This window comes from Netta rufina, assembly GCF_964035555.1.
Source record: "Netta rufina genome assembly, chromosome: 3".
Taxonomy (NCBI): Eukaryota; Metazoa; Chordata; class Aves; order Anseriformes; family Anatidae; genus Netta; species Netta rufina.
The window spans coordinates 72,479,520-72,551,198 of NC_140125.1; the positions used below are offsets into that span (position 1 = coordinate 72,479,520).

General features: G+C 47.4%; 1 protein-coding gene across 1 annotated transcript; it reads right to left on the reverse strand.

Annotated features, from left to right (window-relative positions):
- Positions 1-10,445: 10,445 nt before the first annotated feature.
- On the reverse strand, positions 10,446-46,003 carry SCML4 (Scm polycomb group protein like 4; the record flags this gene model as incomplete). The annotated part of the gene is made up of 7 exons (XM_084284437.1): positions 10,446-10,571; positions 14,455-14,597; positions 22,372-22,638; positions 36,425-36,619; positions 39,097-39,297; positions 41,027-41,156; positions 45,803-46,003. 7 exons carry the CDS (start codon positions 46,001-46,003, stop codon positions 10,446-10,448), a joined length of 1,263 nt encoding a protein of 420 aa, XP_084140563.1.
- Between the last annotated feature and the right edge of the window lie 25,676 nt (positions 46,004-71,679).

A 71,679-nucleotide genomic window follows, 5' to 3' on the forward strand; every position in this document is an offset into this window, starting at 1 on the left:
GATGCAAACAGTAGCATACAGCACACAGAACAGTCAATTTACAGCTATACATTAAAACATGCCTCTATATAGTGATGGAGAATCCACTGGAAGGAGTAAGTTACAAATAATTAAAAAAAAAAATGCCTGTAGAAATAATAGAAGAATCACAGTTTGACACTATGCTTGCAAAATGGTTGTGTATGTACTTAGACACTGAGTGTGTTAAGAATGGATAAATTGGACCCACCGATACAGAACATGCTAACTCAACAGTTACCATTTTGTTTGGATGTGTGAATGTGTATGACATGTACACACGGTGGGCAGGTGCATTATCTGTGCACGTACATCAGACCTGCATGTACATACACATAGAAAGGCACACACCTCCACAGCTGAAGACAAATCACTTCAATAAAACCCTTTAAAGTGGGCTGAGAGTAATACTAATATGCTGCTTGTCAAAAGCGTGCTGCTCTAGGGCTCCACACATTTTATTCTTGTGTTTTTCTTATCCATAAGCTCCACATTCATTTCACCTCAGCTCTCCATTGTTTGCATATTTGCAAAGTGAATACAGAGCTATTCAGTATAATATAATGTTCACTGTTGGAGATTATTTATTAGGGGAGGTTTTAATAGCTGATAAATAGCAAAGTATTAAAGGGCTTGCTTTGTTTTTTAAGTAAGTAGAACTAAGGGGCAGATGTCTTTTCCCTGATTATTGTTAGCATCATATGGTAACCCTGGCATAATCAACCATATATCTTGTGTATCATCTTTAGTAACTGTTCTTGATTGAAAATGGAGAAGACTCACATTAGGAAAAGTCATAGGCATATAAGCTGTTTCTGTAATCCCCAATTATTTAGCTCCTCCTGACAATAACGGCAAAATAAATGAATGCTAGAATATTGTGCTAAGTAAAATGAATGGGTAGCAGAACGAGCATTAAGTGAAAGAATTATAAAGGCTTCACATAATCAGAAATTACTTAGGCTCAGAAAAGCACGTCAAGTGGCCAACTTGGAGCAAAGCTCAAGACACACTGAGGTCAGTGATGTGCAGGTGTGTGCTTGGCATTAAATGTCACTGAACTGCACGGCTGGACTGGGACCCCAAAGCATTCATCCGATAAGACGCTTTTTTTGTTTCTCTCTGATTGAAGGAAAGCAAACCAAATCAGTACTAAGGCAAAAGTGTGTAAAATAGAGAAATCCTGACTGACTCTGGTAGGGATTGGCTGGATTTATATTCGCGTGAGAGAAGCAGCAGCCTGGGCAGGTTTACACAGCAGGACAGGAGCAAAACGCCCTGAGAAGGTGGACGGTGCTGTGCTTTGCAGATGGGGCAGGAGGCACCACCAGCGGGCTGTGGACACAGACTTTTCTTTCCACTGGAGTCCCAGACAGCATCACTCATGTCATACATTAGCACAGTGCCGCTGCTGGTGGGATAAACCCAGCTGCCTTTTGCCATCGGGAAGAGCTGGAGCCTGGTGGCACTGGTGTGGAGCAAAACCAGGCAGCATGATGAAACCACGCGGAAGAATCCCAGCCACGGACTTCCAAAATAAATCTGCCTTATACAGACCTGACACTGAGCCACGGGACTAAGACCGCAGTCAACAGCATTCAAGCCCGTAATCTTACCACTACAGCACATTTTTATTAAAGAGGAAATCTCGCTATTTACATTCTCTTCTCACATACACACTGGCAGAGGAAGGAAGCCTGGTGAGCGAGTGCATGCCAGCTGATTTCTCTGCTTGGAGAGCAGTCACGGAGGAGAAGCCTGTGCCGCATGCTGGACGGGCTCCTGCTAGCTCCTGTGGGGTTTGGACGAGAGCAGTCACAAACGCATTTTTCGAATGAGGTGAGGTGTGGAGACGTTGTCTGTGTCAGTATTAAGCGGTATGGACTGTAATAAGTTTGGGGGTGGCTGAGTGCAAGGCAGTGTGTGTTTGAACCCTTGATTATAAATAAATTGTTTGTATATTCAGATTATTTTTTTTTCTCCCTGGCATGAAGAAAATAAAACAGCTTTATGTATTTGCTTGATGTGCGATGCCCTTTTCTGAAGGTTGTACAGTCCCATGAAAGAGATGTCATTCACCATTCGAGGAGGACAAGATTAGTATAGAGCAGATAGGTTAAAAAGTCCAAGACTGTAAAAATACCTGCAAGATGCCATGAAAGCAGCCCTGCTTATCCAGCTGCTGCAGAAACCGAGGCTTATCTAGCAAATTACAGATCATATTAAAAATCAAAGCTAACACACTTTGAGCCCAATTAGCAATAGAAAAACTGATAGCTGTGCATACATTAAAAAAAAACCTGTGCATGCTTCACTAGCCTTGGAAGCTAAAGCTGAGGAACTGGAAGGGAGCTCGGAGCACCATTAAAAAAGAAGTGTGAGCGGGACTTGCGCTGCTCTGTGGCCTGACTTAAGGCTGCCCCTTTCCAGCTGGAAGAGAGCTGTTATGCTCTCATCCTTCACACTGTTTGGAAACAGAGCCCTAGAGCCAAAACCTGATCTCATTCCCACTGGTAGAAGTATGCGGTAGCCCCACAGAAGCTACAGTCATTACTCTAGACTCGCACTTGTGCATCCACGTGTGAATCGGCCCTGCGTTACTGCACGTATTTCGGGATGAAGGATGATGCTGCACACATTGCAGTGCCCACTTGATGTCGGCTTACGAGCACGGCCTTCCCTCACTGCTGATTTCATCTGTCCCACCTCCGCCTCCCAGCTGGCCAACACCGCTCCCCTTCTTCTTCCAGCTGGGTGGCTCTTTCCCACCTCCTGCTGTCCTTATGGTTGGCAGTGGGCACCTCTTCTTCCCAAGCAACTCTCCGATCCAGGCGGATGGCAAGCTGGCCCCTCTCCAGACCACGGGAATGATGCTGGTGGCTCTGAGCTTGGCACGCTGGTTGCCTGCACCTGCCTAATGGTGTGCCATGCGTGGGGCCAGGCTTGGCTTCCACATGCATCAGCAACGGGGCAGGAGCTGAGGATTCATCCCACCGAACAGTGCAGCCAGGTCCCTTCCAGCCTGTGAGCATTTAAGCTGCTTGGACATCAAGGGAAAGATGGAAGGAAGAGGGGAGAACTGCACCCACCCTGTGTAAAAGTGCTGAGCCTTTAATGAGGTATTTATTGCAAATAGGAATCAGCCAACTGGTTAAAAACCATCCCCGAAAAGTGCCTTTCGTGCTGGTGAAGGAAAGCAGTGGAAAGCTTTTTGTGCAAAATAAAGACGGGGTTAAAAAAAAATACAGACAACCTAATTCAAAGATTAAAAAACTGGTACTAGTAAAGGGCACTTGGTTGAAAGGAAAGAAAGGGTTGCAGAAAACTACGGAGAAAGAGAGGGGAAACAAATCTGAGAATGGAAGAGCAGAGAAAAGCCATAAGGTGTTGCAAAAGGGGTGAAGGAGACACATTTGTGGTCACTGAAAGATGGAAAGAAAGGAAGAGAAGAAGAGATCTTGCCAGAGAGGAACTGAGGAGAAAAAAACCTGAATGTAACGGCAGTGGTGGAATGGGAAGGGAAAGGGCTGAGAAGTTTCAGGGGAAAGGACTAGAGGGCAGAGGATGATTAAGAGGGGGAAGAATGAGGGCAGGATAAGGGACTATCTGACCTTTAAAAGCCCATGTAGGTACATAAAGAAGCTGTAGGCAAGGGCTATGTGAGGAGCAAGTCAGATGTGGACAGCACAGAGAGGAAGGCTGGGATGTGGTGAGAGTGGATGGTCTTGTGTTTAAGGCACTAGATTCAGACCAGAAGGTCTGAGATCAGACTTCTGGCTTCACCAAAGGTGATTAACAGTGTTGGGAAGGAGGCAATAAGGTTCCCCTTCATGGGAAGTTTTGCTTCATTTTCCTCTATTTTTACCATTTTTCCTCTATTTTTACCATGTGTGTCTGAGAGGTAATTCATGCCATTGACTTCTATCTGCTTTTATCTGCAAAAGGGAAGGAAAACTGCCTCTAGGAGACCCTTCCCCTTAGGTTGTCCCTTTTGTCCCTCAGTGGCAGGCTGAGTCCCTCCTAATCCATCTGCACGGCACTAGGCACGATCTCTGCACACCTTTGTAACACAAATACCCGTAGTAACTTCTGAGAACAGCAGCCTAACGTGCCTATAGTTGAGCTGTTTTAGTGTCAGACACAGACCTCATCGACACTGGTAAAGATGTGGAACAAGTCTGCTGAATTTACAACAGTGTCAGTGGAAGACTGGAATTTAGATTGCCTTCCTGTAGGCACACAGACTGTATAAACAAGAGGCTTTCTTTTACTACAAGATTTCTAAGAGGCATAAAAGGAAAAGCTGGTAAATATTAACCTGCTAAACAGCCATGACTATAGCTGCTTTCTGAAGCCTTTGTGCCACAAAGGAAATCAAAAAAAGATCTTTTTCTTTTAATACTGTCTCATGCCAAGCTGGTCAGAAGCCTTCTGGATGCTAGAACATATTAGCAGTGCCATGAGGAAGATGGATAGGTTTTAGAAACAGTCATTTGGTTTCAGTGGAACCTGGACACATGGATCAATTCACAATACTGCCACTACAGCAAATGCTCAGGGCCATAAAACACATTACAGATCAGGAAACCATCAAAGTGAGGAATAAAATTAATCACTAGCCTTTCACTGGCTTGGATTCACTGCAGCTCAGAAGCCCTTTCCCCACCCCTTCTCCCATGTTTCACCTGAAAGACACTGAAAGCTGTGAAACAGCTCCATTTGGAAATGTCCTCATCTCTGTATTTATTGGGGTGCATTTTTTTTTCCTATTCCCCATTCTTTTAGAGATCTCTGATAACAGGACGTTGGTTGCCTGCATTGCGTGCTCAGAAAGAAGAGGACAGCACGGTCCCAGTCCTTTATATCACTGAGGGAGAACCATGGCTAATAAAGACATACTTCTCTACTCAGGAAAAGGTTTCCTCTTTCTATACGTGCCCTGGAAAAGGGCACAAACCACAGGGGAACACTGCTGAAGCCTGGGACTTGCCCATTTCCAAAGCCCGTCCTTCCTGGCTGCTCCACTCTGCTTTTCCTTCACTCTCTTCACGGCCTGCCCATGCAGCTGGGCAGGCAACGTGCACAGCCACACAGCCACACGCGCAGACACACAGATACCCCCCCGGCCAGCCTCAAACGCTGCTTTTTGGCAGGAGGAGCAAGGCTGTGCAGCCAGAGATGGAGACCTTCCCGCAGTCCCGTCAGCCGGCCCCGCTGGGCTGTGGCACCACCAGGAGACTCAGCTGTTTGAAGCATGATGAAGTGCCGCAGATGCTAAAGGAGCCAAATAATCGTAGGTCAGCGGGGTTGATTTCGAAAAGTTTCGTTTTTAAATCCCACCGAGGGCTTCGCCTCGAGAACTTGTGGAAATCGCTCAGTGAAGTCATGCTCCGGCCAGGCCGAGTTTCTGCCGAGCAGCACGGCTGCGATCCTCGGCGCTTTGCTCTGCTGCTGGGGGGAAAACCCAAACCACGCGCGGCGAAACCTGCAGCTCCAACCCAAAACGAACAGGAGAAAGTGTCGGGATCAGGTCGGCGTGCAGCTGGAAGAGCTCTCCACCAGGAAGCTCGCAGAGCTCCCGGGAGCAGGACAAGGATTGCTTGACTTGCTTTGTGAGCCAAGCCCTTAGGAATCCAAGAGGAAAACTTACGTGGACCTCGGTGGGACCTGGATTTGGCCTAACGTGCTTTATTTAGCATTGTGAATGAGGGAAACATTTTTTCTCGAGCTTAAGTTGAAAGATTCTTACGTTTCAGCTGGAGCCTTGTGGCGGCAGGGCATCGCACACCATCACTTCTTTCTCTTCCTTAAGCAAATCTTTATTTCTTCCACACTTAGCCTCCAACCAGCACCTCTATGCCTAAACCCTGGTAAATCTGGCTGCTGGGGGGGACATCAATCCCTCAGACCGCCCCATGCTCACCCTGTCCCTTCGGATTCAGGCACCTGGCGGGGAGCTGGGGCTCGGGGAACAACGGGAGACGAGGCCGTAAATTCCCGTCCCCCGAGCTGTAATCCCGAGGCGAGGGGATTCACTGGAGCCGGTGCCAGAAGGCGCGAGCTGCGCTAGAGCCCGTCGTACTTGCGAAGTACATATGTGATAATACCACTGCAGCCACAAAAGAATTTACAGCAGGAAGCGTCGCAGCTGTTGCTTATTAGCATTAGTACAAATTACACAAAGCAAATTGTTAGCAGACATGTTTCCACAATATTTAACTCGTGGCAGCGAATGAAAGCGGCTCTTTCTCGAGCAGAATTTGCCATTTCCAAGGGAATGGGTTTCCAATTGTCCATGAAGGGACCACGGATTAGAAGGCAGCGTGTGACTATCGCAAGAGGCAACGTGCGCGCAGCCTCACCTGCTTTCTCAGGTGGAAGGGTGCAAATTTAGGGCTGCGTTTCTTGGTGTGAGAAGCAAAATCCGCACGGCTCCAGCCAGCTCAGTTACCAGTGGCAGGGGAGCAGCAGTGCGTGGGACCTGCTCCGGAGCTGTCGTGTTAAGGCTTTACACGCAGAAACGCTTGGAAGGGGGGAGAGGCTCTTGCTGACCTGACATTTCCCTGGATTTTTACCCCAAAGTGCCTGTAATGAACTATTTCCCTAGCAACCCCAAGCCTGTTGATGGGGAAGCAGCATGAGCCAGCAGAGCTATCCTCTGACACCAGCTCAGAGGGGTGGGTAGGTGGAAAGCAGAGACAAAATCTGTGTAGGGATGGATCTTCCTTGAGGGAAGGGAAGGGAAGGGAAGGGAAGGGAAGGGAAGGGAAGGGAAGGGAAGGGAAGGGAAGGGAAGGGAAGGGAAGGGAAGGGAAGGGAAGGGAAGGGAAGGGAAGGGAAGGGAAGGGAAGGGAAGGGAAGGGAAGGGAAGGGAAGGGAAGGGAAGGGAAGGGAAGGGAAGGGAAGGGAAGGGAAGATGTGTTGCTGGAGTTCTGGCCCTGCTTTCCAGCCTCTGCCTCTCCAAAGCCACGCTCCCATGCTGTCACATCCATCTTGCCTTGCAGAAGCAGTGCTAAAGGCACCAGGGGATTTGTTTATACCCCTGCTGCTAACCCCACAAGGGAATTGTTCGTGCCTAAAGTTCATCGTCCATTTTCTTATTCTTTTGCTGATTATTGCTATTTTTGCTAATAATGTCCCACTTAGCAGCCATCCTTCCCCTAAGAAAGAAAGATGTGTGACTCTTGAGGACTGCTGACAACCTATAGAAATCCGGCAATCAATTTAAGGGCAATAACAGCCCAGAGTGATGCTTTACATGCCAGTCTCAAGGGTGCCTGGCTGCATTAATCATGCTGAGCCGAGCTGCTAGCGCTGCAAAGGCCGCCGTGCTCCTCGAGCAAGAAAGTGGGCTCAGAGCAGTGGAAGCGTTCCCATGGGCATCTCTGGAAGCTCAGCGAAGGCTGGCAGGGGAGGGAGGCATTTGTCAGCGTGGGAGAAGAGGCTGTGACAGCGGGTCCGTGCGAGGGCGGGTGGGAGAAGCTGCTCTGCCTGGCACCAGCAGCCCTGCTGCTCCTCGTGCTTTGCAACAGGAACCTCAGCAAGGGAAGAGCTCTCCTCAAACCCCTTGAATTTGCTCGTATTTTGTGTGTTTTGTGTTTTTTTTTTTTTTAAAGCAGATGCCCACAAAGTACTGAGATTGCTTAAAGCAAGCGAAGTGCCTCCTGCTCCAGCTGTGAGTGCCCAAAAGCAGAAACCAGGGGCATGCAGCGCACACCTGGGGGCAGGCACATCCACCCACCTGTTTGCAGGAGTTCAGAAATACAGCTTGGTTGGAGGCAGGCTGAAGTGAGAGCTCTGAAGAGGAAAGCAAGCAAAGCAATTTTGTACCAGCAATGTCTAAAATAGCAGCTAATCGAGAGGCGGGTGACATGCCTCTTCTGACTCTCGAGAGCTCGTTCCTAGGAAATGGCCTGACACACTGCACAGCTCAACCACCCTCCCTGGCAAGGCTCGAAAGAGAAACAATGATTATTAGTAGCAATATTACTGCAGTAATGTTTGCCCCCTAACTGCCTTTTGGTGAAAAAAAAAAAAAAACACACAGTGAGGGATTTCTTCTATAAACTTTACTCACATGTAAAACGAAGTCCCTAAACACCTCCCCTGTAAAAGGCAGCACATTAAATATCATGGCCTGGACAGTCCTGTCATGCCGAGAAGCTTCATATCAAACGAGATAGCACCACTGACCATATGCGTTAGGTACATACATGAAAACTACATCAGCACATTACATGTATGAGCATCGTTGCCACTGAGGAATCTAGGAATACTGCCTAGGTGTTACCGGGCCTCGCAGTGGGAAGGTGGAGGATAGAAGATGGGTGAGACACAGAGCTGAATGGGAATGGCTCTTTTTCAGGAAATTATGTAGCTTTGATTTTTTTTCCCACTCTCAGAACAAAAGGTGAGGTTACAGACTCTCCAGGAAAATACAATAAAATGTGCATTAATAAAATGCATAAATAAAAGAGTGGAAAAGAAACTGCATGGTTTTCATGTTGATGTGAAGTGGCTTCTGTCTCAGCCAGATATCTGACTGAACAGATGTCCACTCCGTGCCACATGGACACAAAGAGATGCAGGTGGGGGTCCCAAGAATCAGCACGTTTAGGGTTCAGTGTATGGCGTCACTGGGTAATACATGACTTTTCATTTAGCACACTTGTTGAGCTGCTCATCTGGGAGTTGTTTTGACATGGAGACAAGATTTGCTGAAAATTGGTCCGATTTCCAATTCCCATCCTGCAAACATGTGCAGGCTGCAAGGATTTTCATAATTAGGTCCTGAACTGGTACCTTTTTACGAGCTGTATTCTAGCAACATGCATCAAATTGAATTGTAATCCATGAGTATTTTTGGTAATATTCATAAACAGCCTCAGATGGTTTAACACCTTGCATATTATCAGGCCTCCTTTCCCCAGTTCGGCTGAGGTGTGCTCTAAAATAACCTGCATGACCAACAAACATTTGCCACCACTGCTTGTCATGCACCAAGGATTTAAACCATATGGATGTGTCCCTTCATAATCTCTACTTGTGGAGGATAAAGATGAGGGCTTACCCACCCCACAAATTGCCTCCTTGGCCTTCGACCTGTCCTTCTCCTGGCCTGGCTGCACAGAATATCAACGAGCACCTTTTAGATTTCACTAAGAGGCAGGAGGGCATTACTTTGAATCCACTTGAGACTTAAAGCCAGGAAAATCTGCATATGTGCTGAAAGCAAGCATGCATTGCCCTCTGCAGCAATGCAATCAGGCACTGACCCTACAGCATCTGCCCCGGACCTGCCCACAAGCGCAGAGATGTGCCGTGCCTTGCCAGCTCCTCGTGGGGAACGCTCCCACCCAGCTCCCTCGCTTTGCAAAAGCACAAACGAGACCAAAAACAGAAATTCTGCTTTTTCTCAAAAGAGTGCCAAAAACCATACGTCAGCCAGCAAGGAAGGGAGACGACAGCTGAGCACGCCAGACACCATGGGAGCCATCCACCCCCTCTTCGGCTTAACGGGAAACATCCTGTCAGAAATGCTTTCTGCATTTGGGCTTTTCTTGAAATAATTATCTGTAAACGGCGACGGCTCATCCTGCTGGGAGCCTGCGATTCCTTGTCAGTATTTGGAGATGTGCTGGCTGGGAGAGTTGTGATGGTCAAAGCTCATCAGACAGAAAGCACCGTGTCATCTGAGCTCCAGCCCCAAGTCTGTTAGGGCTGCTCCCTCTAGTGGGAAAAAGTACTTCGGCTGCAAAAAAATCCCTCAATCCCACTTTTTTTTTTTTCATTTTTTCCTTTTTTTTTTTTTTTTTTTATTTTAAAATTTTCTTTTTATTATTGTTTTTTTTGTTTGTTTGTTTTTTTTACTTTTTCTTTCTTTTTCTTTTTCTTTTTTTTTTCTCCTTTTCTTTATTTTTTTTCCCTTTTCATTTTCAAACTGCAGAATTCAAGTTTTCCGGATGATAGTGCAAGACACGGGGTCGTTCCCATCAGAAGACAGAGGACCAAAGGCTGCCCTTTCCCCAACGCCTTGAGCACCGGTGGTGGAGCTGGCACCCAGCGGTGGCCCCGCAGCAGGTGCAGGACCCTTGGTTTGTCTGCCAGCAGTCCTCAGCATACACCATCGCTGTGTTTGCTTTCGATTCCCCACTTCTGATTACAAAAATAGGACTTACTATAATCATAATAATATCAATGGTACAAAATAAGTATATAATTTTTTGGCAAATTATTAACGCAAGCAGCCCGAAAGCTCCCATTGGATTAAAAAAATTGTGAAGATGCGCAAATGTTAAAAAAGGCAAAGTCTTTGTTAAAAAAGAAGGGAAAACAATCTGCAAAAGAACGCATTTCTGTAAGGCAGCACGTTACCTTTAGTTTTCTGTCTAGATTTAGGTCAGGTTCTGCTGTTGTTCAGGAAATTGTTAGAACTTGGTTTGCTTGAGTTTATCAATGTGGTAGCACAGCTTCAGCGCGGGTCCCAGTTTCAGCCCCAGGTACTTCATGATCATGTCACTTTTCAGCAGCAACAAAGCATTGCCATCAATCTCCTGGTTTCAAAAGAGAGAAAGAGAATCAAAATGTGTTAACCTCGCTTCCAGCACCGTGAAAGCAAGACAGCAGAGCTGCGTCCGGACACATTAAACAAGGTGAATCAGAAACAGCATGTCTTAGACCAGAGCTGGCTGAAATGTCAGGAATTCTGAAACTTCATTAAAAAAATTGAAAGCTAAGGTAAGATAAAAGGAAGCTCTAAAGGAGGCTTTAATCACATATTACGTTTGTTCTTCAAGGAGCTCTAAGGTTTGTCTAGGTTTTCAATTACTTGGCATAAAATCATGAGGATTTTTATTTTTTTATTTTTAAATCAGGGTTGCTCTAAACCCACAGAATCACAGTAGTAACATATTTAATTGGATGTATTAACAAAACTTGTTCAAATTTAATTTTACCTCCAAGTCAGAGGTGGAAACAGCCACCAAGTTCAGCTGTTTATCCCAGACCTGTTGGCTTGAAAACCTTTTGTACTTACAAAATGCCTGTACTGAGCAGAGGATAGCACTGATGCACAGACACAGGATGCTGTCTTAATGTGGGCTCTCTTGTGACTGTACAACACAGAAACTTTCAAATATGCTGTCCTTTCTTGGATCCTGAGCTTGTCTGTTTTCTTTTCCCCAGCTTTATTAGCAGATCTGCTTAAAAATACTAGTTTTCCTCTCAGTCTCCACTCCTTACTTGGATCATCACAGCTAAAACATAACTAATGCTGTGTGTGTGCATATATATACACAAACACGCTAGTGCTATATATATTGTATTCTATGTTTTTGATGGTAACGTCTTTCCTCTGTGATCCATTACCTACTAATTAAGCAATACTATGGATCCTAATTTGCCCTGATCATTATTATTCCATTCAGCAGGTGATTTAGCTGATGAACAGTTAAGGTCACTTTCTGATTAACTCAATCAATTGATGCTCTTCATTCTGCACCCCCCACTCCATCCATTACAGGAACTCTTTTTCCTCCCCCTCTCTTTTCCATTATTTTAAGGAAGTTAAGGAAAGGAAGATTAAGTATTACGTATAATTAATATTTGCTTAAGAAAGAAAAACAAACTCCTGGAACTGTGATGCCATAAGGTAAAATCTCTGTCAAGGGTTTGGTGCGACTGCAGCTGTTTCTAAATGTTGAGTTCAGCATTTTATTATTTCCTTTATTATTACTGTGTAGGGGTCAAAATTAAACTCCTTGACTAGAGTATGCCAGAGGGAGCGTTCATATCCAATTAAATATCCCATATTAGCCATGTCCCTGTGCAGATTGTTGGCTCAACTTCTCTTTAATATTACTGTGTCAGCCCTTTAAAAAATAATTTTAAAATTGAAAGACTCTATAGCATGGTCCCCAAGTCTGCAGTAGCCCCAATGAGCTGGTCTTGAATAGGCTCTGGAGCTGGTAAAATTCAGTGTGCTTAGTTTGTACCGCATTAGTTGAGATCTGGCCCACTGCAGATTAGGATATTGCAGGAAAATATCACTCTGTTCCTGCAAGGGATGGGAGCAGCAAATGTATGAGCTGTGTGATCATGATACAGGGGGAGTAAACATACAGCTTCCACAAGCAAGAATGAGTATTACAGTGTTTGTGCTAGCTTCTTGCAGAACTTGGTCTGAGGACACTGCTCAAAAAGCAGAGTAGCCCCTAACCAAGCCCTGTGCCATGTGAACAAGAATTGCACCTGGGTTTGGATGTCTGTGGGTGTCCCCCAGGATGAGACTTTGAATGAGAAAGATGCAAATTCAGATCTTCATGAGTGTTTAAGCAATTAATTATGAGTAAAATTAGAAACATGAGGATCTATATCTCAAATAGGAACAAAAAGCTTTTTATTTTTTAGTGCTCTGCAGTCTGGTAAACAGACACCAGCCCTGGTAAGGCCACCACCTGTGACAGGAGTGCAGCAAGTGGCAGCTCATCAGTCAGGGCCCCAACAACTGATATGAAGAAAGTCTAGGGAAAGATGCAAGCTCACAAGTGTGATGTCTAGCACTGGCAGAGACAGGTTGCTCTTTAAATAAATGGTATTCATTACGTTAAACTCAAAGGTTTTTGTCTCCTTCATACATGCGTTTGCAAATCACCAGCCATAATTAAACTGTCAGACCATAGCATTTCTTCCAGCCCTTCCAGCCTGAATTTTCTACCTGCTAACTCCCTTTATAGCTCTTTCTGCTCCTCTGTTTCCCTTCTCCCAGCCTGCCTACCACAGCCTGCCTGTTGCTGAGAGGGCACAGCATGGGGCTCTCACGCAGAGCTGCCACCAGGTCCCTGCCAGGCCCACGGCTCCTTTGTGTGATGGAGGGGAGGTTGTAGGCAGTTTCGTGGTCTTGGTGGACCCTTCAGGAGCTGTTTTAGGTGTCTTTGGCAAGAGGACAGGCTCCTGTTCGTGGTGAGAAGAGCAGAGCCACAGCCACGATCATCCCGCAACGCACACTGTAGCTGTGACTGATGTGGGCTACACCTCCCTGCCTCAGGGAGAGCCAGCTCTTGGGACAGTGGTCAACACCCAAATGGCTTCATACAGCAAGAGCAAAGAGATCTGCTGGCATGCAGGACACCTCTCCCACCCTCCCCTTCCTCGTGGCCCCACCACCCTTTTCTTCCCACTGTCATAGCTGAGCTGAGCTGACTGCCAAAGCAATGCTTCCAGGTGATAGCTGGGCCTTGTCAATGGCAGTAAGTGCTGCTAAGTAAATTATGCACCTGCTTCATGGAAAGATTGAACATACAGGAAAATATGGCTAAGGTTAATGGACTAATCACTTGTCTCTCACCTCTGAGGTCTCCGTGCTAATCCAGATGAGATCTGAAGGCTGAAAAATTGCAGGGACATACATAACTCAAAGGTGTAATTGAATTGAGTTGTGTGGTAATCTTACCCAGCTCCTCAAACCTGCTGCATATTTTACAAGGAAACCAGTGATAAGTAGGGCCTGTAGGTGCTGGGTGCCTCACAAAGGCTGACAGGGACAGTCTTTAGGGGCAATTTAGCTCGGTGTCCCCGGTCACAGAGCAGCAGCAGTATTGTGGCACGGCATGCTTCGGTGCAGCTGGCCCAGTGACCACCCAGAGTGTGTCACTGCCCTGCTGCTGTGTGAAAACACAGTGCCATAGGAGTGGAAACTGGACAAAAACGGTGCTGTGCAAGCTCTGCTGTTCTCATCCCAACACCCTGTCTCAATGCCCAGGGCTGGTGTTCTGATCTGGTCAGGTAGTGATGGAGGAGGCTGGAAATGGTAGATGCAGTGGTACCAACACCTTACGCAGCAGGAGAACAAGAAAGTCCTGATCAGATGTATGTTTACAGTCCTCTTTACTATATCATATTCTCCAGTGAGTCAGCAGGTCTGTTAAATCTGGTTATGTAGTTACATAATTTTATTTTATTTTTTTTAAAAAGTATCTTGGCTCTTTGGCTCTTTTAGGCTTCTACTGCTAAATATCTAGAGACGCATAAAAAATGCTCTTCAGAGAAGAATCATAGGTATCCTGAGAATAAATTGTCATTGAGGCAAGGCTTTTTTGTGCCAATCTGACAATGAAAAATGAACACCAGATCCTCTGTGCTTTCTCTTCGGTTTAGCATAATGACAATATATGCTGGCATACTGGAAACAAATAGCGAGCATTTTCTAAAGACATTTGTAGGATCTTTTTGTTGAGCGATAAGTGAGCTCTTCTTCAGCACTTCCCCTCTTCCCCCCAAAGCTCTGAACCCCTTGCAGGGCCCTGTGGTCAACCTGGCTGAGCACAGGCACTGTCTATAGCAGCCAAAAGCAGGCTGTCTGTATGTCTGTATCTCTTGGGACTGCCTGTGCACTTGGCTCAAATTCCCCAGAAACACCAAGGGCAGCCTTTTACATACGTGTTTTCTGAAGAGCTCCACGTGGGGTCCTAAAGCATGAGGGTCTGCGTCCTTCACGAACCAAACCACGTCATCCACAGTCCAGGTCAAAGGATTCTTGCTTGATGGCCGAGCCGAGTCTTGTTCTGGTGAAGGACTTGAGGCTGTAGGTACAAAAAAAAAGAAAAAAAAAAGCCAACAGCAGTGCATTGCAGTGGCATGCAGTGGCTTCCCTGGTTTGTGAGCATGCAGCAGTGCGGCAGCCCCATGTGTTGGATGTCAGATCTGAGTGTATCAGCCTGAGATGGTGGGGTGGGGAGAGAAAGGGGCTTGGCAGTTTCCTGCTTACCGGGAGACATGATCCCAGCTGGTGAATTGTGTTAAAAAACATGAAAGCCTCAGGTTCCTGCTGGGGAAGGAAAAATGTGCCAGCTGCCAGGCTCTTAAACCGAGCTGCCCCTGCTGTCTGATGCGCAAGCAGTGGGGATTTTGGCTCAGGAAGACACCACCCTCCCACCTGGAGAGAAAGCACTTCGGCACGAAACAAAGGAGCTTGCCATTGAATGTGAAGGCCAGAGGATAAAATCAGACTTCAGCAGATAGGTTTTTTCTTTGCATACAGATCTTCAGACTTATCTTGGAGCTTAGAGGAGGGTTCCTAATCAATACCCTGCTAATCTTAGTCTCACACAAAGCTGAGGGTCCCTGGTGAAGGTTGATTTGGAGGGCTACTAAAACATGCGAAGATGAACACTGCACGTGTGATCCTTTAATGGTACAAGCCCTGGATGATTTAAGGTCACTTTGGCTTGTTGTAGCTCTAAATCAAGTGAAAAAAGGCACATTGGAATGAAAGTACATTTATGTTTTTATTCTGAGTCTCTGCAGAACCATAAATCTTAGCCTGCATGTGTATATAACTCGTCCACACACACCCTTACGTTGCTTCACAAAGAACTACATTATGCTAGGCTACAGGAAAGCTGTTTGCTTTTGTTTGTGTCCACACAAAGCAAACTTTACATTAGCAGGTGACAGCACATAAATGTATAAGGTGTTACTTGCCCAGACCTGCTCATCTCTTTCTGTTAAGGCCCAATTTTCAATAACTGTTGCAAATGATAAGCAAACAGACACTACAGAAGGCAGAAAAGGAAGCAGAGTGCAAAGAGAGGCAGACCACAGGTACACAAACCGTACCCTGGAGAGGCCCCAGGTAGCCAAGAAGGGAATAAGAATGGCTCAGAGCTGCTGAGGAGAGAAGGACTGAGCCCTCCAGAGAAACCTTGAGCTTATAAAGACAGATAAAAGGTATAAAAACACCACGTGTGGCTCCAAACACCATTGTAATAAGACCAAATGCAGTGGGCTGGGTTTGTGGCTTATGTAAATCACGTTGATGACTTCAATAGAGCTGTGCTGATTTATGTGAGCGGAGGGTCTGCCCATATACGCACAATAACAGCTTTATGTGCATATTGGCCCTTTTCTTTCTCGCCACATCCCCGTCCCCCAGTATAATGTAATGGGGTGCATTTCGCAGTTAGGAAAGATGAACTCCAGTAAGCAGCAGTGCTATGAATGTGTAAATCTGGTCAATGGGCTTCGTAATGGGATGGGATGTAAATATCATGATAATTACGCTCTCATTTGCTAAGTCACTGTGCTGGATATAAAGGACAAGGCATAGCCGCGGGTCCTCGTAATTAGGCAGCGAGGGCTGGTGTTCGTACGGACTCACGCGACCCTGGGCTCCGCTCACAGAACAAATGCAATACACAGTGGTACAGGCACCATCTGGACTCTTTGGCATGAAGCGATGAAGACAAAGAGTAGGAAATGAATGGGGCAATCTCGGCCAGCCCCTGGATCGTCAGTAACATCGAGCAAGTTTGTCAGGGGTGAGCGGGAGAAGCGAGACTTGCCTTGGAGGCAGAGGAGCAAGTACCTGTAAAGGGACTCTGGTAGCTTAACTTGCTCATGGCACGATCTGCTGCGGGTCTGGTGGCAGCTGGTGAGGAGAGATGTTGCCCCTGGGCACCTCAAACCAAGGGAGAAAACCAGGATTTTGTGAACCAGTGGAAAAAGAGAGAGGGGAAAGGCTTGGCTGTGCCCGAAGCACTGCAGATGTTCCCACACCACAGCCATAGCATGGTCTGGGGAGATGGGCCACTGCTGAGGAGCACATTTTTCCCCTAAAATTCATACGAATACAAGGAAACCCAGAGGACTTAGTGTGGGGTTCACGCCAGGTGCATGAACAGAGCAGGCCCTGGCCCAGTGACTGCTGCCCAAAATGCTTGCAGAGATGCCAGGGAAGGGCAAAGAAGGGCAGAGAGCCCCTGGGAGCAGCTGGGGGCCTTTCTGGGTATGAGAAATATTGGTAATAAAAGAAAGGGGGTGAGGAGGAAAGGTCGAAATGACAGGGGAACTCTGCGCGCTCCTCTGCAGTCTAGCAATCGATAGCATAAATCCGATTTTTTAAAGACAAATATATAAATGACCTTTCTAAAGAGACTACATGGCCAGAACTCTTCCAGCCTCCAGCAAGTGAAGATAACCCTTTCAAATCCCTTCCTGAGATATAATACGTCAATATAAACACGAGAATTATGCATAGCCATAACTCTTCTTTATTTTAAATCTGTATTTACCTACCTGGAGCCAAGTCCTCTATTCCCTGCTGCTTTTTCATGAATTAAGATGTGTTATTTTCCTGGTGTGTAAGCGACTACCTTTAAATGCTGTTAGCGAAACTGGGATACTGTCAGTTTGCAGACAAATTTCTCAAATTCAGTTTTTAGATGATGACGCTGGAAGCAATCTCTTTTTGCATGTATTTTAAAATGTATTTTTTAAATTCACTCTGGCTTTTACACATTAATTTTACACATTAATTTACACATTAGTGCAATTTCTTTATTTCCAAAAGAAAATAAATCATTTCATGCCTACATAAAGGCAGAGGTTTTATGTTTCAATAGCATCACCTTGGTAAAAGATTATATTAAGCACAAAAGTGTTTGATGGCGGCAGGGCAAGTACTATACATTTTTTTCTTATCAGAAGGTATTCACACTTAACCTAAGAATTAGATAAATGAGGAAGTCTCATGTCTCCCGGGTATCCTATGCCATTCTGTCATCAGAATTAATCAAGATGATAATGAATACTCAGATTACAAAGAGATGGGAGTGCTCGGGACCAATAATTATTTTTAGAGATTGTAATCTAGGTCAAATCCAATTTCCTGTTTTTGACAGGTGGCAAAAAATTTGTCAAATTAATGGAACGGGATATGGAAATCCAGGTAATCAAAGGGAAATGCTTCCCCTCCTGCCTGCAGCAGTGCCAGGGGAAGATGGGGATGGGGCTCCCCTCTGGGGAAGGCTCTCAGGGTATCCCAGCTGAGACTATTGCCAGGGATGGCTGGAAATACCAGGCCAGCACCCAGTGCCCAGCAAAGATGATGGTGAGATGATGGTGCAACAGAGCCAACGGCTGAGCTCTTGCTCCATTTCTGTTTCCAGACCTTCCTCAGAAGGAGGATGGAGAGAGAGAGAGCCAACAGCCGAGTGGCTGCAGAGCCATACTGAGAAAATACGACACTAAAATGGAGTTAAACCTGTGAAAGAAGGAAAGATAAATAACAGACTCCCTAAATATGTTCTTGGCAAACAAACAGAGCCCAGAGGGAGTGCGGCCATTGATAGATAAGAGTGGAAAGGGAGTGACAGATGAACTTTAATATTGCTGCAGGCCTAAATGATTTCTTTGCCTCAGGGGAAGGGGGTGGGAATGAAATTTTAAAAGGTTCTCTCTGATCGCACTGGAGCAGATAATAAGGAGCAGCAGATCCACTGAAAGTAAGCCAAAGTAGCAGGCCCTCAAAGGCATGGAGAAATAAGAAATATTTTTTTAAAAATAAATCCTCCCACTGCAAACAAGGGCAGGAGGAAGGTTTTGCAGGAGAGGCTTCCTACAAGGCCAGGGCGCACCATGCTGGAGAAGATGGTTGGAAGGAGGAGGGCTGGAAAAACAGGCGGGTGGAAGAATAAAATTACGGGATATTTCTGGGCATGGGAGGCTCAATGAGCTGCAGTCAGCAGAGAGGCATGGAAAGCAGATTTTGCATTTAACACCTGCACGTATGCTGGCAAGCCCCTTGCAGGAGATATGTGCACCGTGGCTGTTGTCCCTGTCCCACCAGCGCTGCAGCTGTGTCCTGCAGGGGATGGGACACGGTGGCCACCAGAGCCACGAAGCTGAATGAGACACAGCCATAAACTGGTGATACATGTTCACTGGGGCTTTTCTTGCCTTGCTTCTCCTTTGCAGTAGAAAAAGAGCAGATCACTGAACACATCAAACCTTTCACGTTGTAAATGTCCTCAAAAACCAGGGGGCAGGCAGCACTTGCCAAAGCAGTGGGACCAGGGCTGGGCATCCCTTGCCCACCTCCCCACCCCAGGTGCTTGCAGCATTGCTCTGGAAAAAAAGAGAAACTTCAGCCCCTGCACCCCCAAATGTTGTCAGGAAATGAATGTATTAAGCAAGGAAGGATTGCCTCTTTAACGAAGGCCCTCAGGTGATAATAATTAACTGCTAATATTGGATAATAAAATCTGCATAAAGCCGGCAAGCTACAGGGCAAGGTTAAGGTTATTATGTTGTGTCTGAACACAGAATTCTTCACGCTTGGAATAAAGGGTTTGTTTGTCTGGTACATAAGCAAGCTTGGAAAGGTTTAAGGTTTATGATGTCCTTGACTATTCCTCCCCTGATTTAAGAGCTTCCATTTGGCAAATGATGACAGAAAAGTGCATGTTTATCTGTTAGCAGCCCCAACTGGCTTTCTGAAATGACTTGTTTTTTTTTTTTTTGGTTTGGAATTTTTTAGCATAATCAGAGAGAATTAGGCATCGTGCTTCCGATCGCATTAATGAGAGCTTTGAGGTTTAATCTCATCCATTCCCCTTGAAAAACATTTTCTGCTCTGCACTGAGCTCTGTTTTATGGCTATGATTTTTTCCATGATATTTGCACACCCTGATAAATAACGCATGCTATTTTTCAAAAATATTCGTTAAATAAAGAGGATTGGCTTGAGGTTTTGGAGAGAAATCCTTCCTTTTTTTAATGAGTGCTGCCTATCCCTTCCTTGTGAGTATGCAAACTGAGGAGGATTAGAAGAGATACTGGCATGCACCAATTACTCATCTTTGTTCGCTTATGATTCAGCAGCATATAAATTGTCCCTAGAAAGAGGAAAAACACATGAAGAAGCATCATAGTGAGAGTGCAGATTCCTAAGACCTTTGCAAGAGAGATTTTTCCAAGACAGTAATCAAACTCCAGTGTAGCTGCACCAAGGTAGCCTTAGGAATATATATATTTTAAAAAATCACAGCCACTGAAAACTGCCCAGCCTTAGCCAAGAATAAGCTGCTCTCCTCTGCTTCAGAGGAGCCAGCTCCTGCCTCTGCTGGAGTCTCCAGAAAGCAGCTGAGAAGTTCAGAGGCAACGGGATGGTGGTGGGACAAACATGCATGGGCCGTCGGTGCTGACAGACAGACAGAGGTGCACAGAGCACCTGGCCATTGCCCTTCCTCCTGTTGGAGACCTTGAGAGCAACCCCATCTTTGTATGGGTTTGCAGGGACCTGTATGTGCAGATCCTAATGTACAACGGATGAAACCATGTCTAATAAATTGTTGATAATTATAAATGATATCAAGATATTAATAACATTTTTTGGGTGGTCTTCACTGTATATCTGTCTGCTTTAAGGAGCCATTGCTGTTGAGCTGGCCAAATATCCCAGAGGTCCTGGATGAACTAGTCTTTGCACGTGTTAAAAATATGCCCTATGAAAACAAAACAAAACAAAACAAAAACAAGCAAACAATCAAACAAACTAAACAAAACAGTTTTGGGATAAGTCCTTTTATCCCAAAATGTCATATCTTGCAGCTTGAATTCATTTGTAGCTGCTCCAAAGATGCCTAGACCTCACAAGTGTCTGGTCTAAAAGCAATGTTTTCGTCTTTGCTCCTCAAAGCTCTGTAATATGTTTCAAACTAGGGAAATATAAGAACCTGCAAGGCCTATAGCATGGGCCCTCTATGACTTGCCTGTTGGTTCGGTTCTGGAAAAATAACCTGCCATCTTTTAGGCTTTCATTTTGCAAAGACTGCAAATTTTGATGGAAGTCACAGTAAGAGAGATAGAACTGCCTCCTGAAGCTTAGCTTTCCACTTAGGGCTCTGTTGAGTCTGGGAAAAAGTGATATTCACAGTCAGAAACGAGAAGGGAAAGTAATGCAGATGAGCAAGCTTAGGGAGCCCTGTTTTTAAACTTCAGTCTCTTGAACATAGATTCAAACCCATGATAACAAGGCATCTCCACACAGCATATTCTTAAAGCACGGGAACTTTACCACAGTATTTTTTAGATGCTGAAAATGTGCAAATCATTGTTAAATCTTGGCTTCTTGCATAATCACCTGCAGTTTCCAGTTGAAATGCAAGGGCAGAAAGACAGTGTAAGGAGTTAATGCTAGAGAAAAGGATTAGGGGGAACCAGTGAGGCTTCTGCAAGAGGAAAAAAAAAAAAAAAAAAAAAAAGCAAAAACAAAAAAGAACCACCCAGAGTGACAGTAGATTCCATTAATAAATGAGGAAGGGAAAAAATTAATGACTTAAAAATGGCTGAGACACTCAACTCCATTGTTAGATCTATCTTCAAGATGAAAAATGCATAAATGAAGTTTGAATAATTAGTAAGGGGTGAAGACACTATTCAAATCACTACTGATAAGGACCTTTTAATTGAGAAATTAGAAAATGCAAAAAAAAGACAAAGTTAGCAGAAGTTCAGATAATTACCTAACCTGTTTGATGAACCCAGGTCATTTGTGGGGGTGAAAAAAAAATCATTGCTAACAGGGAATGTAGCAATAAGCTGGAGAAGAGCAAATGCAACCCAGGTTTAGAAACCACACTTGCCACTGCCATGGCCAATTTTCTCATGATATTGTGAGCTTCTGGCTGCCTGTCTGTGCGCACCCTGTCCTCTGAGCTGCTCTGCCTGACACCAGGTTGCCCTTTTAGCCCCACTTGCTCCCCTCACCTCATCTGTCAAAGGAGTTTTCCTGGAAGGAAGCCTACTCTTGTCACCGAGCCCCATCTGAAGAGGGCTTTGCACCAGCAGAGTGCCCTTGAAGAGCAGAGTGAACGACCCAACAAACCTAAATCTGATCAGGAGAACTGGGCAAAAATACAAAGAGAGGGCAGAGGAAGGGTTATTGAAAGCAGTGGTTCCCATGGCATCCCTTGAATCTGCAGATAAACTTCTTGTGACTTTGCTTCCCTAAAGGATAAAAAAGCCTTGAGCAGTAAGCTGGATGATTTCTAAAAATATGTTTTGCTGGGCAGTCTTTTTTCCAGTCTGGTCTAGTTCATAATTAAAGGAGCATGGTTTGCAGCTAGGAAGCAAAACCCTTTGCTAAATTGTTTGAGGTAGGCACCAATATTTGGGTTTGTTCTGCACCATACCTTGTACACAGCTGGTGTCATGCCGTTAGCAGGAACCTGTCTGCAGGCTGTATCAATCCTGGGGAGGAATGCCTTGTGTATTAATATTTATATCTGTAAGTTGATAATGGCGGTTTTGATTGCCACTCGATTATACATAATACATATGTTTACATAATTAATAACAGCATTAGAAAACATTCACCATTTTACTTAATGATGAACAGATTGATTTTGTGTTTACATAGGTTATTACTTCTTCTCAGTGAAAGCAAGCATTGTCTGCGTGGATGTCAAGCCAGACACCCCTCATTCATTTTCCCGGGAATTTGGGAATGAGCTAAGACTCCAGCGTGGCACCAGCAGAGTAACACACATTGCTCATAGGAAGATATTAAATTACCACTTCTGTTTCCTTCAGGGTAGGTCCCGTTCCTTGTTGGGCTGGAGGTCTGATGCCGCAGGCCAGTGGAGGAGGAACCCCCTGAAGACGTCTGGGTGGGACGGTGGCTACAGGAGGAAGAGGAGCCTCCAGCTGCACGTCCATCTGCAGGACTCTGCCGCGTGGCGTACATGGAGCCCGTGCAGCTGAAGGCAGGGTCGGCAGGATCCACGCTGTACCGCTTCATGTGCATGGGATCGACCAGGTAATCCTCAGGTACGACCGTTTCTGCTCAGCAAGCCAAGAATGACAAAGAAATATCAGTAAAACGGAACTAGAACAGGCTCCATTAACTAAAACGGGCTCCATGTCCAACTTTCTGTACAGACAGCTGGACAGGAGGGACAGACGGAGATCCAGAAGGCATCCTTGTTGAGTATCAGTAAACGATAAAAGGAAGCACAACCACTCCCAAGTCAGTAGAGTCAAACAGAGAAATTTTGACTTGCTGTGACTCGTCCGTGTCATCAATTTAGCGTGATATTCTCCCACCACTGCCTGGTGGGAAGGCAGAGGCAGCTCTCCCTTCCTTCAAGGTGCTCCCTGAACACCACCAAGGCTAGAAGGCTGTGCAGCTATTGTTCTCCCTCCGTCTTTGTTTCAAAAACATGCAATTTGAAAGGAAGAAAGAAGAGCAGGACCACAGGACGGGGGCAGCTTGCAGGTTAATAACGCCTGGCAGGCAATTAGGAAGGAGTGACAGTAATAAACCAAAGTGTTCTGGCTGCAATTATGAAAATTCATCAGAAAATATTCTCGGCTGAAGACATCCATCAGGCCCAATGTTCTGCCAGGAGAAGAGGCTTGATGGCTACGAGCACTCCCAAGTGTCTGCTTGCAAGCAGAGGTGCGTGAATCAGTTTCTCAGATGGGTGCTGGCATCACAGATGATCACAGACCTTTTCTCTGGTCCTTCACCTCTGCATTGCACTTTATGCACTGCACAGGTGGGGTAGGTACAACATTTTGCACAAACAGACCTATTTTACAGACCTATATCCCCCTTGGCTAGGGGTCTGATGGACTCCTGATTGTGCATACTGTCTCTCTAGAGACATCTGAGAAGGGTGAAACTACCCCTGTGGTGTGGCACATCTTCCCTGCCCAAGCTAGCACCCTCCTCCTGAGGTATTGTGTAGCCTTACTGAGTAGCAGGAAGAATTCATGCTGTAATTTATGCCACAAGACCCAAACCCCCTTGCTAATACATGTTGAGGCTGTATATAACAGAGTTTTCCTTTTAAATTACACTTTTGCTGTTTTCCTATGGAAAAAAAAAAAAATCCTTGGTGGCTGCACGCAGTCGTTGATGTTAAACAAACATGATTTAGTCTGACAACTCAAATACACAAAAGTTGCACCATGCCAGCATCCTGGCTTGTGCGTCAAGCTTCTGTAACAGGGTTTCCTGACTTCGCATTCACTTGCTGCTCCCTCTTAAAACTTTGGCCCATTCTGGGCCAAGGCTGGACTCGCTATAAGACAGCCATCAGATCTGAAGAAGAGCTGTAAATGTAAATTTTCTTCACTTTGGGGCACTTGCCTTTGCAACTGCAAATAACTTTCCTTTTATAATGTTTCTTTTCCCCTTAAATAATTTGGATTCTTACTGAGCAAGTTCTAGTATCCTAATGTTTTCTGCTAGGGGTTTCTGAGCTTGATTCTCTCACAAACACAAGCAGGGTGTAATTCAGTTGAATTCAGCGGCATTCAGCTAACATAACACAAGCATGAGAGAGATGGGAATCAGACACTGTGAACCTTTCTCCCTCGCCTCTGACAGATGCCAAAATTGTATAGCAATTGAGCTAAATACCTTGCTTTTCAGACTCCGCCCAGTAAACCAAAGAAAATCCAATCAAGCCTTCTCATTCAAAGGAATTTAATTACTGTGTAGAACACTTGCAATAAAAGCCTCTTATGCATAAAGAAGACAGCTCTTTCTGTAGCATCCTGCCTGCACCGCATGGAATAATTATGCCTCTTGTGAATCATTACCTCTTTATTCCAGGAAAAGAATGCTCTTTTAATATGATTACAATATGAAGAAGATACAGACTATCCAAACAACAAACAGCACATTAAAACAGCCCTGCTAAATAAACAGCATACGGCTTTTATTACTATGGATATAAATGGCTCCTAAATTTGCGAGTGGACACCCGGGATTTTTTACCGATGTCAGACTCTCTCGGTAATCTGTGTAAAGTAAGACCTGTGTGGATGGAGTCTCCTGATGGAAGGACACCCAGGAGTTTTGTATGAGACTAGGATGAGGAACCAGATGCCATAATTTCTGTTCCCCACTCTGCCTAAAACTCTTTTCTTAATCCAGATCAATTTGTTCCACCTGTCCCTGCTTTGGGCTCAATAACTGGAGCAATAACGCCTATTGCCACGGACCAAGTAAACGCATTACTGCTTGAAACATGCCCAAGCTGAAGGTGCTCTGGCAGTTTGAAAAGTGATTTTCACATCATTAGACGAGGGGGAGAAGGAATTGCCTCACACAGCCAGGTTTCTAAGCAAGCCCTTTCAGAGCTCCTGATCTTTAGGTTGACACAAGTAGTCAGCACATTACAAGAGCAACTCACCAGCGTCATCTCCTGCTGACCAAGAGAAGCTCAGGAGCAAAGGCAGTTCACAGGCTGGGAAAAAGAAGACTTTGCATTCAAGTAGGTGTGGCTAAGGGTTTTAATTCACACATTTTTAAAAGGTGCTGCTCAGCTTCTGCGGTCCCTGCTAGTGTGGGCTCCTCCGTAAAACCGCACTAGCTGATGCAAATTGAGCCACCAAGTCTTCTAGCTGGGATGTATCAGTCAATGCTTGGGGCCACCCTCACGTGTAGCTTCATCTGTGGAAAGCCAAGGCTGAGGAATTGCTGTGGCTCTTGCCCAGGCCAAACACCTGGATTTTCTTGGAAACAAAAGCATGTGGTTTGGGGGAGGAGAGGTTATAATGTCTCTCTTCATTTGCCGTTAGGATGTGCTGGGTGGGATGTGGACCACAGCAGTGGAAGTGGGAAGCACCCCCAGGTGTTTCCATCTCAACGTCAACAGAACAGACAAGACTCAAAAATTACTAAAACATAGCATGTTCACCAATATTAGGAAGCTAAGGAGCTTGGAGATAGCATTAAAAAGCCTCAACCAAAAGGAGCTGGAGAGTCTCCCAAGTAATGGAATAGCAGGAAGCTGGAGGATCAATGGGCACAATCTGCTGGGGAGGAGGGATGGTAATATAAAAATCTTGGCATAAAACAGGCTGCCTAGCTGGCAGCCCATGGCCTGTGGCCACGTGTGCACCAAAGCCCTTGGTGAGCCAGCTGCCCCTTGCCTGGCTGTGCTTTACAGGCTGGGCTTCCTGAGAGCCCCCCACCATGGTCCTGAAGGGAAGGCACCCTGGGCTCAAACATACTCCAAAAACACCTCCCATGGATGCAGGGATGACAACTACATCAGCTGCTTACAGTGATGACAACCAGAGAGCCACAGCATGGCTAGGATGGGAAAGGACCTCCAGAGGTGTCCAGCCCCACCTCGCAGTCACCAGTGAGGTGGAACCAGCCTGTTCACAGTGGTGCACAGCAGGACAACAAGAACCGACAGGCAAAGGTTGAATAAGACATTCAGACTGGATGTAAGGAGAAACCTTTTCCCTGTGAAGACAGTGGTGCAGGGGCAGGGGTTGCCCAGAGAGGCTGTGCAGTGTCTTTGGAGGTTTTCTAGATCCAACTGGACGAGGCCCTGAGTACCCTGGTCTGATCCCATAGCTAACCCTGCTTGGTGTCCCTTCGCACCTGAATTATCTTCTGGTCCTAGGATCAACATCTTCACTCAGGTAAGCAGCCACAAAGAGTGGAGAATGACCATGGGGAAGGCTGATGGCCCACAGTCCTTACAGTGGCACGGGAGGCACCAAGAGGGACAGACTCCACTGTCCAGAAGATTTCTGTGTTCGTATTTCTCCTGCTCCCTGTTTGTAAAACACAGAAGCTGCCCAAGCTGCAGCTCAAGCAGTGATGTGTATCAAAATAGCTGCATTTGGTAAGCCCCCAGAAGGCCGTGTAAAGTGCATGGCTTTCACAGATACTAATCCCATTTTGACCAATTAGAGGAAAACATATTTTCTAAGACAATAGAAGAAAACATAACTCTCCATTGAGGTTTAAAATGCAACAGTTTCATAAATCTGTAGCTTAGCCCTTCTGTATTCTGTTGCACTTCTGTATTTTATTTTCTATGTAGTCAGCAGAAGGGCACACGCTACTGAAAAATTAGTATGCGTTGTTTTAAAGCAGGGTTTATGAGAAAGCTGTATTGAGCCTTTGCTTTGAGCACAGTAGTCTCCATTATAACTTTACGCCACCTGAGATGCGCAAGCCATTTTGAATTAGTTTTCCTTTCCAGGAATGGTCCACAGGCAACTGGTCTGAAAAGTGCAAGGTTGTTACGTCTAGCACACCTTAAAATGTAGCAAAGGAGAAGAAAAATAATAATTAAAAAAAAAAAAAAAAGAGGAAGAAAAAAAAAAAAAAACACCTATTTTCTATTTTCCCAATTTAAAAATTCAGGCTTCTTTAGGTGAGATTGTTAAACTAGCAGGCTGCATGTTTCCCAGCCAACCTCCTGAAGATGGGTCAGCAGAAGAACCTGCAGCTCAGTTCCCAGTGCTGCTGCAGCCCTCTGGGGTGACCTTGGCCAGGTTATCCACCACCTTTGGACTACACTTCTCCATCAGCATGAGGAAAAGTAGTTGTTTTGTCTTTCACCTCTGCAACATGGTTAGTCACCCTCTCCTCTCCTCTCCTCTCCTCTCCTCTCCTCTCCTCTCCTCTCCTCTCCTCTCCTCTCCTCTCCTCTCCTCTCCTCTCCTCTCCTCTCCTCTCCTCTCCTCTCCTCTCCTCTCCTCTCCTCTCCTCTCCTCTCCTCTCCTCTCCTCTCCTCTCCTCTCCTCTCCTCTCCTCTCCTCTCCTCTCCTCTCCTCTCCTCTCCTCTCCTCTCCTCTCCTCTCCTCTCCTCTCCTCTCCTCTCCTCTCCTCTCCTCTCCTCTCCATACAGCTCTCCACACCAGTAGCCTCACCCTTTTACTATTTTGCCAGCTATTTTCTCTCTCCCTTTTCTGCTTTCCCTCCTCCTGCCCTGCTGACCTCCATAGCCATTTCCTCCACAGGCATCTCCCTTCTCCCCATATCATCATTTCATTCTTTCCTGACACCTTCTGTGGGTTCCTCCCTCAGCTGCTGCTTGGACAGCAGAGCCTGGGGTCAGGGCAGTGAGCTGGGGCCAGGGGCCCCGTTCACAGTTACCGGGGCACGTCATGTACAGGGGCAGCTGCCACGGGGTACCGCTTGCTCACACTTTGCCCTGGGAGGATGGATGGAGGACAGACAATGCAGTGTTCTACCATCTGTATTAGCTCTAATTAAATTCCCCATTAACTTCTTTTCCTCACAGTCAATATAAAACTTTTCTTTCTCTCTCTCTCTTTCTTTCTTCTCTCTCTCTCTGCCCCCCTCTTCCATTTTTTTTCTCTTGTCTCTTATTCCCAATATTACTTAGTGATGGGCTTTGCCCTCTGACCCTTCCCTGCACCTTTTTAAGTGTTACCATATATTTTCTATAATGGGTTGACCAGATGTGAACTCAATATTTTAAGCTGCATGATATCATAGCTTCCCCAGACCTCTCCTCTCCCCCCGCCAGGGCCAGCTTTGCCTCATCTCCCAGTCATTTTGAGAGGAGCTAACTACAGCAACAAAGTCCCATTGAGAGGCTGCTTGTATGTTTTTATCTTCCCTGCATTTTGTACATCCTGTTCCTGGCTCCAGCTCCCTGCCCAAGGGTGGGTGCCGTGGGGGAGCAGAGGGGACGGTTTTCAGCAGCTGTGGAGAGTCCTGCTGGCCAGCATCATGCATTTAACTCCTGCCCTGGTATTCAGCTTATTGATTTGCCTTTGCCAAGAAGCGGGTAAAAGAGATACAGGTCCTGGCCCAGGAAGTTTCTCACTCCAGTGTTTCTCCAGAGAAACGATCAAATTTCTCTGGTTCTCATTAACAGGCTCTCTAAATATCTGTATTTCTTTTCCTTTAGTTGAGACCGGTGGAAACACAGCCTTATGACCTGTAAAACTCTTCCATCACACCACACAGCCATGTCTTTTTGTCTTTAGTTACAAAGCTTGGCACAAGTGGCCAGACACTTTGGGTCCCTGTAAGCAGTCATCTTCAAGGATGATTTCCAAAAAAACCCTACATTTTTGTCTAATGAGCTCCAGTTATCAAGGGTTAGAAACCCTGCATCTCAGCCTTCATGTACGGACAAGTAAAAATGGGAAAAACACAAAAAGCCAAAGCAGAAATGCAGAAATAACCACTTCAGGTGAGTTTAGCCATCAGTTCAGTCTAGTGCAAGCTGGAGAGGGAGGGAGCAGAGAGATCGGAGCAGTATTTAACAGCGTGAAGATATGGTTCTGAACTGCTATCTTCTATTTTAACATCAGCTCTTAGAAGATTAAAAAAAATAACTTTTTTCTGTGTCTGCCAAGCAGCCTCGCATATTTCCACCCAGTCAGAAATGGACCGTGCGCCTTATCTGCCTTGTAGCTTGGGCCTACATGCATCTATCTGAAGATAAGAGCTTCCTGTGATGGATTAAGACTTTCCAGCTCATCCTGCCTTGATTTATTCTGGGATGACAGCACCATCCCCTTCCTTTTGGCTCCACCGCCTGCCCAGACATGCAGCGCGATGAAAACATGAGGTCACCCCTCAGCAGGCTTTCCCCTGGCGCCTCAGCACCGCTCTGCTGCACGCACCCATACCCTGCACGCCGGGCAAGGACGGGGGAAGCATTCATGGGGGAACTGCATCCATGGGGGAAGAAAGGGGGTACTCGAACAGGAAGATGTAAATAAGCCTTATCCATTTGTAAATGCGCTTTGAACACTGAAACCATGGTCACGCTGTGGGGATAAAACCTGCCATGAATCCCCAAGGGCTCAGTCTGGGGCTTTACTGCACCACACATCACCTCGCCGTGCCCCAGCTGCTAACGTTTTTTTGGGAACTGAAATGCAGAATCCCCCCTCGGGAGAAGCTGCCAGTCAGTTAACGTCAAGAATTGAAATTTTTTAGAGAATTTTTGCAAAAAACGATGTTGTCCTGATTACTAGGAATTCAGCTCAGGCAATTTTTTTCATTATTTAAACAATTTCCCCTGAGTGTTTGCAGCCTAGACAACAGCCACATTGTGTTTAATGCAGTAGAACCAGGAAATGAAACTGGCTGGGAACAGACCAACATGGCTTTATTGTCCAAACCGAGTAAAAAGGTAGAGTAAATTCGCAAGCTAGCTGCTGACAAATAAATTAGATTTAATAATAAAAGGTGCTCGTGTGTATAAATAACCCATAGAGGATTTTTTTTTAAGTGCTTGGGGATGATTGAATAAATATCTTGTGTTGCAATGGAGACATTTTAGTCCCACCTTACAGTGCAGGCAAATTGTTTAAGTACTGAAAACCCGTGAGTGCAGGTGAAGGGATTTCAGTGACATATGGCCCCAGCCTTTAGGAAGTCTTCCTCTGGTCTCCTCCTCCTGATTTCAGACCCACTCCCCCATTCTCCTCCCACCTCCCTCACCTTTATGCTACAACGGCGTGTGCTTCACGGAAAGGAGATTTGTCAGGGTTGCAAGGCTTTGTGTCTTAGCCTAGCAGTAGTTCTGCCCTGGCAGAGGGAGCCGAGAGGCTGCCATCCATCTGTTCTGCCTCCAGCTTCCAGCAGTACCTGGGGCTGCTCCTCTCTCCAGGCAGTTTGTGAAGTACCCTGTATGCTTATAAATCAGCATCGATAAGTCACAAAAAAAAGCTGTGTGTAGAAGAGACTGTACAAAAATGACTGCGTTATTTGGAAATTGCAACACGTTGCGCGCTGGCATTCTCCGCAGATAAAGTGCTGAATGCATTTCTGTTGTTATCTGCACGATGAGTCTCCCTGAATTGTAGGGTTAGCACTGACTTAAAATGTTTAACAGTGATTTTTTGTTTGAAAAACAGATTATTTGAGATATATTATGTGAGATGTCTACAGTGAAGTGCAGCAACTGCAAAATAAGCTGTATTTACCCATTAATCCCTAATAACCTCATCCAGTAATTAGGTAGAGCACGTATAAAGTATGGGCCTGTGCATCTGTCTATACACAGGTGTAAGATCTCCTATAAGGTCTGTGCTTCATTTCTCTCTGCCCAATGCTGCTGCTCAGCTGGACTTTCTGATATTTCTTCTGGGATTTCTTCTGTGGTATAAACACAACACGGCTTGGCCCTAAAGCTTTACTTCCCCTTCACAGATCCACGAAGAAGCCCGCCATAAGCGCTTTATGTACTTTTGTATTCCCCAAACCTGCATCTCCACCTCATTTTCAGTGAGAGGTGGAGATGTCATCCCTTGCCCAGCTCCTAGCAGTGCTCCCATCACCTTGCACCTTACGTTTCTCATTGCTGCCCACAGCCTGCACCGTCCCAACACCAGCACCCAGCTTCATGGACCCCCCCTGCAACTTGCTTCTCATTCTCTCTTAATTGCTTTAATCAGCTCTGAACTCGTTTTGCCAACAGATGAATATTCTTCAGGCAGATGCTGCATGTTGCTACTCTCTGAAAGGCACTTTGATGTACCCTGTATAATTACTGCTAACAAATAAACCCTGGGGAGCACTGTTGATTAAACCGGGACCAAGAGTTTTCGAGAAAAATGGGGTGTTTTATTTCCATGGAAGTGGAAATGCAGTTGTGCTGTGTGGGTTTCCATCTATTCGGTAGCAAAATGGAAAAGGAAAGACTGGAACAGAAGATAGATGAAGACAGATAAAGGAAGAAGAGCCTTTTAAGCTTTTAATCTAAAAGGTTAAAAAAGAGGCTAACGTGGGGGAGGAAAAAAAAACGGAGCTGAAAAAAATAACGAACATCCGAGCAAAATTTAGTAAGCTGCCTGAAAAAAAATAATAAAAAAATCTGTTTTGAAACCTGTGCAGTGAAAACGGCAACTCTCATATCCCCTGCACTGCCAGCGCCGGGCTTTCCATCACCCTGGATGTGACAGCAGCCCTGCAGCAAGGAGCTACACATCCAAATTGCCTGCAGCTTCCATGGGCTAGCAGAGCACACGCTGACGCATTGCACGTGGCTCCCAACAAACCTTACCCAGCACGGCTTGAACCGGCACAAGGTCAGGATCTTGAGGGTCATTTTCTCCTCCCTGGCATTTTTCACTGTCGGTTGTGGCCTGCTACCTGTGCTACACCTATCGATCTGACTGCGCGAAATATGGGTTTAGTGGACAGCAGATATTTGTATCAACATTTTACAAGTTTAGCAATGGAAATTCATGTTTCGGCTTCCACGTGAGCCATTTTAAATGAGACTGGACTCCTTCTTTCAGATATCTCCTAAAGGAATAATACAGCTCTGCAGACATTACCAGCTAAAACACAGTTAAAGATACACCTGAAGCTAAAGCTGAGTTGCAATCACACAATTTGCCTGACTAGGGCTCTAGAAGAGCATCTATGCTTCCTCCACGTGACTGAGCGTGCAAGGCTTGAATTAAATGCTTATACCCAGGGGTGTTTTTGTCTGTAGTGGATATCATCTCATCTATCATGCTTCATGCATTTATGCCCATCATTTCATCCACTTTCCTTACGTATACCCTTTGATAGAGAAAAAAAAAAAAAAAAAAAAAAAAAGGATTTTTTTTCCATTCTCTAAACTCCATTTCATAGCCAAGCTCCCCTCTTCCACCCTGCACAGCTGCTGCCAGGGCCATCTCCAGCACCACCACTTCTTGCACCATGGCCCTGAGAACATCCTAGGCTGGAGACAGAAGGGCTTTTGGGCTTTTCCTTGCCCGCAGCTGGAAGCAGAGTGCTTAACCACCTGGGTTTGAAGGGAGCCTTTCCAAAATGGGGGATTTTCTTCCACTCCTTCAAGACAGTAGAGGTACAGCAGCTGAGAGGGAAGGAGGCTTGCCCTTGGGCTGGCTGCTGGATGGAGATCTGCACACAGCTTCCTTCCTCTGTCTCCACAAAGAGATACAATTTTATAAACTCTGAGGTTCAGAAGGGGCCTTTTCCTTCATTTGGGGGTTAACAAACAGTAATCATAAAGCATAAGGGTCAGAGGTGGTCAGTTTATCCAGTTCTTTCAATTCTGTAGAGTTTGGGCAAATTTTATTAGAGGTAAATTTCATTTCTCCCATCCATCTCTTATCTTTCTTCTTGTCAGGCCAGGATTTACCCCTTGGTGTACTGTTCATTAGTCTTTCTGGGTTTAAAGGGCCCCAAACCAAACTGTATGACCACCCTCAGGACCCCCCAGGACCACCTCCCGACGTCCTCCTTCCTTCACTCTCCTGCCCCACTGCAAACATCAGATCAAATGCCCTGAAGCCCAAAGATTTGATATTGGACTTCACTGTGTCTGGATGACTTGTGCTGTTCCTCTGCTCCTTCTTTAAATGTGACCTTAATATTTTATTTATTGTTTAAAGGATAATGTTCATGGCAGAGGAATATATGAGGCAATAAATGGCCTTTGCAGGTAATTAAACACTGAAGAGAGCCAAAGCTATTGATAGCCATAAAAGCCATCTATTCTGAGTGTGCCGTGAAGCCAGGAGCCCTGTTCCTCATAGCATACAACAAGACAAGATTAAACAAGCCACAGTACTTGGAAAAAAAAAAAAAAAAAAAGACAACATTTTTCTTGCCCTCTCAGGGCTTGAAATTTCTGAGCTGCTGTTTATGTGGTGCTTTGAACAGGAAATATCGATCGTAATAATATGTCGTTTTCTATCACGTTGCTCTTTTTCTTCTGTCAGTTTTAGCAGGGCTTTGCCCGTGGTGGCAAGAATCACTGCCCTCGCTGGACAGACGCTCAAATAAAGGCACAGCAAGGAGGGGGTGACTTACCCATGCAATCAGTGGGAAAGTCCCTGACAAAATCCAGCTCCCCAGTCCCAACCTGATGTCTTGCCTGCTGCTCACGCTCTTACAATGCCTTCCTACAGCACTTCTCAGGCTGTCTTTTGAGTGCTTGCACATAGGAGGAGCCCACCTCCCTACAGAGATAGGACAGAGCTTCTACCTCTTGGTGTGCTTCTGCTCCATTTGGGGCCCTACCTCCAGCCGCTGGCACAAGAAGGGGTGCTCCTCCCCTACAGACAGTGATAAGGAACACCATATGGTATCTTTGGGGTACCCCCTCTCTCACGCACACACGAAGGACAAAGATATATGGTGGCCACAGGAGTCCTTGGACAAAGAAAGACTTGCTGCAGCTACTGCTTACATGCAGCCACGCTCTGCATGTGGCACAACTGTCTAACAGCACAAAATAACCACAGCCCAAGCTTCAGGAAAAGAAAGGACTGACCCAAAGGAGAAAGCAGAAGCTGCTTATCAAGCCTGATGATTCCCACATAAGCCAACACCGCATATATTTCGAGAAACTTGCTTCAGTTTCTCTGCCCAGGATTAGGCTGGCAAGAAGTTTTAGGGCAAACATGGTTTCCTCAGGAAAATAGCGCCCTTACATTGTATAGGTGCATGCCAGCAGTATGTGGGTTCTCCAGAAACATCCTTTTGGCATGCACAGACCCTCACCCCAGGCGCTGGGTGCAGCTCCTGGGCAATGTCAGCTCTTGCTGCAAGTGATCCACGCACACATCCACAAATCCCACCTGGCCTGCGTGCAGCCATTAGCATCTGGCAGCTCCCTGCCCGCAGAGGTGCGTAATGGCTTAGGGGCATGTGCTTCAGGGCAAGGTTAAGAGGTGGCTCCCGAATGGTGTAAGTGGATTAATATGACTGGACACGACGCCGGCCTCGCCTTTCACATCTGTGACTGCACCGAAGTCAGTGCGGGTGTTAAATTCGTTGGTGCACAGAGGCTGAAAGGCACGTGGTTTTAAAAGGAAGAACATCTCGATTACAAGCTGGAGAACTGACACCATGAAAAATGGGGCTGCTTTGCATGGCTTCCCATGGGGCTTTATTACGGCCCTGCACCTTCCACGCGAGACCTATCCCAACAAAGGCTCTGTCGGAGCCGTCTGCATCAAGACCTCCTGCTGTCCTTGGTTGTTGCCAGTACAGGGAACCCCTGTCCCTGCTCTGTGTAGCAGAGGGGCCCCCATGCTGGCCTTGCTGCAGAGAAATGTTGGCTCCTGGGGAGATGGAAAGGAGATTCGGGCAATGCAGCAACACAGAGAGGCTCAAGCTCCTGTGCCTAAACCTGGTGTTACTCCAGCTGTTGTATACAGCCTGTCATTATGAATAGGAATAGTATTTATCTGCCTGTATTTAGCAGCCTCCATGCCTATATCCTGGGGCCCAGTGCAACATTTCCTGCACCTTGCAACCAAGCTGCCCCCCTGCTGTTGTTAGCTCCCTGCTCTGCTGCTGACAAAGTACCGGCGAGAGCAGCAGCCAGGCTGGGAGGAGCTGTGAGGTGTGTGTGATAGCAGGACCTGGCTCTCAGCACTCCCTTCCCAGAAACCTGGACGTCTCTGAATGCTATTTCAAACATGAGAAAGGAAAAAACAAAAGATAAAAACCTAAACTGCTGTAGAAATGCTAAGTGCAAGCCAAAACAGTAATCTACAATCAGTGTCTCTTGTGATGCGGGACTAAAGTACACCGGCTTGCTAGCTGTTCCTGTGTCTCCTTCAGCTATTTCCCAAGACTCATTTTCCACTCTACCACAGTACTGCTGACAGCAGAGCTAAAAAAGCCTGGGAGCCCCACTTTGTGCTCCATCCCACTCCCAGGTGAGGGGAAGGAGCCCAGGCCAGCACGTGCCCTGCCAAAGGCTGCCCCAGCCCACGCTGCCTCCAGGAGGGCCAGTGACTGCCCCCAGCAGTGGGACAGCCTTGGGGTTAAGGCCTTTCCCTGCATTTACATCCCCTGCCTGCTCTGGGACCAAGATAATGCTCTGCCCCTTCCTCAGGAGCTGGGCAGAGCCAGTGTGAATGGTGCCAGGGGTATCTGCAGTGAAATCATGTAGGAGGAGATGCAGAGTGTAATAGCCATGGTAAAAACTCCACCGATGGAGCTGCCTTCCATCACACACAGCATAGCAAAACCAAAAGCAAAAGCAAATACAAATGTAAATGCAAATGCCAGGCCTGCTGGAAGTCACTCACTCTGTGCTACTGAAATCCCTTAGCCTCTCAGAAATATTTGGGTTGCTGCAAATGACCTAGTCTAGAGGAAAACAATATTGCTTTTCAGTGTGCATTCCTGTGTTTCCTCCCTTACATTTAAGAGTGGCAGCTGGATTTCTTTGCACAAAAAGGAGGTTTGTGCACTGTGTGCACACCCTACTCTTGGCTTTGGTGTGTAAAGCACACCTGCCGTTCTTCCTGGCAAACAAACTGTGGATAATAATTGTGGACACGAAACCACCCTTCTCTCAGCTGCCAGCATACATGTATAGTTGGGTGTATGAGAGAGAGAACGTGCTCCCCAAGTGCCCACATCACCACTAAAGAAAGAGAAGGCACAATAATTTAAGTTGGGGTGAGGCCTGCCAGTGAAGCAGAGGCTCAGGGCCTTATCTTTGCACCTTTCTTTCAGTCCCCTTGAGACTTCTACCCCAGGGCTAGATACGGTTGAGGAGGCGAGAAGTTACTGGCAGAAACAAGGACAGTGGGACCACGTGAGCCTTGTTTCCTTGGGAAAATAAATAAATATAATAATAAAAGAGGCAAAGGAATACAAAATACTCAGAGAAGTATCCCTGTCACTTCTGGGGCTCCTCAACACAGTGGTTCTCAGATGAAAGCCTCTGTAGCCAACCAGGAAAAATGCTGCAGATCCACTTGTCTCCCTCTGGAAACATCCCATGGGGACCTGCAGTTCTCCAGCATATGCAGGACAGGGCCAAAAGGAGAGAGTCATCTCTTCAGCCCCATTGAACCCTGAGCACAAGTAGATCAGGCAGCCTACCTGCCTCCATCCGTCTGTTCTCGTACACCTCCGGGGTTCCTGGCGCGGTGCTGTACTGCTGGAAGGGCTGGTTGCTGAAGAGGTTGTCACACAGGAGGCTGCGACAGAGCTTCTTCAGGAAGCGCAGGACATACCCAATGCTGTTCACTGCTAGCAGGCTCAGGAGATGCTGCTTCCCCTCGAAAGAAGCTGAGACTGGAGAGCAAGCGAGAGCAATTCAGTACCCAGCAATGCATGGATGGGGGTTGTTTGAGAGCAGGGAAAAAGATTTCATACCAGTATTTGTCTGAATGTCTTATTTTACTCAGTTACCCCACCTGAAGTACAAAACAAACCAGAGGAGCTTAAGGACCTGAGTTCACATGAATCACATTACCTTCCCCCAGAGAGATGCAGCCAGGCATTGGCAGCAGTGCAAGAATATCTAATCCATGCATCCAACTGAATTACAGTGAATTACAAAACAAAAACAAAACCAACCAAACAAAAAGATTACAATGCAATACCCACGGTTTTAAAAGAAAATGGGGAGACAGGAACTAAAGATGTCTGTGAACAAAATAGTGGGGTTTTACTGAAAAGAGGTCTGCCAGACTAAATCAGGGGCCTTTATTTAGTGATATAATTGCATTATAGAAAACAGAAGGGTGGTAGTTGTGGTCATTAAAGTATGAGGAATCTTTTGTTAAACTAGAAATGATTGTTTGTGAGTCAGGAGAAGACAAGAGGCTGTGCCAGCAGGAGAGCCTTCGTCCTGGGGGGGAACTGACAGTGGTCCATGCTGGCACAAGACCAAGAGAGACAAGGGAGTGTTAATTCCTGGTGAAGCCTAAAGTGCACTTGTAGGCATCATTCTGGTTATCTGGGCTCAAGAAATGTGAATTGGTGCTTGCAGAGGTGCACAGGCAGGCCACAGCGATGTTCAGGTAACAGAAAGTTTCCCTGTGGCACTGCTGCCAGCACCATCTCTGCTACGTGGTGCTGTGGGGAGACCCCTGCAGCCAGGACTCTTTTCACCAAGAGCAATCTTCCTCGTGTTGTAGAGGACCTGAAAGTAGCTCTGTGCTTCAGCCGAGCAGGATGAGGACTGCTCTCTAGAAATACATCTAGGGTTGAACCCAAGGGTGAGAGCAGAGCAATTAAAATTCCTGGACAAAGCTGACAGCTGGGAGGGAGCTGCAATCTCAGAGCCCTACCACGGCCAGAGGGCCATCACACCTACTGGACGGTGACTAGAAGAGGTGAGAAGTTTGCAATCATGTTGGCCAGGTGCTTTTAGCTCAGGTACCTGAGGCTGGGCCAGCTTAGATGAACTGAGACCAAAGTATCTGCCAGGCTTGGTGCACAATGTGTCTCTCCTGCTTGAAATTAAAACCATATACACAGCACAGAACCAAGAAAAAAAAAATGCACTGAATTACTTCAATCTCATGTTTCTGTGAACAAATCTGGATCATTCTCAGAGTATTCTGAATGTCCCTTAGGGAAGGCACACCTGTGGTTAGAGAGCTCAAAAGAGAATTAAAGGAGAGGGAGGAAGCGGTCTGGATGTGCTGCTCCCACACAGGACACGGACCCTGCACGTAGACTGGTGGGGCATGGCTTGAATCAATCACAGCAGCTCTTCAGAGAGCATTGCTCCCACACTCCCGTCATTTCACTTCCACTGCATCCCCACAGTGCTGTGACACGAACCTCCTGATGTCATTAAAAAAAGAAGTTTACGTTCAGTTTGAGAGCCACGCCAGGTGACTCGGCGTGGGACACGAGAGACCGTCTTGACAAAGAGAGGAGCATCACTCTGGGACAACGAGAAGGTCCTGGGAAATTCTCTCCGGTTGCTCTAACATGTTTCTGTAGCGCTGCTCTGCAGGAGGCTGCTGCAGGACTCCTGCAATTCCTGCAGCTGGGAGCAGACCTGGTTCATGGCCTGCAGCAGTAGGACACACCAGCAGCTGAATCTTGTGCAAGCTTTCCTGCAGAGCACCATGTAGCTTTCACGTGGGCTTGCTCATCACTGTACAGCTGCATGCAACGCTCAGCTACTGGAGGGGCCTGAGGCTCCCAGGCTTTCCTTGTAGGAGAGGTGCTCCCATCATTTGATCATTTTTGTGGCTTTTTTGGACTCTCTTTGGTATGCCCAGGTCTCTCTTGTACTGGAGGGCCCAGAGCTGGGCACAGTGCTCCAGGTGTGTCCTCATCAATGATGAATTTAGCAGAAGGACCACCTCTCTTGACCTGCTGGTGATACTTTACCTAACGCAGCCAAGAATACCATCAGCTTTCTTATCAGCAAGGACACGCTGCTGGCTCTTGTTCAGCTTGGTGTCCACCAGGAACTGCAGAGCTGCTTTTCATCTGTGTGGTCCCCAGCATGTCCTGCTACCTGGGGTTTTTCCTCTCCACATGCAGCACTTCTCCTTGCTGAACTCCATGAGGTTCCTGTCAGCCCATTTCTCCAGCCTGCCAAGGCTACTCTGGGTGGCTACGCGTCCCTCTGGTGAGTCAGCCGTTCCCCTCAGCTTTGTGTCACCCACAAATTTACCGAGGGTGCACTCTACCCCATCATCCACATCATTAATGAAGACGTTAAACAGGACCAGACCCCATACTGACCCCTGGGGTTCTCCACTCATTACTGGCCTCCCAACCCCTGTACACAAACACTGTACCTGGCACCATCTCGCCTCCATAGCCCGGCTTGATGAGCGAGAAGACAGCCTTCTGCTGGAGGGCGCAGTCGATACAAGCCTGGACAGCCTGCTGCAGGACCGTGGAAGGCCTCTCGGGCCCAAAGTGCTCCGGCAGTTGCTGCACTTTTTTTCGGTCGAGGTAGGGCCCCAGACTGGCTTGCTTGTTGACGTAAATGCAGACTGCGGGCACAAAACACCAACACGGTTATTACAAAACGGCCCTGAGAGCATCCCTTGCTGCTGCTGCCCGTGATGCAGCTGTGGTTTCTGGAGGGTGATTTCTGGGGGGCTATGCCCTGCTGCAGTGCCATGCCATGGCCTGTGGCAGCTTCCCGACCCTCCACATCCATCCCAGCACCCTGCGTGCTGCTGAGGGAAGCAGCACATTGCCTGCAGCCCAAACCCCTCCGGGAACCACAGCTGGGTGACAGTGCCACACACAAGGGACTCAGGATGGTGCATGAGGTCTGTGCAGGCAGTTTTGCTCCACGCCATCAGGCCTGCCTGCAATAGCCAAAAAATCAGCAGTCTCCTCTTGCTCACATGAACTTATTTAAGCCTGGCCAAAGCTAACTGCGTCTCAGAGGCATGGAGATAATATTGTGGTAACTACAGGCTACCAAGACACAGCCTGAAGTCAGGCTAAAGTGAGACATATTATAATAGCTGCCTGAGTGCGCTGGAGCTGTCATCTCTCAGACAATATAACATTATCCTCTGACAGAAATCAGATATGTGACTAAAAAACATCAAGCGGTGCGGAGGACATGATGACAGCTGCGTAAAGTTGGAAATAATTTACAGTTTGCATCACCGTAATGAAAATCTACTGCGACTGTCACAGCACGCTCTGCCACCACATCTCTCACCGAGCAGCAGAAGGGGCTCAGACAGTGTATCCTAGGTACACGGGGGCACAATAGTGATCATACTTAACATTACACGGCACTTTACACCTTCAGAGCACCGAGCAAACCCAGGGACAGCACACCTAGCACGCACGGGTCACAGGGGGCTGTCAGGACGAAGCTCTCCTGGTGTGCCATCACATCAAGCCCCACCAAATTTGCAAAAAACAGCTTGGCCCTGCCTCCATCACCTTCATCCTTGCTCTGGCTGCAGCCTTCAGGCACCAAGCGCATCTCTCAGCGCAATGTGAAATGCCACTCGGCTAGCATTTGCCAAGCACTTTGCCGCCTTTGGATGCTAAGGGACAAATGAGAATAAAATATATTATTATCGTCGTTGTCGCCACGCTTAGTATCGTTTTGCCACCAGAGCAGATGGAAAACTTCTCCTCTGTGCATCCCAGCTAAGAAATAATGGGATTTATATGTTTAGTTTAGAATGTAATGTTAGCTAATTCATTTCTCTGCTGAAATCTCGGGGTAAATCAACTGTCTTGTTGATTTTCTTCTCATTTACGTCAATTTAAAAGCACTGACTTATGTTCCTTCTGGTATATTCTAAAATAAGCAAAAACAAAACAACAACAACAACAAAGCCTACCACCAGAAGTGACCAGGTCTGCTGTTGCTGTGAGCCTCTGGGGTTTAGGTGCTGGTTAACCCTGCCTCTGCCCGCCTTCTCCCATAGAGGTAACAGATGCTCCCCGTCCTGTCGTTGCGACACAGCTGATGGGATGAGTGTCAGGAATAAACTGGTAATATTTATGGGATGCTGACATCCACATTTCAAGAGGAATGGGTCCAAGGTCTGTACTGAACTTGACACATAGCTGTCAGAACACAGTCCTGCAGGACACGTCTGCTTTGTGCGACTGGCCATCAGTCTAATCGGGAAAAATCCAATTTTCATGAGCTCTGCTCGCTCTGGAAAACACAGCAGCTGGCTGACAGCCTGTGGGACCTGCTCACCCTCTTGCCGTGGTGCCTGTGAGCCTGCATACCTGTGAGAGCCTGTGGGGCAGCTGAGTTGGGGATGGTTGCTGCGTCCTGAGGGATCGAGCTAACATCAGGCTCCGGCGTGCTTCTCGGCGGAGAGATTGCTAAGGGAGTCATCAGAACACGAGACTTCAGCTGCAAAAAATAACCGGGGGGGGGGGGGGGGTAACAAAAACATACACCAGGTATTCCAGTTTTGCTCTGCACGTGTTGCTCCCTGGGAGCTCCCACCCATGAGCAGTTTGCCACAGCATCCCCTTCTGTAGGAGCTCTGCCCTTGGGAGGATGCTGGAGCCCACAGCCTGGCTGATTTGCAGCAGGCAGCGATGCCTTCAGCTGTGGGATGCAAATATGATGCCACCCACGGGGTAGTTATTTACACCTGAGCAAATTGGGTGTAACACTCTAACAAATCAGAGCAACAGCATTTTACAGCCCGTTTCATGTGGGTGTAAATAATTCCCCCACGACTCCGAACGGGGCAGACCTGGGGTCTTTATCCACGTCATAATTCAGGGCTAAATTCTGCTCTTGCTTACAGAGGTGTAAATCTTGTGTAGATCCAGCGACACCACGAGGCTACTTGGGGCTGGCACCCGTGTAAATAACCTCAGACCGTGGTCCACAGTGTGCTGCTACCCAGTAGTAAATACAAACTGCTGCACCATTACAGTAATCTTTGTGACAGGCAGCCCAGCTTGGAGAAGTAAAACACAGTGGGAATTTACAGCACGGCATCACCACGTATTTTAGGTAGAAATTAAGGCAGACCATTAGCTGCAGACCCAAACCTCTAGCAAGTTCTGGTGGAGAGTAGAGGTTATTTTGGTTAAAGATTTATGTTGTTCGTGATTTATGGTTGCAGCTGTGTAAAACAAGCATCACTGCTTCAGTGTAAGCAAAAGCAGAAAGCTGGGGAATGGAGAGGGAAGACTGCTGGACCCAGTGTCACCCAAGAGAGATTTTTGTCATTAAATCTTTGGGATTTTGGACTATTCCCCAGGTCCAAAAGCAAGAGCTTCATTAAGATAGGATTGAGGGTCTCTCTTGCTTTCAGTAGCACGGTAGCATGTACGGGGATGGTACCTCTCAAAGCAAACAAAAATGCTGTCTTTGTTGAGTTACATGTGATTTTTGCCTGCCAGATCTCTACCAAGACCTTCTTAAACTTGCTGCTTTATAAAGTAGCCACAGACTATAATTTCCTTCAGAGCATCCTCTGTGGAAAGGTGGGCACAGTAAGCCTGGGTGGAAATAAAGGTTTCATTTTCCTATGGTGAAACGAGTAAACGCAGGGAAATTTTGGGTAGCCCTTATGCTAGGCTTCTGGTCTCGATTTTGCTTGTACACATCTATATGCACATAATAAACATATGTATCTGCATATGTGTTTACGCATAGCACACACACATTTCTACAAGTACATACATCTGTATATAGATAGATATACACTTGTACATGCATATAAATAAATATATCAATATGCACACACACCCCCACGGATAACAGGTCCTGGGCACCTCTGGCTGTGTGCTGCCCGTCGGGCAGAGGTTTGCCAGCCTCCATCAGGCAGCTTCCTCCACCTGCTCCTCAGCTCTCGGAGGCACAGGCAGGCTTGTGTTCAAGAGCAAACAAACAGAGGGGAAGACTTGTGTAAGCTCCCCAGCTTGGAAGCCCCTTCTTGGCAGTTTGCTGGTGTAGCGAGCAATTTACTGCAAACTTAATTGCAACAGTATGTACTCTACAGCCTCTTGATACAGAGATAAATGCCATTTTTATTAGGAGTAGCAGACGATGTGCCTTCCTTCGATCAAAATAAAACAATGCCTGATTACGGGAGATGGTGCAGCAGCAAATATGGCTTAAATATCTTCTGGACACCAAAATTCAGAGGAGACCCTGTGTATCACTAAGCGCATATCTCCAGCTATTTACTTCAAAGTTTTCTTTTTCTTGGACTGACTCTTCTCTATCAAAAAGCCAACCCAATCCACCAGCTGACTGAGAGCTTGGCAGTAGAAAGCACAGACACACAGAAGTGAAAAAAGTGGTGAAGTATAGAAAAAGGGAGAGTGAGGAGACAGAGCAAATCTGCCAGAGCGCTATGGGAAGTCCTCACAGTAAGGCATTTGAATCAGCTTTTGAATAACAAATGCCGTAAGTTTTAATATGTACAACATGAAATAAAAAAGGCACTTGCTCTAAAACAAGACATACAAGCAGAGCCCTGTCATACAGACCTTCTACCATGGAAAAGAGACCAGAGGAAGCAGAAACAAGATGTACCATGATGCAACCTGCCCTGGTACTTTTCTTAAACCATGTAGACCACGGATCTTCATGGCTCCAAGTTCCTGTGCACTGGTTGTCCCTTGTCCTGACTGCAGGACAAGGCTGGGGCCCACCCTGTGCCCACCAGCCTCTCTCCTTCCAGCCAGGAGGGCAGAGGCACCTCCTTCTCACCTTTTCTTCATGTCACACGATAGCTTCCTTCACCACAGCAGCTGGTGCAGGGGAGTGTGCACGCAGCCTCCCACGTCCCCAAAGTGTTCAGCAGTGAGCGAGGCAGGTAGCCTTGAGGGGAGCGTATGAAACCTTGAAATTCAAGACCGCCTCATAGGATGGATGAATTGCTTGCAGGTGGTCTGTGCAGTCTTAATCCCAGCATCTCCCAGTCCCGAGTGCTTGTTTGTCACCATTAATTGTGACTTCTATCTTTCCCCTATGGGCACTGCCCTCTAACACCGCTCACACCCCACAGCCAGGCGGCTCTGGGGGTGCAGGGAGCACAGCACATCCTCCCCTCCTGCAGCTGCAGCAGCCCCAGCTGCCAGCTCCAGCTGCTTCCAGCCAGGGCAGCAATCCCAGCCCGTCCACCAAGCTATCCTGGGGCTGCCGGCATGGACCTCTTCCTGATGAGATTCAGAGAGTCAGAAAAAATACTGCGTTTAGGGAAAATGTAGTGGTTTACGGCAGATAGCTCAGCATCAGGGACAAAATGATTTTTTTTTTTTTTTGGAAAAGCAGCTGATGAAATTTTATAACCGAAGCTGTGAAAAAATAAAGAGGAGAGTGGGGAAAAGGTCTCTGCTCTGTGGTGAAGAGTGATGAAATGTCAGTTTAGGAAGACACAGATATTTGCTTTAATATCAATGAAAACTGACAATGGGTCATCTGGCTATAAAGAGCATGTGATTATAAATGTCTGTTATTCACATCTCAGTCAAAATAAATTTAAATCTCGGCTGTAAATTCCTAGTTTGCTAAAAATTCAGAAGTATTTTTCCATCTGCTCTGTAATAATTCAGCTATCTGGTTGCTATAAAGAATTTGGTTGTCTGCCATTTGGGCATGGATTCATTTTTTAAAATGCGTCTAAGTCTCCTGGTATCTGAAAGTCATACAATTAGCGAGCTAATTAAATCAAGCTCGAGTTACCCATCAAAAAATGCAATCTTTGACTTGTGCTCTGGCAGTGCTTTTCATGGAGAGCGGTTCACTTCGGCCGAGCGCACTCTGCACAAAGGCTCCTCTCAGAAAAACGTTGCTTGGGCGTACCAATCCTGCAACGCAAATAAATAACACGGGGCCAGATGCCTCGGATGTTACAGATCACAAGTGTCAGCTTCAGAAACCTCAGCCATCAATTATAAAAGCACGCCTTGCTTCTAGCTGCCACTCACCGGGAAATAACATCATCCCCCCAGTGATGCCCGGCTGACTGGACACTGGTCCGAAGCAGCAAATGTGAGCCTGAATTTTAGCTTCTCCTGTGTACAGATGTGTGCTGGGTGGTGAAAACACTTTCTCACACTTTTTTCAAGTTACAGATCAGTTGTAAATGCGGGTAGAAGAAATGGGGGGCAGCAGGACACTCAAGGGACACGAAGGCTGGGGTCTGCTGAGACTCCTCATGCGAGGACACCATGAGATTTGGCAAATCACTTAATCATCTCAGGGACTCAATTTCACCACCTCTCCAAAGTGTTATTATCTCAGACGTGGATGGTTTTGATCTAAAGAGCCTACAAGTGACCCAGCAATACTGATAATAGCTTAAATTACTAGGAGGAGCAGCTAACTGAAGTAAATCAAGTCAGATGTTTCCATCCCAGGTTATTAACCTCATCCTGAAGTGAAAAATAATGTCTTGATAAGTACTTCCATACCCCACATTTTACAAAACACCAGAGCAATTGCCCCCATCTTTGCTTGGACATGTGGTTCTCTTTTGGGCTGCTGCTGGGCAGTTTTGGGGTAATCCAAAGAGGGATACTGAGCCTGCTCCTGGGGCAGCTCCGCTTCACCACCATCACTTTCCTCTGACACCTGGCAGAGACTGCTTTGCATCTGTCGCTGTTCCTGGTGAAAACCAGGAGTGTGCACTGCAAACACGCACTGTGCACCTACCTGGTGGTGGAAAGGGATGGAAAATAACATAGCGATTTACTGGCAGCAGGGCATCTCGCTCAAACACAGCTCTTTTTCACTCCCTGGAGTAAATTCCCCTCCTACAGCATCACAGTTCTGTCTTCCCACGGGCTGAGGTGCTCCCACATATTATTTAAAAATACTTCAAATTAAAACATTTTTAAACTTCTAAAAGAAAACTCCCCCTATTTTTTCACCAGTGCAGGTGGAAAAGAATCTGGCTTCTCTTGTTTTCCTTGCGCCGCTCCACCCAACACAGCCTCCGTTCCTCCACTTCACCTGCGCTCCTAGGGCAAAACCCGCTACAAACCGCAGGAGGAGGAGAAGGAGCGTGAAAACCACATATCTACCTTGTGCCCGGGCTTCCTCCCTCTCTTCTTTGGGATCTTCACGAGCGGCAGAGCCCCGGCCGGTGCGGAGAAGAGGTTGTGCACAGCCACCTTGATGGGCGCCGGCTGGAGCGGGGGCCGCCCTCGCTTCCTCCCCGCGATGCGCGGGGACTGCATGGCCACGGGGTCCCGGCTGGCGGGCGGTGGTGGGGAGGCACTCATGTGCCCAGGAGCTGCGGACAAGGCAGGAAAGGAGGGAAAGGAAAAGAGAAAAGAGTTTTTTTTATTTATTTTTCTTATCGAGGTTTTTCTTTTCAAGGTTTTTCAGCTGGAGGCAGAGCAGCCGCACTTTTCCTCGCGTTGTCATCTTGTCATTTATTGTTGATCACAAAGCGGTGACAGGCGTGCTACAGGCTTCTCTCTGGGGCGCGATTCACTGACCCCATTCAGCTCAGCTTCTCCAAAGAGAGACCAACCCCATGTCATGCCCCGTTCTCTCCTCTGACCATGAATACAGGGAGCTGGCTCAAGTGGCGAGGTCTCTGTAAGAGGTGGCTAATTGTGAATCCCACACTGGCAGGCTGACCCTGCACCCTGCAGGTGAGCTGATGAAGACACAATGAAGATGGTGATGAAGAGCTTTCCCACAGCCCTTAGATAACACCTTTGTGTCTCTGGTGCAGCCTCATTTTGCCATCGCCAGCGAACTGGTGAGCAGCCGGCCCTGAGTTGAACATTTCCACCCTGTTTTCAGAGGGGTCTGGAGGAGAAGACCTCCTGCAGTCCCTGCCAGCCTGAACTTTTCTAGGATTTGGTGTTCCTGCAGATCCTTCCTGACCTTGGAGGTGCTACCTATATCAAAACAAGCTTCCCTTTGTTTCCTGCACAGCAATCCCAAGCGGGGAGGCAGAGCCTCGTGGGGGGACCACACATTGGGGGGGCTGGTGGCAGGAGGTAGCCACCCAACAGGAGGATTGCCAAACCGTTCCTCTCTGCAATGTTACAGCATCTGTTGCTGTGCATGCTAGCAGTGGGCTTTTGGATGTACTCCATCAAAAGCTGTTATTTCATCACAACTCCGTGCAGCTGATGAAGTTGAGCAGGGGTAATGGAGTGGAATCTGGTCCATTTCCCTCTGTCCAAGTTTTAATAAAGAAAACAAATACACGACCATACCCGGAGCAGCAAGGGAATACACAGCATTCTTCACAGCTCCTGGCGAGGGTCGCATCCTAACAAAGGTCAATAAAAAAACCCCTGCAGCAATAGGTTTTCAAATGTTGGTTTGCGCAGGCATCTGCTTTCCTGAGCGTGGGCAGAATACTAGCCCAGCCCTGGCTTGCACACATTGCTAGGCAGAAGCCTATGAGCAGTTCTCGTGCTTTTATGATAAACCTTGCAACATCTGACGTTTTCAATTTCATGTTCCCTCAGGCCAGTGGTAAAGGAAGACTCCCTGCTTTACACTTTTACTTCTGGCCCTCTCACTTACAGAGGACAGCCTGAAGATGTGGTCCAAGAGCATCCTTGAAGCTCAAAAAAGAAAGCAAGCAGAGGTTTATTTATTACCACAGACGAGCACAGATTTTTACAATACCTACAAACTCCAAAATCAAAATTGATCATTTCGGAAGCCAGCATGATTGGACTGAGCAGAGCTGACATTGCCGGCAGCAGAAATGGGGTTGTGCTCCCTTGTTGTGTGCAGGGTACCGCTCGACAGGGGCTGTGTCTGGTGGGAAGTGTCTGCAGCACGGGATTCCCTGCCCCAAGGGTAAATACATTTTGCCTGGTCACAACTTTGAAAGCATGACTCACTAAGAAATGATTTGCTCATTTGGTCTTGCCCATTCAGTAGTTTACAGTGTCTGTTGTTGGAGGCAAAAAAAAAATAGAGGGCTCCCAACCCCCAGTAAATGCATTTATTTGTAATATACTGCAAACAGATTTTTACAATAGCACTAGGGGTATCTGCTCAGATCAGACAGATCCATTATGCAGGACAAGAGTTACAGTTTGAACATAAATTTTCCGGTCTTTAACACCAGCTGTCTGAAACTCTCATGCAAACACTGGAGGTCTAACATCAGATTGGAAAAATCACTTTGTGACAAACCTACAGCACTTAATGTATTTATTTATTAATTTATTATTTTAATATATATATTTTAATTTAATTTATTTTTTAATTAAATTTTAAACTTTAATTTAACTTTTAAATTTAATTTTAATTGCGCAGGGACACTGTGGTTGCGTCTTTGAGGTATACTCAGATCAGGAATGGGCTGAAAGCCCTCCAGGAGGGTCTGATTTTTACCAAATAAAAGCCTGGTGTGACTGTGGGGGCTGCAGTTTCAGGGTTAAAAGCATCAAGCTCACCACAGCAGGAGTCAAACAGAAAGGCTGTCTCTGTCCTGAGCATCACCACTTTCCTTCTGTCTACAGCTGTGTGCATCTTCCTCCCCGCAGTGCTTTCTGAGTGATGCCCTCTGTCTCTCTCCCTCCTCCCGAAACACCACGTCCCCTGGCTGGTACGGTACAGGCTAGCTGTGGGCAGGGAGTCGTGCAGGGAGGGGAAATGTGAGGATTATGCTGGATTTCACAGCCTGGCCGAGATCGGGAGGGCCAACTGGGCTGTGCACGCGTAATCTCAGTGAAATGCATTTGAGCTGGTACAGCAGAACCAAAAGTCACCTGCAGTACAGAAGCTGTTGTTACTGCACTTAATTATAAACCCAGCCATGACTTGGTTCTCATTTCTTTTATGCTAAGGGAAGTATGAAGACATCTTGGGTGACATCTGCTGTGCTACTCTGCTGCAGACCCTGGAAGGCAAGAGTGCTCCCCAACAGCAGGGAAAGAGAGCAGAATAAGTAAAATTCACCTGTGTGTCATGGTAGGGGGTGACAGATTGACCTCCTTTCACAGCCAGGAGAACGCTCTTGGCCAGGCTGGAAAAACATGCAAACAAACTGTGAGTCTGCCGGAGAGATGGAGGCACTGCTTTTGGCTACCCTGAAGCCAGCATTTTGCCCCCAGCTTCACTGGCAGCGAAACCCCTGTGGGTTTCATTGCCCACACAGCCTTTTTTTTTTAATGATTAGAAACTTTCCTCTCCCTTTCTCAATGTCCTGCTGGCTTCAGCGTGCTGTGCTCGAGGACAAGGCAAGGTTGAAGGACAGGTCCTAATTTCATGGTTTCCAGCTGATGGGGTGCCCTTGGGATGTGACAGCCGGGTCCCCCTTTCTGCCACCCCAGCAAAGTCAGGGCATCCCCCCAGAAGGACTTTCCCTGGTCCTGCTGGAGGCAGCTTGTGCAACTCCGACATCTGCCACCGTCTGTGCTCGACCCACAGCCCAGCTCCTGGAAAGCTTGGTGGCCTCCGAGCAGGTTCAGAGAACCCGATGCAAATTAAGGGTGAAATCAAGGAGGCAAATTGCAGGCTGCTGACGAAGGCACCTCCCCAGTTCAGGAAATTGCTGTGGCATGAATAGTTGGGGATGGTATCTGGGGATGGAAATCTGTAGCTCTTTGCCCTGTCCTTGTACTTTCCCTAAGGAACTAGCGTGGTGAAGCCTCACTCTGACCTGGGTCTATCACTCTGTACTTAGATTAAAAATAACAGCAGGAAACTGTTTTACATTTATGGCTTCTCTTCCTTTAATATAGGGCTACACACGGGGTGACCTTTCCTTCTCCTCTCAAGCCATATGGTCTGGCAATTTTATTTCCAGCCCTGCCTTCCTTATCTTCCCACCAATTCCCAGGCAGGAGGTACAGGGGATGGTGAGCGCTGCAGGAAGGGTGCTGCTTTGTCCCCAGAGGACCCCAAGCAGCTGTGCATGCACAGCAGGGTGTTTCTAGCAGCCCGTGCTTTGCAACTTGCTTGCCCTGCATCATGTCTCGGCATACAGGCTGTAAGACTGGCAACACAGCTCACCTGGACTCAGCTGGCAAACGCAGCTGGGAGTGGAGGCAGCCACCGTGAGTTTCCTACTAAACCGGGGACTTTTGATGGACTGCAAAGATCTGTTCTTAATAAAAATAAATGCCTGTAATAAATGCAGCTTTTAACCTGCGCTCCAGTAACTGCGAGGGCTGAAGGTAAAAATATCACATTAAATTTTATGTCGGTAATTCCAGCGGATGATCATTTTAACTCGGTTTACACCGGGTCTAATGCAAACCTGTTCCTGGATTGGCACGGGGACGATGCATAGGGAAGGAGGAAACAGAACATGCCTTAAGCCAAAGCAAGGCGCAGAAGTGCATTCAGGGACATGAGGCATTACACATCTCTTAATCACGAATACCAAAGCAGCACAGCTTAGCACACGAAAGGTGTTTAGTGAAGCAGGCAGCAGGAATTTTTGCTAATGAAGGCATTGAACCAATATTGTCTGCATGTCTGGATGTGGCTGCCTAATGACACTGTATGGAGAACTGCTTGGAGGACACTGCTTGAAAAAAGATGGGGATAATGTCCAGCCATGGCATGGAGTCCTTCATGGCAACTTGCAGGGCTTCCCTCTTTCCTTGCCAATTGCCTTGGGAACAGAAGTGAGAGGAAACTGCTTCTCTGAAGAGCTCTCCTGCCCATTTTGACCACAGAATTGCTACATAAAGACCTTGAGACTGTCCAGTCAACACGATCTGAGCAGAAAGACCCAATTTCCTGAACCAATTATTGAAGAAACAATACACATATCTGTGCTAGCTGTGGGAGCCAAGACTGGGATTCACCTCACCTGATTTCACAGCGCAGTTCATCATCTGGCTGGGTGTCCTAATTCAGGACTATATCCCATTTCTAAAAGTTGGGTCTGACTCACCTACTTTTGACCCAACGTTAGGTATTGAAAAGACATATTTTGAGTACTTCCACCCTACCTGGAGCAGGGCTACAGCAGAGCCTATAAGCAGACACAAGGAGAAATGAATGTGCTTTTGTTCTGGGCTGTAAAAACACGGGTTTCTAATGAGCAGCAATCTTCTGTTAGAGCTGGTAGCTGTAGATCATTTTCTCCCTGCAGCACAGCAGAAATGTAGCTCTCTTTGATAAAACTAAAAGTAGTAGCAGCATCCAAAGCAGCACACACCAGCATCCGTCACTGCACAGACTCTGTCTACCTTGCCCCAGAGCCATCGTCTCAGCCAGCATTGCTGGCGAGGGTGAGACGGGCAAGATTTCCTTCAGTGCTTTCATTCTGTGCCTGAGACACACACAGAAAAGAGGTGGTGTGCATTTTTTTTAGTCTACTTACGTGGAGAATAAGAAAGTGTACAAACTCATTCACTCCCTAAGACTTTTGAACCTCTTGACTCATTTCAAACCGATTGGACGGTCAAGACAGATGAGAGCAAGGAGTGCAAAGGTTGATAGATGGAAATGTGGAACTGATAGACATGAGTCCCACATTTGCAGCCCTCCAGTTTTGACCACCTGTCTTGTGATATGCCAGAGGATGCACACAGGTAATTGCTGCAAGGGCAAGCAAATGGTGCGTATTAAATAATTTGCCAATGGATCCAAATCAAATGGAGTTCAAACAAGAGAACAAGAAAACATATTTTTACTCTTGCATTTGCATTCATTCCAAAACATGTCTGAGTTTCTGCCACAGGTGTTTTGTGGGTTTCTTTACACTCGTGAGCAGCAGTACTTCCAAGCAGAGCCCCATGGCCAGCTCATTCCTTATTCCTGAGCATAGATCTACACTGGGCATTTTCACTGCTGCTGTGCTGGGGAACAGGGCACAACAGGAGCGGGGTCTGGGGCTGCACCCTGCCCTCGTCTCCCTCTCACGTCTGGGTGCCTTAACAGAGGGGTAAGAAATAGGTAAGGAAGAGCACAGGCTTCTTCAAAACCCAGACAAAAAGCACTGATGGTGTCTGCTCCTTTCCTTGTTACTAAGAGAAAGAAAAAAATGTTTCCATCTTACAGCCTGATTTATTTATTTATTTTTTAAGTTCAGTCCATGGCAGTGACAGAGCTGTCCTTGAAGAGGTGTTCCTTTGAAGGATAGCCCCCTGGTGACAGCAGGTAGGGCAGTGCTGCCTGCCCCTGCTCGCTCAGGTTTGCTTAATGAGCCAGAAGAACCTGGAAACCCTTGTGAGAATGGGACCCCCAGGAGCAGCCGAGGCCAGCCTTGCCTCTCAAGCTTACCTTTCTTTGTTTGGCCTGACGTTTTTTGGCAGACTAGTAGCCTGTGGCAGGGAATCGGGGAGATGAGACTAAAGGGAGAAAGTGAGCACTGACAGGGAGCACCGAAGGGAAGATGAGAGGATGGATGTGAGAAGGCCACATGAGTGGCAAGGGTCGCTCTGCCGAGGTGGTCAAGCCGCCTGTGGGCAGATCAGGCAGGAGAAAACAAAGCAAAGCCCCTGTCCACTTTGTGAAATAAGGTGCAGCAGCACCACTGCTGATAGTGCAGAGGGGCGAGAAGAAAAATGGGGCCTGGACTCAGCCTACCACCTCGACCTGCAGGAGATGGTCGAGCTCTTCCTGCAGGTCTTCACTTTAGGCTCTTGCCCTGCCTCTCCTCAGGAGCATCTCTGAGGGCGTAGGGAGGTGAAATGGAGGCCTGCCACCTTCCTCACCTGCAGTCAGCTGAAGATACCACCTGTAGGCCCTCTGTGTGTGTCCCTGCTGGCCTGCGCCTGGCCATTTTCAGTTCAGGACACAGCAACTTCCCCAGAAAGCAGGAGGGTGGTAATGCAGAGCACATCCCTCTCTTCCACCCCAACCACCAAATACAATTAACAACACCAGGATCCTCCAGCCTCAGTGTCCTTGGTTGAAACCCTGGATACTGGCAAAGCAAAGATGCCCAGGGTGTCTGTTTTTAATCAATTAGGCGACGCTGAAACAAATCTTTTCTTAAATACGTGAATGCTTGTAGCCCTGATAGGACTTTAACCCACAAAACCGAGGCTGGTTCTGAACCAGAAGCAATTAAGTTTAAATTGGGGTTTGTATTTTAGCGAGTCCTGCTTCACATATTCAGTCAAGCAGTGGCTAGTTCAGACGGCCTTGCTTCTGATCACACATTTTGCCCGTGTGCTTTGCAGGTTGCTTTCCAGAGGTCCCCTCCTGCCATTAGCTCTGTTAGCAGGGACTTGCACAGTTAACAAGCCTACCCTCCTTGAACTAAAGGCTCACAAAGCAACCTTATTTATCTACAATCTTCAGACCTGTGAAGAAAGCCCCAACTTCTCTTTTGAATGCAGTCACTTTCTTTCTCATCTTCTATGCCTCACACAGAAGACAGGAGCTTTCATCACCAATAAGCCACAGACCCTCTCTGCTCTCTGTTAAATGTTCAGGGGCAAAGATTTGGAACAAATGAATGCAAAATGAGCAACATTTATATTATGGCCATTTCAGTTCTCCAGCTGAGTCTGTAATTGGCTGATACTCATATTTTTTCCCTCTTGCTTGTCTGGCAGTACTCTGGCCTTTGCTTTTATAGCTGTTGGCTTTTTTTTTTCCTCCCAAGTTTTCTATAGTTTTTGCAAGCAGTGTCTGCAATAAATGGATAAGCCTCACAAAGGGGCTTGCTCACTTCCTAGAAGAATCCAGGTATCTAGGTAATTTCCCTGAAATACTTCCAGATGGTTTTCCTGAACCATCAATATATTGTTCTGCCTGTGGAATAAAAGGAGTTTGATACTCATATTTAACAGAAAGAAGGCCCAGATACATAAGTCAGAGAAGGCCAATGTATTCAGGTCAGACGTAGGAAGACAGGGAGGAAGAAGAGGCAATGTCCCTCCACACCTCATTTGCCCCCTCACCACACAGAATCCCTCCTGAGTGCATTTGGCCCAGGACGAGATGAGGAGGGGTTTTGTACAAATTCCTGTGGGGGTGATGGAGGAGAAAAAATAGAAATAGCAGAGAGTAAGTCTCACTACTGTGATACAACCAAGCAGTTGTACAAGAATTCAGGATACTTATCCCAGTTTGCCTGGTGCACTCTGCAATGAGAGGTGGCTGGGAATTTTTGGAAAGCACAGTGTACAAAAATTATTCTTTTTTAAGTGAATATTTTGCAGGAAAACCTTTGTCAGAAAAGTTTCTTCACATCCAGGGTTGGAAAGGAGTGGCGGAGGTGGCCTCAAGCCCACCTAGGCACCCCCAACACACAGGAGCATGAAATTGGTCCCCATCACACTCAGGACTGAGCAGAAGTCTCTTTAACTACAACTATGCAATTAAATAAAAGAGGAGCAGGACCAATGCCCATCTCCAGAGCATCCACGTGGCTAAGGCTGGCCCAGTGCAGCAGGCCAGGGAGGATGCTAGCACTAAGCAGGGTCTGGGAGCTTTCAACCTTTTCTATTTGTGAAAAAGGAGGCCCCCAGTGGTGCAGTAAGAAATATGAACAAACTTTATAATGGAAAACAGAAATTGTCGCGATGAGCAGCTTGAGGTGATCTGGCTGTTCTCTGCTGGCATTATTGCCTCCTGTGCTACTCCAGGCATTTCTTTATTGCTTGCATACTGTCCTCCTCAATTATCTTACCAAGTAAATGTATTTTTAACACAGAGACAGCCCTGGTTCTGGGTACAACCCCCATCTTTCCCTGCCTTGCTTGAGTTCATAATAGCAACTAAAATTTCTGTGTTTTGTTCCTTGTTAAATTATGCCTACTGAATGAAATCACCAGGGCTAACATGTCCCTATTTGAAAAAGAGGTGGGAAACCCCTTTCCCATCAAAATCTGCTATACAGGTGGCCTGAGCACTAAAGAAACCGTTTGCTCCTTCTCCTGTCCCACACAAATTGCACCCATACATGCACACAGCAGCTGTTTTGTTTGTGCTAATTACACCCACATCACAGTGAAGCCCACCAGACCTCCTCACTCTGTCCACGGCCCCATAGCCAAGCAGGGATGCGAGCCACCAAAAGGCACCGGCCGCTGTACTGCAGTGGGATGGGCACAGCAATGCTGTGGAGTGTTGAGGGCTGGGACATGAGAAACACGGCCACAACTCAGAGGTGCTGGGAGCTGCCTCAGGAAATAAATTGACCCCCTAAATCTGAAGAAGTGATATTACAAAAGTCAATAGGGAAATAACTTTTCTTAGACACAGCACAAGAATTTCGCTCATTTCTCACATAATAGTTATCCTTATCCCTTAGGGACCCGCTGCACTTTTATATTACATTGTGAGCAATAATACTTATAAAAGAGCCGTCCCTTTCTGGCATTAACTGCAGTAGCTCTTAGGTTTCTGACTTTAGAGACTTCAGGGACCACAGCTTCTGAAGATGCTCCAAGCTTTCATTGCTATGCATGGGAGACCCGTTTTTTACTCAAACCACATTTTAACGTGGGAATCAGATGACATAAATAAAAAGATCCTGAACTTAATCATTAAGTGCAGAAACGAGAAAAGCACGTGCATCACTGCTACAGCCCGCTGTGTCAGCCAGGGCTAGACAGTCACCCCACTGCCACCGCTTCCTGCTTGAGAAGAAAAGCTCTGGTGGATCCAAACCCTTCGGTAAGCTCACATGGGTTCAGGAGGGAAACGAGAGCCTTCCAATACTATTATCTGCTGGTGTTAACCTAAATTAACGTACCCACCTGGCAAGGTGATACGCAGTGTCTGAGATGTATTACACTCGTGTCACGAGAGGCAAGGTGAAGCCATTTGCTCGTGCCCCAGACTCCTGGTGGGTCCAAGTCCCAGCTGTGATTTGGGCACTGATACACCCCACGTGAAGGCTCGCTGTCCTCGTGGACACCAATTCTGCCCTAGGGGGAGGCTGCAGGTGGCTCTCTAGATGCAGAGCGGATACATCTGGAGTAGAAGCGTGCTGGGAAACTGCCGACATCCCGGGCCTCAGACCGTGGGAACACCAAGTGGCAGGTTAGTGAAGCTGGACCAAGCGTGGCTGGGGAGTAAAGCTCACTGACTGCAGCTGGTCACTGCAGCACACAGCATGCGAGGATGGTGTTTGCCACGGTTTGACTATATCATTAATTTGTTGTTAAATAAACACGCCACTCTCGCTTTTCAGAACTGCTTTGGTACATTCCCCCCCCTACGATGAGTCACTTTTTCCTGTTTTCTGGATTATTTTTACATAGTGTTTGGCAACAACCCTCTGTTCATCACCTCGAAACTTTAAACCGAGAACAAAGATGCTGCAGCTGGCTTGTGTGTCATCATGTGCATACCCTGGGCAATACATCTTGCAAAACTGGACTGATTGAGTGTCTGCTTTAACTGCTTTGACCTTTTTTTTTATTATTATTTAAAAAAAAAAAAAGACACAAGAGATGAAAGGCACCATTGGATGAATTTTCAGTGCTTTTGTCCTTGGAAATGCTGATCAGGAGAAGACACACTCCAAGCAAGCTCTGAGGGCAACTAAAGGAAAACCTTCAGGTTAATTATGGAAACTGTTCACAAAGTTCAGCCCCTGTGTAACTCCAGCACTAACTGGTGAGAGCACTAAAGAGTACTAGCAGAAGTCTTACATGCTCATGCCATCCAGTAAAGCCTCCAAAATAGTGGCCTGGGACCGGAGAAGAGCTCATATTGTGTACCCACCCCGTGCACATGGTGCTTCTTTCCCCATGACACATTGAATTGTTTAATGGCTCTTGAGGTGCCATTATTTTCATTTTCTATATGTCTGTATCATAAAGTTGGCAACACAGGTCCAGCACAGGATGGCGATGTCTTCCACTGCGGCTACATTTCTTCCAGCTCCTCGGGACAAAACTGTGAGTAGCAGAGACAACTCACAGCTCCACAGCAATGCCTGGTGCTGACGAAGAAGAAATGTCCATGCACACAGACTCGGGCACACCGTATCCCTGAGGCTGACAAGTCAGCCACTCGTGTCATGTTCTGATTTAGCACTGAGGTTTCCAGACCCGGTGGCAGGGAGTACCTGTGTCTGAGGACTGTCCCAGTATGTGAATCACACGAGAACCAGCAACACATTCATGACCAGTGGCTTCTGATTGCCTCTGGAAAGGAAGACCTCCACCGCCTGCCAGGTGCAGCATGTGCTCCTTGAGAAGCACCCAAGGCGCCTACAAGAGCCTGGTGAGGAGGGGGTGCACTCTGCTCCCCTGTCCTAAAAATATCTCTGACCCAAAGGTCTTCATAAGCACTGCATAAGAAGTCCTGGTTGCCTTTGCGACTACTTCTCACACTCCCCTGCAGAATAATTTTAAAATTGTTCAACAAAAGATTCCAGCTTTTAACACTTTTCTCCTGTCAGTGAGAAAGTACAAGTAGTTATAAGACAGATAAAGTATCTGCAGGTCATAGTGCACTCTGCCCACCCACATATAGGTGATGGGGACAACATCCCGAGGCAAGTAATCCTTTTTATTGTGTTGTGTGTGTGACCACATCACTCAAGGATGTATTATAAGCTCTTTGGGGCAGTACAGTGTTTGAAGCAATTGGTACGCATCTCTTCATGAAACCTCTCCAAAATTGCAAAGGACAGAAAATAGCAGGTTGAAATGCTCCTTGTATCTCTCCTGGAAATCCAGGGTGAATACCAATTGATCAGGAGTGCTCAAGGCAGCAGTAGTAAGACAGGCAAAGTGCCCCACTGCCAGTGCCTACCTCTGCATCTCAACACCCAACATAAGATTCACTCCCTAGCACAGTAATTCAGGTGGCACCCAGCACCACCTGGGTCATCATCATGCCCCAGACCCTTTGGCTGAAGCTATTTCCTCCGCTCAGAGTTTATCCTATTTTTGCCCTCAAGCTTTCTCAGCTCCTTTATCAGCACTCAGAAGAGATGACTTTATCACGCTTCATGCGGGGAGATCTTCCACACTTGCAGGGAGCCTGCGAGGGACCGAGGCACGGTGCCACACACGGTGCATGACAAATGGAGCCCTGCGAATACCAGGAGAAATTTCAGACTTTCTTTATTTTCTTTTCCTTCCACTTTCCTCCTACTTTGTGCTCCCTCACGGAGCACACTCTCTTTGCCTTCCCAGTGCATCATTTCTCTCCCGATGCTTTAACACCCCGACTCTGAGCAGCCCGTGCTGCCCTTTCTATCAATCACCAGGCAGCAGGACTGCAGCATTAAGTTTCCCCCTGCCCCAAAATTAGCATGAGAAACAAGCACATCAACTATGAGCGCAGGCAAATGTGACCTTTTCAGAGGCTGACTTTATGTATTTATTCTGTTGTCACTCATCTCTCTGTTGCCAAAAAACTATAAGACAAAAAAGTGGTGCACTTTCTCCAGCGGCCCATCCTGCATGGGGATGTAGCCGGTGGCCATGGGGAACTGCTGTCTCATGGGACTCTGAAGAGCTACATATGAATGAGTTTAGGAGAACTCCCTCACCTCTAAATTAATCATAATATACCACCCACCAGAAGCCTCAGTTGGTCCTGTTCTCCATTTTTCAGTGGGGAGTGCTCCTGCTTGCCCTCCTCCAGACCTCGTACACAGACAACTTTTTTTTTTTTCCTTCTTGGCACTGGGACCCTCCTTCATTTTTCTTGGGGAGGTGCTGGGAACCCTGGTGACAGGACACTGGTGGGATGCAGCAGCGAGGCAGGACCCTCACCAAGGTCCCCCCAGCAGAAGCCCTGGGTTTGGTTTGAATGTTGCTTGCACCAAGGCACTGGATAGCCATGCTCTGCCCTGGCTCATGTTTGTTTAAAAATAAAATAAAATAGAACCAGTAGTTGTAGGAATTCAGGAAAGGAAAATCAAACGAACAAAACCAACCAAACAAACCAACCTTAACAGTTATCTGAACTTTGGGGCTCGTCAGCAGCAAAATGTTATTTTTGCCCTCTGGGCAAGAGGCAGCAAGCTGCTCTCAGCCTGGGGGTCCTGCATCTCCCCCAGGCTGGCAGGTACAGGGGGGAGATTCAGGAATAATTCACGTTTATGAACCACCACGGTGAAGCCTCTCCTGCCTACATAAATACCTGCATCAGCCCTTCCTGTGAGACACCCTCCTATCCCAGGAGATCTCAGCTGGCAGAAGGACATGAGGCCTGGCACCAGGTTGATGGAAGCTCACCTGAGCACACCTCTCTTTTCTGCAGGGACAAGTCATCCCATTTCTTCGCTGGCTCAGCGTCATTCCCTTTTGTCAACAGAGACTGCCACTGCTAATGGTGTAAAAATAATGGCCGAGGACACAAGATCAATGATCATTTTTGCAATATTGTCTCCCCGTTTAATAACCTCATTAAACTAGAAATCATCTGTGGCAGCTATGTCAGGTAGATTTAATCTAAGTTTCAAAACACCTGTGATTGTGTGAATTCCACCATCTTTTGTTAATAAAAATGCCTCTGAATTGTAAGGTTTGTCCTAGGAGTCCATTTCCCAGCCACTGCATGGAGCAAGGGGTCCTCAAAATGAGAGAGCCATCCGTGCATGTGGATGGGATGCACGTGGATGGGCCTCCTCTGCCCCTGCTGGCTTCTTCCCCTGAGCAGCAGGAGAGCAGAAAGGGTAAATTCAGATCGAAGCCCTGCCTTTGAGAAGTGCTGTGGCTTCACCTCTCTGGGATTTGCGGGTTTTCAGTTTCAGTGCTGTAGGCTCCCTCCAACACCTATTGCAAAACTCGGTCCAAACCACCCAGCTCCTCACATGCAGTGGTAGGAGGCCATAAATAAAGAGAAGGCCTCTATGAGAAGGGCTTGGAGATGAGATCTGGCTCCCCTGCAGCCCACTGAAGCCTGAGGGACTGCACAATTTCCTACATGAGCAGCACCCTGCCTCTCCACATTTTAGGGGACACTGAGTACCAGCACCAGAGCAGTGTTTTACCTCGCTGGGTACCCTTTTGAATGACTAAATGACAGCGAGTAAGATGTATTTACATACATTACGGCCTATTCCCCCACTGGAAGACGATTTGTGTAGATAACTTCCATTAATGTTAAAGGGAGTCGTTCACATAAATCCTGACCATGTTAATGGCCGACCAGCCTCCTCTGCACAGCATTTCGTGGTGCTGCATTTAGTGAGCACAGTATAAGCACAGCTGACTTAATATGCAAATAAATTCAAGTATTTACTGAGCCATAAGAGACAGTTACTAGGCACATCTCTCATTCATCGCTTATACGGAAATAGACGGAGGCTGCCAGACAAAATCAGGAGATAAATGCTATAAACATTTTTGAAGGCGACGGGGGGAAGGGTACCGAGTCCCCACATACACATAAGTAATGGTCACAGCTTCTTGACAACATCCTCTCCCGTTTATTTTCTCTGTGTGTGTGTCCACTGCATACCCACACCGAAGCCACTCCTTGAGGCATCGCTGTTCCCTGTTGTAGCTCCAGCCTCTCTCCTGTCCCCCAGGGACACGGCAGGGCCATGGTGACCTGTCCCTGGTCAGGGTCCCTCACTCAGGGCTTTGTTGTCACCTGCCCAGCTGCAGGAGTGGAGAATGTCCTTCTGGAAGGGTTGGCTACCCGCTGTGACTCTCCTCCTGGCACCAAAGCTGGGTGCCTCCTCTGACTGAGCCTAGGGCAGAGAGAACTTTTTCACCTTTTCTTCTCATGGCTTATTCTCTTCAGAAGCTTCACATGAGCCCTCATGAGGCCTGTGCTTTTCCAAGGCAGAGGAAAGATATCTTCTGTAGTAATCAGATCTTTAAAGCGCATCAGATACTGAAGTCCTCCTTCAGCTCCTTATGCAAGATCTTGAAGGTGCCATGGCAAACAGAGGTGTCTTCCACACACGGAGGATGACATGGAGCTATCATCGCTTCTTCCTCATGGTAATAAATCAATAACCTTGATTCACCTGTTTACTCCTCTGGATGGAAAACTAGGAAAAGTCCTCTCACTATTGCACAGTTCAACAGCTCACCTCATGGCGGCCTGCAGCTCCCTCACGAGGGGAGCAGAGGGGCAGGCGCTGAGCTCTGCTCTCTGGGGACAGCGACAGGACCCGAGGGGACGGCATGGAGCTGGGACAGGGGAGGGTCAGGCTGGGAGTCAGGGAAAGGGTCTGCACCCAGAGACATTCTGCACTGGGACAGGCTCCACAGGGCAGTGGTCACGGCACCGGGCCTGATGGAGTTCAAGAAGCATTTGGACAACGCTCTGAGTTTTGAACCCAGTGCACCCCTTTCCCTGTTCAGTGCTTTCCTCACATCTTAAGGAAACGTCTGAGCATTATCTCTGTCCACCTTTGGAAACTCCCTCCCTCAGTCTCTGCTCTCTCCCCCAACACAGATATTCCCCTCCCCACTGTGTCCACAGGTGCAGATAGAAACAAACCTATGGCAAGGACTTTGGAAATCAGAGCATTTTACACATCGACTTCATAAGAAGGACCCCCCATCCCAATCCCACTTGCACTTTGAGGATGATTTGGTGGCACTGACACAGGGGACAGGTGGTTTCCTTCAGAAATAAGGTAAGGGGCTCAGGTCACCTGGAGAGCCTAGGTTAGCCCAGCTTTGCTTTCAAATACAGAAACCTAGACTGATTTCTGGATTGTCTGGATTGACTTGAAGAGTTTGAAAGGCATGTACTCTCTGGCCGGGGAGTTTGAAGACTGCCTGAACTCCAGCTGGAGCCTCTGAGGATGGTAACAACCATCATTCTCTGTAAGTCTGCTCGTGGCGTAAGAGGAGGTCTTTGGTTAGAAACTTACCTGCACGTGGTGTCCTCGCCATGGCTGGCCAGTAGAAAGAAATCATTTGGAGCCAGTGTGGTTAAATACTTTCATGTTACCAAGGACTTCGTCATTATAGGGCCATGGCTTCTCCCTCTTGCTGGCTGGGTCAGGCCAACACACACCAATGTGGTGTACATAGACAGCTACCTCCAGCCAGCCTGCTCCTTCAGAGAAGTCTCAGGGGACCTGTTTTGCCACAGTATTTCCATTTTTCAGAAAGCTGAAGCTTACAGGAAGCCCTTCTGGCTGTGGGGGAACTCATTCTCCATAGTCTTCTCCTGCAAGTCCTGGGGCTAGGGTGAGGTGGGGAAGAGGGTGAAGGATGGATGGAAAGCAAACCCTGTCCTTCACATCCCGCACCCAAAATGAATGGAGCAGGCTGAACAGTCGGAGAGCAAAGGGCTGGCATTTACAGCAACGTTTCTCCTGTAGGATGGGAATCACCTCTGAAGATGGGGTCAGGATAAACTGCAGGGCAGCAGCAAACTGCTCAGTTCAAGAGGAATTATTCATCCTTCAGTGTAACATAATTACACATCCAGACTGTCTCTGGGCAATTCTTTATTCTGGCCAAATTTACACTAGTTCCTAAAGGGAGCAGTCAATCTTAATGAACGACTTACAGTTTCATCATCTTCGCAAGGTTTTATTAGAAAAGTAGAATATCACAAATTTACATCTTTAATTAGTAGATTTTAACCCTAGCTTCCCTGCACATCTCCCTTTCTTTTGTCAATTCCTTCATTCTAATCAAAAGAAAACTTGCTGCAAAGATGCTTCCAAGATTGTAGATTATTTTCAGTTTTATTAATCAATAGCAAATTTAGCCACTGCCTTTAATGCGTCCATACATCGTGATTCTGTTTCACACAGCAGCGTGCAATCCCCTGACACACAGACGCACAATTTTGAATGAATTTTGTTAAGACACAGCACAATACAGAGACAATTTTCTTCCTTTGCACAGAGAACCAGTTCCTCATGAGGCAACTTGTTACGACAGAATGAATACACGTCATTCATTATTTCCCTTTCAGGTGAGCCTGCAATATCCTTCCTTGCACACATAAACCACTGACAGTTCTGTCACTCTGCGAGCACGCCCGTGTTGACCATCACCTGTTAATTGCTGAAGGTGCTCGTTATGGTCAGCGGGAGAGCTCAGCGCTATGCAAATGCAGCTGACTCCTCCTTTGCACCATTTTAAAGCTGTAGGTAGAGAAGTAGGGCAGGATTTCAGGGAGCTGGGGCATTTCTTCATCTCACCATCATCCTTTTCTCTTAAAAAAAAATCATTGCACTGTACAAGATACTTTATGAAAGTAATCTAAAGCCCCCGAGGATGCCAATAGGTCCCGGCGTGGCCAGGTACATGGAGGACAATCACATCTCAGCATCACGCCCCCACAGGGCTGGTGATGGGGCAGGCAGACACACCAGCCAATGCACCTGTGTGTTTCCTGTTCCTGGGCTGGGGACAGCAAACCTTCCCACACCCTGCTTCCCCTCACCTTGCTGCCAGTGCCCTCTTCTTCTTTATTTGATTACCTTAAATTCTGGGGAAGGTGTTCAAGAGAGAACTGTCAAAGGTCAGTTCTCAGCTTGCTGAAGCTTGGAGAGTCACTCATGTACTGTGACAGCGTGCTCTATAGTGTTTCACTTTAAAACTTTAAAAAATATATTTCAAAATGCATTATTCATGGCAAGCACAATGATAAGAGAAGGACTGGGGGAAAAGCCTCTCACTGCAATTTTTTCATTTCAGATACCACAGCTCCCACTGAGCACCCATACCAGCAGGTGAGGAACCTCAGAGCAAGGCATTCCTTGCTCAAGAAAGAAAATTGCCTCTTTCTACCCACTCTTTTCCCCAGAATATGAAAGTACCAGAGTTAAACACTGTTACTAAATGAAATGATCACAATATCAGAGTTCCTGTGCTCCATCGACAAAGCATTTATCAACTCTGCAGAGTTTTTGACCTTATGCAGCACGTGTACTTTTTCTGAGGTTGGTAGTTTTTGTTTTTTTCTTGCCACGCTTCCATAATCCACTGCTAACAAGCTTGTGTCCCTGCCAGCCTCTCCAACCCGAACAGCGTGAGCATCAGCCAAATAACTTTTACGATGGGGCAAAAGGGTTCTGCCTCGTTGGGAAAATCAGTGCGACATCTTAATTAAAATGAGAAATTACCTGCAGCCAGAGAGGGCTGGGAGACCCCTGACCTACGCCAGACCACAAAACCTGCACGCTCACATCTCCCAGCCACATCCTCAGCTCGTGTTGAACGAGGCTGGAGCCAAGGGAGCGATGCTGACTTACACCAACCCCAGCTGTGTGTAGCTGGACAGGCAGCACATCGTGGCAGGGATGCTGCAGGCGCTGCTGTGGCACAAGGACACTTTTTAGACTGCATCCTTGCACCCCCAAAGAACAACATCCCTGCAGTTTCCAAGTATTTGCTATTTACCCCCCTCCTGTGCGCTCTGCATTTGTCTCTAAATGCCCATTCTGAAAGCCCTTGGTCTATCCTTGAGCAAAGCGCCTTCAGAAGCCTCTTGAATTAAAAACAGGCTGAAACAAAAATTCCCCACACACACAAGCAGAGAATTTCAACAACTTTCCCCCCGCACCTTGCCAGATGCACTTCACACCCCCGCGACAAGCCCCGTGTGCACCAAACCCACCCCAACTCCTGTCCGCCAGGTCGCTGCTATGGGATGAAGCCACGGCAAAGCAAACCCTGCAGCCTCTGCCCCGTACCAGCTCCCTGGTACCAGCCTCAGAGTTACTCACTGACCCACGCTGGCCTTCACCCTCGGCGAGCTCGGTGCTGGCTGCGGGATGGGGCTGGGGAGGCGGCAGTGGCCGGGGAGGAGCTGGCAGGGTGAGCGGGACGTGCGTGCATCTCCTCCGGGCGTGGGGTCCTCCCTCGAAGTTACCTGGGAAGCACCTGGAAGGGCAAAGAGACAGACCTCTGCTACTCCTCGGGCGTGGAGGAGGAAGCCGGCACACAGGCGGCATCGCTCCCTTCGATTTTGCAGCAAAGGGCAGCGACTCGACCGAGCAGCTGGTTGGGAGATCCGAGGAGACTGCAGTTCAACTCATTGCTCCGTCAGCTGCACTAAAACCCCAGCTCTTGTGGTATAAATGCTGCCTGCGAAGTATATTGCAAAGTATGCTGCTTATAAACCAGCATTTACCTGGCAGGAAAAGAAAAATAAAAAACAGAAACCCCACTTGGAGCCGGGTTTGGAGAAGCACGATGCTGTCCTGCAGCCCTTGCACTACCGCGGCCAGAAGTGTGCACAAACTCGTGCACGCAGGTGCTGCTGGCACAGCACGGCACGGAGCAGCCCTGCAGTACTCGCTGCTGACCCACCGCACCTTCCCCAGCACATCCCGCGCCGGCACCAGTTCCCAAACTGGTTGTGCTGGGAAGCTGCCTCTGGGGACGGGTGCGGTGCCCCGCAGAGGGTCTCCAATCGAGGAGCTGTAAAGTTCGCGTGCAAGCAGCACGAGAACTGCTCAAACAAGGCTGAAGAACACGAAAATCAGGCAGAGAAAAAGAAGCATGCTTTCCCCTTACCTATTGCCTCTGCTCAAACGCCGGGCAGTGCCTTTAGGGAGCCCGGGCATTTGGAGCCACCGGGCAGAGGACTTTGGGCACATGCACCCGGAGCCCGGCAAAAGCCATCTTCTCCCTGCCTCTTAGCACGGTGCAAGCCTCCAGCAGCTCAGCTCTCCAGCTGCAAACATCTCATTAGACTAATGCATTCAGCACAGGCAGAAAACTCGATTTACCATAGCTACAGCAATGAATTTCCATTACGATGACAGCTTCAACCACATCATGTCCGGAAAACCAGCCAACCACTGCCTTTTAAAGAACACACACATTTTACACGCAGAAAACGAGGGCCCGTGTGCCGTGTCTCCTTTCTCTTCCCGGCTAAACGGAGGAAAAATTGCCATGTCTGCCTAGTTCAGAGCTCCACGACCCAAAAGGTAAAGGCAGCCGGACTTTTTTTTTTTTTATTCCCCCACATAGCAGCAGCTTTCGCAGCAGCGTGCGGTGCGGTGCACCGAGCCGAGCGGGTGCTTGCAACATTTCTACATTTTACCTACCCCTCCTCTGTTGCCATAGAAACCTGCCTGTATCATCGTCCCTTTGTCCCGATCCTGCAGCAATGTGGCCCGATACCGAGCTAACGTGAGGGGCAGGACCGGGCGCTCCAGTTTCGGATAAATGAGACGCCAACAGGGGCAGCGGCGCTCGGGACCTTTGTGCCGGCAACCCCAGGAGTGCCTGGGTACTGCAGTGCCCACACTCACACATCTGCACGCACGTACACGGAGCCTGGAGCCCACAGATATATCTTACAGGTATGGCCAGGCGATGATATTCATGCTACTTGGAGGTATCGGTCACCACAGCCGTGCCGTGGCACTCGGGCAGGATGCGGGACTGGTTTTGCCCTGCATTTCCAGCTGCTCGCCTTTTCCTTATCTATCGTACCACCAGCAGCTCTCACTCCTCCCCCCCCAGTATAACACACATAATAAATAATGCTCATAATAATCCCGTCGCGCTCCATTGACCGTGCTAGATGAGATTGTGCCAGCGAAGGGGCCTGTCCCACAGCTCCCCGCTGCCCTCTTCACACGCTCACAGGTACCGGTACCCAGAATTTATTGCAAGCCAAAACGTGCTCCTCACCTCGCTTCATTCCCACTCCTCTGAATGTTTCCTCGGGCGGCCTGGCAGCCGTGGTCCCTGCTCACTGGTTCTGTGCTAGCCTGGCTTCGCTGGTTTTAGGGGAGCTACAGGTGACCCAGCACCACAGATGATGGGGCGAGGAAGCAGATGAGGAAGGAGAAGAGGAAAAGCAAGGCACCACAGCTCCTGGACCCTTCCCACCAGCATCAGCCGAGCCTTTGGTGCTGGAGCCATCCCCAGCTGCAGGGAGGAGGGCATCCATCCACCTGCGGGATGGCCGGGTGCTTGGCTCTCTCTTGAAAGAGGAAAGCTCTGTACCCCTAAAGAAGCACTCAGCTCAGCCTTCATCCTGGCAAAGCCCTATGATTCCCCTTTCTCCTTCTTCTCTTCAATTGAAAAAATCAGGGCCAGTGGGCCAGCACTCACAGATTCCGCCATACGAATAAAATGGAAGGTGGCTGTCTGTCAACCCACGCAAACCTCAGTTAACAGGGTAAACGGGGAAAAGACTGGCTAAAACAAATAAATAAATAAAAAGGTAATGATGCCAGGATCTTTTAAAAAGCCTGTCTTCTCTTTTAAACTGCTCAAGATTTTGACCGTGACACTCTTAGCCATCCCTGTCGCTTCCCATCTCCTCAGCAGACACAGTGCTGCTGTGGCTCGTCGCGCCCAGCGCTGCTATTCGTGTCACACGATGTTACCAGTGCAGCTTCTTGCAGAAAATCTGACATTAATACAGTGCAATGCAACAGCAAAGTGCTGGGGAAGGGATCAGGATTTTATATATTTATTATATTTATTTTGTTACTGTTGTTTTTAATACCGCACATGAGTTTGCAGTCCTCAAAACGCATCCCCACTGAGCGCAGAGCAAGTTTTGCTCCGTTATGGATGGCAGGGTTCATAAGATTGGGCTCTTTGTAGGGCTTATGTGATGGTAAAAGTTTAAATTGAAGAGTTTTGAATTTGGGTTTAAGACAAACAGCTGGTCTGTAGGGCAGCACAACTTCCAGGAGCAAGGGAGGATGGGACGGAGTTGGAGGGATGGTTCAAACCCTTTAAATCTGAGATGGTTTTCACATCTGTTAAGAAAAGAAATGGAAAAACAACAAAAACAACAACAACAAATACAAACTTGGGCTCCCTTCTTCACTGCATCCTCCATTCCCATCCGTACTCAACTGAGGGGCAGCCTCAGGTGCCCATCACCATCCACACAGGAATAAGGAGGGGAACAGGGATGGGAACAGCGCTGATCCCACCGAGGGCTGAGCAGGTGCCGGATCCTGACTGCACACCATCCTCTTCCTCCAGCTGCATCCCCCTGCCAGGCAGGAGCACACCAAACCTCCGTCCCGGGCAGGAAAAGCACCGCCGACGTTAATAACCTCCCACAGACTGTCATTTTATTTCAAGCATCACCCTGTAATTTAAACGATTTGATTCTTGAAACAATTACATTCAATTACCTGCGGATTTCCATGAAATCAGAAAGCATTCAGGTTAAGTGAGAAAGGAAATTAAATATCCCAAAACAGCCCCAGCGTGCGCAGCCCTGCCTGGTACGTGGGCACGAGATGAGCGAGGTGGGGGCCCGGAGCGTTTCTTGCTGCCATCAGCAGATGTTTGACCGTGAGGGTGACATTGGTGACATCCAGCCCCTGGGTGACCGCTGCACAAGGGTCTTTCAGGGCTGCTGCCTGCCTGGGTTATGCCCCGTATGTGATTTTCCCTGCATCTTTATTAGGCAGTTCAGTTTAACGAGGTTTTTACCCGTAAATCTTTCCGGATGCCGAATTAATCATGCAATAGCCACCCCTACCCTTCTCCAACCCCCACCCCCCCCATGCTCGGAGAGATACAGTTGGTTAAGGTACGATGCGATCTGGTCTAAGGCAATGAATTTAAACAATCACCTTAATTACAAAAGCACCAGCATCTTTCAAGAAAACAGGTCTCCAGGGAGGGCATCCTCTGATAAGTCATCTCTGATAAACCCTTTGGATGCATGGAGCTGGGGGGGAGGCAAAGGGATATGCCTCCTGCCCACCACCTGCCCCCGCTGCGGGGGGACCACAGCACCCCACAAATGGCACTTGGGGAGCAAGGCTGAGCTGCAGATGAATCCCAAGCACCAGCATGCCTCAAAGAGGCAAGGGGCAGCTCCCAAAAACCATTTCCCATCCCATGCCCCTCCCCGCAGCACCTTCTTCTTGCCACTTCGCCCCTGGCTTCAGGACACGGTTATTTCCCAAATCACTAAACGTCAGGTGCGGCTTTGTAATTTGCCTGGTTCTTTATTACACTTATTGATTTTAAAATATTTTAACAGCTCGTTTATTGCTGTGTTAAAGAGCTCAGAAAGGCAATAAAGTCACACGGCATCCTTAGCAATAAAAGAAATAATCCTTTAGATCTGCAGAAATCACGTCTTCTCCCTTCCCTTCTAAGCTTATATTTGGCAAAAACCAGGACTGACAGCACCCAAAAAGTTGAGTGCCTGGACAAAATTACCCACAGCTGAAGCAGGCAGGTGCAATAAGCTGCAATAACCATAGCCAGAGCTGGAGCACCAACACAGCCTGCTGCAGCTAAGGAAGAAAGGGCCCCTTTCTTGCCTCTAGATTAAGGGCCATAACACAAATGGTCATTGTTGATGTATTTATTTACACAGCAGACTTCCAATGGACCACATATCTGCCTGTCCAGTGCTAGCAGTGATGCTCAAACCCCAATGCACCTGCAGGTGCTGCACAAGAAGGTCACGCATTCACTGCCCTGTCAATGCAAGTGTTTCCAAATCTGTTCCCTGCAGAACACATGCAATGCTGCAGCATGGCACAGCACAGGGTCTTTGCTCAGCAAAAGCCGAGCAGATGCTGGGAAGAGCATCTTGCTCCAGAAACGCTGAAGCGATGGCAATTACTGCATCACTCTCTGTGTGAAGATCAAGGAAGCGTTGGGATTATTTTTTGCATGACTTTCCGTTGCTAATTATATTAGCCATGCCTGACAAGGATAAGGCATTGAAAAGCTGAATTAGAAACTCTTCACCGAGTACGCATCAGAATTGTTATTTGTGAGGCAACACACTGAAACGTCAGCTTTTTGTTGTAAGAACCATAGTGAGGCACAGAGAGAGCCATCCCATCAGGGGAGCACAGGATGGAGAGAAAGAAAGTTCAAAGAAAAAACAGAAGAAAGGCTGGGATGGCCACCTGGAGAGTGCTGGGGTTTGCAGAGCTGCCCAGGGAGCCCCAGCCCCAGGCTCCCTCCTTACCGCAGCTCCTACCACGCACCTGCAGCATCCCACGGGCTCACATGCTGCTTCTGCAGTGAAAACCCGGTCATTCTTCTACCACTGTGGAAAACAAAACAATTTAAATTGCACTAGGGCAAAACATTCCTTTCTGAGGCAGCATTTCCCAAATGGGGATTTCTCTTATTCTGGGAAATTCCCAGGATCTGATTAACCAGCATCTTAGCTCAAAATTTTGGCTGTTGTATAGTGAGGGACTGAGAGCCAGGAGGTGGTGCATTATGACACGTGAAAGGAATCTATTTTAATAAATGTCATGATAAGCAAAAAAATCAATGGCTAGTTCAGTGAAATGATAACAGAAGCAACAACCTCAACATCTCATTTTCCGAGGACCTTTCTCCAATAACTCATCTCCAATAGCATAAATGGACAGAAATAAAATGACTGTGTCTGGGCAGTAGTTAAAAAGCAAAATACTCCAGATTTCCTTTTTTTTCCACTAGGGTTAGTCTCATGTCTCGCAGTCATTTACCAACTTAGGGCCTCTCCAGGGCATGTCAGCCACCAGACACCCACATCCATGCTGGCAGATCCCCGATCCCCTCTCCTCTCTCGTGCAAGGAGCCTCCTGATTTTGTTCCTGGGTGGTGAGGAGGATCACGCCCAGCCCTGGTTTCGCAGTACAGATGCCCAGAAGAGAAGCAGTGGCCAGGTGCCAAGCCCTGCTGTGGACCCTTCCCCATTTCCTCCCTCAGGCACTGGAAGGTGACCAGGGAAGTAGGCAATGTTCTCAGCCCCCAGATTTGGCACCCTGAGAGCACCTGAACATGGAGACCATGGAGGAAGTAGCACTGCAGGTATAGGACAGGCAGGGCACACCACACCTGGAGGGAGCAGACACCAAGCCAGCCTTTAATACCAAGAGATCCAGCCCCAAAAACGTGTCCTGGCACCATTCATGACTACAGCAGGCAGGAGACAGGGCTGGGCAGCGGGCACAGCGACACAGGAGCATGTCTTCCCCACGCTGACCACTTGCTCACATGCCTGAGGCGAGGTTTAGGGGCGCCATTTTGTGCGGGGGCGCCATCTTGTGCGCCAGGCCCTGCAGTCCCAGCACCTACCTGCAGTCACCACCTGCCAAAAAGTCCAGGGCCGCCAGCTTTGGTTTCTTGCCACAGCTGAAAAAAGCTGTAAAAATACATGCCTCCACATAAGACACGTTTGCATACTCATTTTTCTTAATTCAATAGAAAAAAAAAAAAAAAAAAAAAGAATAAAATCAGTCACCATCCAAATTCACTGTAATTATCTCTTTTTTTTTTCTCTTGGCAAGCGCTATTTTTAGTCTATATGCATGCATAGTCATACTATAGTATAGCTATTTTTTAAATTACATATGCCAGCATAGTTTATAGATTTTAATTAGCCGGGGAGTTGGATAGCCATCGTCAGTCAGGAGCTGTATGTTGTTTGCATACAAACTCAGTAGAGAAACTCCCCACACAGCATCTGCTGGTACCACCAAGGATGGGAAGAGCCTCTCTGGTAGTCAAAATTTGGCACAGACTGACGCCTGTCAAATGACAGGACTACCACGCAAGGCAGCCTGGCTTGGGAACTCGATCCATGCTTGCTGCACTCAGCAAAACCCAGCACGAGGAGGAGAAATCGGTGCTAGGGCAGGGATGCCAACTACCCTAGGCATCAGGTTTGGTTTCTAGTTGGTCTGCATGTGGAATAAAAAGGGACAAAGTCACAGCATCACAGGAGGGCTGAGGTGGGCAGGGACATCCAGAGGCCACCTGCTCCAACCCCTGCTCAAGCAGGGACACCCAGAGCTGCTTGCCCAGGACCATGTCCAGGGGACTTTTGAGGGTCTCCAAGGAAGAGACTCCACAACCATGCAGAACTTTTCTTTAAACCAGCAAACAAAAGATCAAGAACAACAACAACAAAACCACACTATCAGTGACCAGAAAAACATCAAAGCCCATTTTATCCCTCATTAACCTCTGAGGATAATCTATATATCTGGATTTTATTTTCCTGGTAGCAGTGGAAGTACTTTAGTGCGGTTTTAGTACTTCATGCACCACAACGTTGCAGGAAATCAGGAATCGCCAGACAGGCTCTGCTGTCCTTCACCCATGTATAGTTCTGCAAAGACTTGTCAGTTCCTGTCACAGGGAGGCAATTATTTGACCTAGCAAAGCAGGTTCGAGCTTTGCAAGAGGCC